At 42.7% G+C, this 63,024-nt stretch overlaps 5 protein-coding genes across 7 annotated transcripts in view; 3 read left to right on the top strand and 2 right to left on the bottom strand.

The window, feature by feature from the left end:
• The first annotated feature begins 2,449 nt into the window (after positions 1-2,449).
• arvcfa (ARVCF delta catenin family member a) lies at positions 2,450-18,705 on the top strand. Its single transcript, XM_030085702.1, has 15 exons — positions 2,450-2,830; positions 7,703-7,879; positions 8,694-9,328; positions 11,031-11,509; positions 11,599-11,782; positions 11,888-12,005; positions 12,239-12,407; positions 13,111-13,128; positions 14,166-14,293; positions 15,441-15,591; positions 15,701-15,893; positions 16,202-16,313; positions 16,643-16,730; positions 17,851-17,927; positions 18,171-18,705. Exons 1-15 carry the CDS (start codon positions 2,810-2,812, stop codon positions 18,261-18,263), a joined length of 2,643 nt encoding a protein of 880 aa, XP_029941562.1. The 5' UTR covers positions 2,450-2,809; the 3' UTR covers positions 18,264-18,705.
• A 1,156-nt stretch (positions 18,706-19,861) lies between these two features.
• bmp10l (bone morphogenetic protein 10, like) lies at positions 19,862-21,732 on the top strand. Its single transcript, XM_030085708.1, has 2 exons — positions 19,862-20,460; positions 20,669-21,732. The coding sequence occupies exons 1-2, from the start codon at positions 20,127-20,129 to the stop codon at positions 21,730-21,732; spliced, it is 1,398 nt and encodes a 465-aa protein (XP_029941568.1). The 5' UTR covers positions 19,862-20,126.
• A 4,044-nt stretch (positions 21,733-25,776) lies between these two features.
• smad4a (SMAD family member 4a) lies at positions 25,777-33,912 on the top strand. Its single transcript, XM_030085707.1, has 11 exons — positions 25,777-26,114; positions 27,521-27,819; positions 27,895-28,069; positions 28,701-28,730; positions 28,863-29,066; positions 29,235-29,342; positions 30,224-30,274; positions 30,365-30,548; positions 30,640-30,808; positions 31,097-31,235; positions 31,827-33,912. Exons 2-11 carry the CDS (start codon positions 27,580-27,582, stop codon positions 32,036-32,038), a joined length of 1,512 nt encoding a protein of 503 aa, XP_029941567.1. The 5' UTR covers positions 25,777-26,114; positions 27,521-27,579; the 3' UTR covers positions 32,039-33,912.
• Positions 33,913-39,072: 5,160 nt separating this feature from the next.
• On the bottom strand, positions 39,073-51,384 carry rfx3 (regulatory factor X, 3 (influences HLA class II expression)). 3 transcript variants are annotated; one of them, XM_030085704.1, is made up of 17 exons: positions 51,153-51,189; positions 46,595-46,707; positions 46,362-46,450; positions 45,614-45,872; positions 44,043-44,117; positions 43,583-43,764; positions 43,346-43,465; positions 43,123-43,247; positions 42,910-43,025; positions 41,828-41,943; positions 41,569-41,723; positions 41,370-41,467; positions 41,125-41,274; positions 40,820-41,028; positions 40,580-40,733; positions 40,410-40,452; positions 39,073-40,245 (listed from the first exon to the last, which is right to left on the bottom strand). In XM_030085704.1, exons 1-17 carry the CDS (start codon positions 51,172-51,174, stop codon positions 39,965-39,967), a joined length of 2,307 nt encoding a protein of 768 aa, XP_029941564.1. In that variant the 5' UTR covers positions 51,175-51,189; the 3' UTR covers positions 39,073-39,964. The 3 variants fall into 3 exon arrangements, with proteins under 3 accessions (XP_029941564.1, XP_029941565.1, XP_029941566.1); XM_030085705.1 differs by lacking the exon at positions 51,153-51,189 and adding an exon at positions 51,263-51,384 and having other exon boundaries at positions 39,965-40,245; XM_030085706.1 differs by lacking the exon at positions 51,153-51,189 and adding an exon at positions 49,643-49,751 and having other exon boundaries at positions 39,965-40,245.
• Positions 51,385-55,158: 3,774 nt separating this feature from the next.
• Positions 55,159-63,024, bottom strand: part of glis3 (GLIS family zinc finger 3) — a 15,049-nt gene continuing 7,183 nt past the window's right edge. Inside the window, exons 4-9 of the mRNA XM_030085017.1 lie at positions 61,592-61,753; positions 61,354-61,464; positions 58,566-58,707; positions 58,350-58,422; positions 56,249-56,406; positions 55,159-55,438 (exon numbers count right to left, since the gene is read on the bottom strand). Coding sequence (XP_029940877.1) covers positions 55,314-55,438; positions 56,249-56,406; positions 58,350-58,422; positions 58,566-58,707; positions 61,354-61,464; positions 61,592-61,753 — 771 coding nt within the window. The 3' untranslated portion in view covers positions 55,159-55,313. The remainder of the gene's footprint in view (positions 55,439-56,248; positions 56,407-58,349; positions 58,423-58,565; positions 58,708-61,353; positions 61,465-61,591; positions 61,754-63,024) is intronic.

Here is a 63,024-nt window from a genome sequence, read left to right as displayed (position 1 = left end):
TTCAGAAGTGACACGTGTTTGATGATTAAAAATGTAGCAAATCCAGAGAAGACAAGGTCTCCAAACATCCAATATTCAAGATGCGTATTTATGAGAGAAGCGCATGTGTCGGGGGCTCTCTATGGAAATCCGGGCAAACATTAATTTGGGGTTTAAATGCAGAAGGGCCGTTTTACCAGGAATGACTGAGTGATGAGTTCAGTGTGAACTGCAGTCGTATGATAATGCCAGGAATTTAGAAGAGTCGAGAGAAAATGAAGGAGCCTACAGGTAAGACACACTCTGAAAGACGTGTGTGTGTGTGTGTGTGTGTGTGTGTGTGTGTGTGTGTGTGTGTGTGTGTGTGTATCAGGCGGATACAGACGCCGCGTGTCACGGCAACGCGGCGCCGTTTCAACTCTGGAGCAGTTTCTCTGTTCAGCCTGTTCACAAGAAACAGCAGAAAGTCCTTGACGAAAGAAATGCGGTGTGGACTTATTGAGCGTGTTAGAGGCAGTGTGAAGAAAGGTCTAACGGCTCGGCCTGATAATGAACCAAATCCCCTGTTCGGCTTGCAGGTCAGTATCGCTGTCATTCTGCAGCATTGAGCTGAATAAATTAATTCAATTTCCCAACATAAATAACTTAAGAAAATGTCAATGCATCGAGTATAATAGTATATTTTTGGAATTCGAGAATTAAAAAGCGTCATGCGAATGCGAATGCGATTTTAGGTTTTCATGAACGTGCCACGAACGGCTACATCTCCCTGGTTTCCATTCATTGTCCTGTTTTTTTCAAAGTCGGTTTGAACTTGAACGCGTGAATAAGTCGGTGGTTAAATGCAAACCAAACAATACGAGTTGGAAAAACAGAAACTTTTGGTAAATGCAAAGAGTTGTGCTGGTTGCAAGTTTGCTAAGTGGTGCTTGTCTGTTACCGGCGTGCACGATGGCGCCGTTTGCAACGGACCAACAAGCCCAATCCAGCAAATATGAAAGTGGATGGCAGCTACACCGACACATCGAGCTGCTCTGCGATGTTTTATTGTTTAATGCATTTTGACATTTCCTTTTCCAATGCCTGAAATATAATCATTACTCAAATGTGGTAGTTAAAAAAACAAGCGCTTTGAAATTTGTATATAAAAGAAGATCACTTTAAAGGCCTAAAACTTAAATTGAAGAAGCAATCTGCCTTCTTTTCTGAAGGTCTTTCCTTTTCTGAGGGTTCTTTCTTTCCCTCGGATCGAAAAATACATCAAATGTGTTTTACACGTCTCTTTTTGTATTACGTATTACATTTCAGGATACATTTTATACTTATTTGAAGGAAAAAAAAACAGAGCAGGATGAAGCTTTCTTCAGAGAGTCTGTCTTTGAAGCAAAACCATTAGAACTCTCAATTGAGGTTTTTTTTCCATTTGCCAGAGCATGTACTTTTTGAGCGTGAAGAGACAAAAATGGGAGCGCAGTGAAGAGAATACAGTGATTTGCAGCCCAGATGGATATTTCTCATATGTAACTCATTTTCTACGATGAACACTGTGCCTCCACCTCTGGTGTCTCCGTCCTCTGAGGCAGAACCCAGCTAAGAGTCAGAAAAGAAGACGAGCAGCCTATATAAATAGAGAAAGATTTGCAAATACTCAGAGATCAGCCATGCTGAGTGGAGATAACGGTTGATCACGGTTCTAGTTTAAACATCGGAAGACGTTCTAGTTTGTTTCTTTTCAAAGAGAGAAATAACTCCATCCTGAGCACATCCTTTGCTCAGTATAGTGTCAGATTGGTTAGGCATAATTGACAATTTTATGATAACAATCCCTCCCTAAAAGTGGGGCATTACCTAACTAGTTGGCAGAACGTGCATTCGCTATTTAAATGTTTCTTCTTTTAGTTTTTGATCCTTTTTCCCTGATCCGAATGCCAATAGAGGGAGAAGGTGTGACATGAAGTAGATCTGAGAGCAGCCGGCGATGGGTGGCGAAAGTGGATTTAATTTGTCTGGCTCAGCCTTGATTTAAGCAGGGAGAGCGTCTCTCCGGCCAGTGCTGCATGCAGCGCTCACGCACCTTCCCGCCCCTCCATTCCCCTTCCCTGGTTCCTTGTTACACTGCACATGGGTGACACAGGGCTGAACTAGTGCAGGCTGCTCTGTGCTCCAGCTGCATCAAAGCCCACAGGGATTGTTGTGCATGCGTGTGTGTGTGTGTGGATGTGTGTGTGTACCCTGCCTGTGCGCCAGTGCTGTCAGAAATTATGGGGGGGAGCAGAGGGATTGCAGGGCACTGCACTTACCTCAGCCATTCACAGGCTCAGCGTCACACAGTTGATTCAGCACCTTCCTAATAGCGCACGCATTAACCGCAGCACATATCAGAGGAGGAGTGCAGTAATGAGAGAAAGCCCCATGTTGGGTGTGTGTGTGTGTGTGTGTGTGTGTGAGTGTGTGTGTGTGTCTGCGTGTATGTCTGCATGCATGTTGAGCAAATGTGTGCATGGTGCGTCTCGTGTGTTTGTGTGAGAAAGAGAAACAGAGGCAGAGAGAGTGAACGCGGGAGGAAGAGAGAGAGAGGGAGAGAGAGGGGGAGAGAGAGAGAGGGAGAGAGAGGGAGAGTGAGATAGAGAGGGAGAGAGAACGAGCGGACGTGTGTTAGTGAGAGCTGGGAGGAAGGATGGCTGCTCATGTTTGAACTGCCACAGATGCTCAAAGGGAGAGTCAAGGCAAAAAAAAAAAAAAGACAAGAATCAGCAGAACCAGGGAAACACACGTCTCGCGGGGGACGCATCCTGTTCATCAATTGTGGGGAGGCAGAAAAGATTTGGCAATGCCTGCTGAAGTAAAAGAGGTGAGTGTGTGGTGGAATGGCTCTATTTGCTCTGTACCCTCCCTCTTTTTTTCTCCCATCAGTTTTTTTTTTTCTTCCCTCCTCCTGCAGAGAACTGTAGCAATCCACAGCTTTGCATTCTGCTTCTGTCAAGATGAATGAGAGAGGCTTCATTCGCTTCACCTCCTTACCTCTCGCCGCTGGTTGGTGCAGTCTTCTCGTGTGCATGGGGACACGATGCTAACATCTTCATCAAGCATGTGCGTGTGTGTGTGTGTGGTGCGCGTGTGTGTACGTGCGGGGCAGTGCATGCGCGCAAAATGCATAGGTTATTTTTAAAAGGGGGGGGGGATAATCTTTGATTGCTTTGTGGAGAGAGGTTGTCCCCCCCCCGGGGGGTCGAGCGGCGCACACTCTGGCAAGTGCACTGCCATGATGTATCAGTGAGACATTAAAATTTGGCCATGCAGCATTTAACTATTTGAGGATCGCAGTGAAACGGGGACTGAAAAGTGGCTCTAAATGGGAACTTTGAGGATAAATATGCATCTGCTGTTCTTTTTTTTTTTTTCCAAGCTGTCACTTCAAATCAGTCTCTTTGAAATAAAGCAGCCTGATTGTATTAAGGTTGAACACGTGACGTGTTTCTAAATGGACTGCAACTGTGCTTCTGCAAAAAAAAAAAAAAAAAAAAAAAAGTCTGGAAAAAGTATTTAGTGTCATATTAGCTCCAAATGAATGCGGGCTTGGCTGCAACATATTGTGTAAAACTGTGCTTTCCTGTGGCAGCATCTCTGATTCAACAGATAGCAAAGGGCAGATGAGTTCTGACAAAGTTGTGACTAATGCCTTTTGACATCAGTGGGCTAATGTCATGTTTTATTATCTCGTGGAAGCGTTGCAGTTTCAATCCTCCCGTTTGATGAAGACAAGCTGCTTGTTCCACCTAATTTTTGACACTCCGGTTCGCTCACTACAAAACCACTTTGCCACCACAGATGTGACTGCGACCCGGGGTGCTCGTTTTTCACATCGCCTTTCCTTTCTGAAACAGATTTGTGACAGGTTTTGAATCATGGCTCGTGCCTGCCGTGCCCTTGAACTTGGACACCAAAAAAAAAAAAAAAATCTGAGCTCACTCAGCATTAGATCAGACTCTGTGTCTCCCAAAATATTACCCAGGCTGCAGCTGGCCTCAATACTGAGAGTTGATGGGAACAAGATGCTAATCATGTCATTCTGTCTCCTGCACCACTGCACCGAACAGCTTACATGCCATACGTTTCTGTTGTTCTCTCTCTCTCTGTTTTTTTTTCTTTCTTTTTTTAAGCTAAGTCAGTTTGAGAATCATCATCTTGACCTATTTGGCTCTGTGAGCACACTTTGTTAGTGATGGTGCAGCGAGTTATTTAAATGAGCTTTGACTCACAGTGGCCCGGCCTTCCCCGGAGCTCGAATCAGACGGGGACAGCGCGCAGGCCCCTGTCCGGCCTGTTATTGTCCTCCAAATCTTTAATCAAGCCGTCTGCAGAGGACAGCAGCGTCCCAGCGTCTCTCTTTTTGGCCGCGGCGTGCATTTAGAGCCGCCTAACAATATCCGGTCAGCCTCCCCCCCCCCCCCCCCCCCCCCCACCCCAAGAGGTGCTCAAGCCAGGATCATCTCCCCGCTGCCAATTTCTCCCCGGTGACCCTTTCATCTCCTCTTCCCTCCGACACGTTGTGCACGTGGTTATGAGAGCCTCTTGTGTTTGGTGAGGTGTTGGAAAAGTGAATCAATCCCTCTGTCTCTCTCTCCCTCTCTCTCTCTCTCTCTCTCTCTCTCTCTCTCTTTCTCTCGTTCGCCACATTCAGTCAGCTGTTCACTGCAGCCTGATTTAATGCAGCGGAGTTTAGTTCTGGGCACTTGTTCGGTTTAGTGCCGCAGCCTTGGAGGGAAGAGAGAGTTTGGGGAGATTTAACAGTTTATTTGGCTTTTATCTGAGCGTATCGCATGGCATATTGTTCCTGTGATACTGCGCGACGCATTTCAGATCAGCTTTTATGCATTTTGTGTTAGGTTTCTCAAAGTGAAAATTGATTGAGCGAGAGGATAAATAAATGTTTTTTAAGGGTGTGATGTCCAAATTTTCTCTATAACTGGATCTTTTAGTTGCGTTTCTATGTTCTGACTGGCTGTTTGCCTCATTTCTTGTCCCACATATTTGTGGGACATGCAATATTAGAGCATGTTCGCTGCTGTACCCAGTAGACTGAGAGAAGTGTATCGCTTGATTACTTATTTATAGAAATCAATACAGCATTGAATCAAATGTTTGTAGACACGCTGAAATGAATGCGAAGTTTATTCGAAAGCCGGCACTGCTTGCAGTTAAAAAAATAATAAGAAAGAAGAAAAAACTGCCTCCAGACCAAGTTGCTCAATAATTAATCCACTCAGCTTAATGAAAACAATTTTGTTGGAAAAAAAAAAAAATGAAGGGGACAATTTAATTTTCTGTTTGGAATAAACAATAGTAAATCACAGAAATATTCACATGTTGATTCAGAGCAGCAGCTGGAGTATCAACTCAAGAGTCAGCGGTGGCAAGTCAGACCTCGCCAATTACTACGTGTATGAAAAACAATAACTGTCTGAATCACTTTTAATCCCATCACACCGTGGCGGCATATTGTTATTAGGCCATCCTTTATAAATACAACAGCGCTTGAAGCTTTCGAGTATGAAAATATTGTTTTCACACTGGCATTGTTCGTGTGTTTGGTGTTTTATTTCACCAACAGAAATATTTCATGTAAGTTTTTAACTCTTGAGCTGAACTTACATCCTCAGATACCCTGAGTGGGATTAGATACTTTTAGAATCAGCTACTAGCTTCACTCAAATGCACAACACATTTAATATGAATTAATCTATTTGTTTTCTAATTGATCTCTGAATATCATACATACACATCTTTGTGTGCACATATCAGTAGATTCAATCCACTGTTAACAGTTTTTCCTGACGAATAGATATAATATAACGTATCTTTCACCCTGATGTGCTCACAAGGATGTAAAAACACTCCAGCTACCTCTGTCCTGTCTTTTATTATGCATATTGTACTTTCTTTTCTTGCCGTCTGAATATGGAACCATAGTCAAATTAAATTACGGGTGGCTGGAAACCTTTGATGCAGATGAAATATCAGTAATTTCCCGACATGAATTCAACAGCTGATGCTTCAAATTATCCAAATAATGTGACGGTGGTGAATGAATTGAAACGAGCTGTCAGCGGCGTCTGTGCTCGCAACCCAACATGAAACACAGCTCCCTTATCATGTGCAGACAGACTTAATGATTCTCAGCCTCTCGATGGCTTCCATGTAAAGTTTACATACAATTGCCAAAGCTAAGGTACTCCACAGATTTTTGCAAAATGCAGTTTTGGCAGCAAGATGAGGAACTTCAATTTATCTGCAATCAAATTTATTATTTTTTTCCAACAAATGCTTATAAATCCTTTTTTTTTTAACTTTATATCATAAGAACAGGTGTCTACACAAACCAAAGCCTTTGAAATGTGGGAAAGTCAAGGTTCAAGAAGCTTCTTGTAAGCTCATTATCATAGTTTGACTGAACACGTTCTTTTCCCTGTGCTTCTCTGTTTGAGCCAATGAGCTAATCATAAGGCATTAGCTGGGATATCGAGGGGGGGGGAAAAAAAAACTTCCACAAGTCTTGTTTAGTCTTGTGTGCAATTTTTAAATGCCTTAAGGGACTGTGTTCATCTGTACAAACATAATATGCAAGTATAAGCAATATGGGAAGGAAGCAGTGTGCGCACTGCACGGAGAGATGCATTCTGTCTCCTAGAAACAGTCATACTTTGTGCAGCAAGGCAGCAAAGGTCCTTCTGAAGACGCTGGTGGAAAAAAAGATGCAAAAGTATTTGTAGCCGGAGTGAAACAAGCCTCATATCAACATAACAACTGAGCAAAAAAAAAAAAAAAAAGAGACCACTGCTCCAGAACCGCCTTAGAAAAGCCAGAATACACTTTCTATCCGCACACAGCAAGATCCCGCTTGTTTGAGATATGCTGTCTGGCACAGGGGTGGATATTTCATTTCCCCTTCTTGACGGGAGGGACTCGATAGAGACAGGAGTCACACTGTTAAATTTGTCAAACCTTTTTTGAGGAGTATTATATACAATATGTATATATATTGTGCCGTTTTGTGGTGCCGTTGGCAGCTGTTGTTGTGTCTGGGAGGAGATGAAAGATCAGGATCTCTTCTCATCCACGAAGCACGGCGGTGGCACCATCATGGGGTGTAGACATTCACAAAACGCTTGGGATGCCGATGAAAGAAAGTAACGCGAACACGTTGAGGCAACTCATAGAAGCAGCAGCCCGAAAGTTAAAAGCTAAAACAGGTTTTTTTCAAATGGACAATGACGCCAAGCATATTTCTGAAGTTGGGACAAAAAACGCTCAAGGACAATCGAGTCAAGCTAACAGAGTGGGTATTGCAAAGCTCCGACCTTAATCAAGCAGAAAATTCGTGAGCAGATCTGAAAAGTCCTGTGCAAAAAAAAAAAGAGGCATTCATTTTCAGTTACAGCAACTTTGTGAAGAACAATGAGTCACGACTACAGAAGCCTAATGCGAGACATTTTCGGGTAGAATATTTCCACGCTGAGGTGTTGTAAACTATAGCTTAATTTCTGATCCACTGGGAATTTGTTGAAAGAAAGCCAGAATGAATGATTCATTGCTCCCAATATGTACTGGAAATTAATTTTAGAGACATAAATTTCAATCCAATGAATGTAAACTGAGATTACACACAGAAATGATGCTCTAATGATAGTGATTGGAGCTTCCTTTATTTCTGTGTGTGATTCAGGAGCAGAGCTCGGAGGGGCCTCCTCCACTCTCTTTGTCCCAGGAGGCTAAAGAGGCAGCGCAGGACATTCAGTCAGCCAATGACGAGCTGGACACGCCCACATCCATCGCCTCCGTGATGACGTCCACCAATGAGAGCTCCACAGAGACCGACACCCCGCTGCAGACGGACACCGAGGTTCATGGATTTATCATCTAACTTTTTCACCACAAAGTGACTCACTGTTGCCTGATATGCCTTAAAAATTCCAATTTTTTGTTCATGATGACAGTGAAATATTTATTCCAGCTAGTGAATTGTCTTTTCAGATATTTTGCTTGGTACATTTAATATTTTTAATATGCCTGATTATTGTGTTATTCTGATCTCTTGAGATATCCAAATGAAACTTTATTGATAATGCCAAACTCCTTCAGAGAATCAACACAGACAGTTCACTTTCTTTGTCTCTGTATTCTCACATGTTTGCACTTGTTGCGCGAATATCTAAAACAAGTCTTTCATACATGAAAGCAAAGAGTTAAAATCTAAATCAATTTGCAACACCAGACAATTAAATTTACCGCAATTTACCGTGCTTCTAACCAGTGGCTGGACCTCACTTCATTTCATCCGAGTCCAATCTAAACTCATTTTCAACTAAGGGGGATTCATTATTCTTTGGCAGGAATGGAGAATTCATTATTTACTGGAGCCTCAAAGCCAGGGATGTGCTGAAATGATGATGATTGATCATCACTATAAGAAATTGGATGGGCTGTTGAATTTAAACACAATGATAAATGCACACTGCAGGTAACAGACAATTTTGGCCTATTTTTAGTAAATTAAGACCAAATACTTCCCCTTCAGACTGTAAACACTCCACTTTGGTGGCATTTAAAGGGAGAAAATGAACCTGCAGACGATCGGACTAATGGGGTCTAAATAACTAACACGGTCTGCTGAGATTGTTGCAGAGATAACTGTAGCGGCGCATCAATCCCCGCAGGACTCCAAAGCTGTGGAGCAGGAGGTCGAACCGGCTTCCAGTGACACCCAGGAGCCTTCGGAGACGCCGCAGGAGAGCTTCCAGACGTCGGATCTGCCCGACCTCACATCGACTCCGGTGACTCCAGATAACGGCGCCTGTGAACAGACTCCCACCGAGGCGAACGCCGAGCCCTGTGAGCCTGTTACGCCAACGACGACGACAACGACAACAACCACGAGCGCCGCCGCTTCAGCCGCCCCACCACCCCCGCCCATCCAGCAGCCCGGAGAGAGCCAAGCAGTAAACCCAGACAACCAAAGCAGAGTCTATGCCCTCCCTGATGCCTACAGGGGCATCGGGGGCGACTTGTGTGCAGGATACGGAAGCCTGTCCCGCCTTTCCCTTCACGGCTACTGGCCCAACAAAAACTTCCAGCCCGGGGCTCACTACACCTTGCCCTTCCTCAGAGACAGCTACGCTGCCCCGGGCCTTGGCAGCCAGACAGAGGAGGATGGCCTCACTGAACGGGGAGACAACAGCCCTCTGGATATGAAATCTGACCACACAGCTGCCGGTTACGCTACACTGGGGGGAATCCACCAGTTTAGACCAATTACCACTATGGAGCTCCTCCGGGAGCCCTCCAGAACCAGGTAAGGAGGGGGGGGGGGGGGGGGGTGATGGTACATTAGATTAAATGTTACTGGTCCCACAGGAGGAACTTTGAAAAATGGCTCTGACTGTGACTTTTCACAAAGCCTGGAGTGAGGGTCACGCACAGATCAGTGCTTCCGGAGACATTTTGAAAGTAGAAAGCCAACATGTTTCTGATATGATGCCAAGTAGACACTGCAGAGGAAAAAAAACCCCTCAAATGTATTTCTGTGTACTTCTTTTTATTCGCTAATTGCAGTGTATTATTAGATCTATTAGATGTAGCTGACACACACACAGTCTAAGACACACACATTCACACCATGAATTCAGAGTTTACGGTCATGTCCTTGAAATGTGGGTGAAAGCAGACATAGCCAGAGAAAATCCAGACACCGACAAAAGGAACGTGCAAAGTCAAGACAAAAAAAAAAAGGCTCCAAACCAGGAGCTGAATCAGATCTCCTCGCTCCTCAAGTCAGTGTGCTCACCATTACACTTTAGTCCACTGTGATTACACCACCATCCTTGATAAAATAGAGCATAGCTCTCCTAGTGGAAGGAGTCTTCCTTCAATCACAAGGTCAATGGTTTGATCCCAGGCTTGTCTTTAGTGCCCTTGTGCACGACACTGAACACCAAGTTGGTCCCAATTACCGATGAGGATCTGGCACTGCAGCTCGATCGCCACTGAAGAGGGAGTGAGCGAGCAACTAAGATGGAGAGAGTAAAGCACTTTCAGACTGCCAAGGTGAACGCACGCTGTGTAAAAATACTCCATTTACCATTACCATATCGGGAGCCCTGTTAACAAAGCTACTAGGGAGCCACTTAAAAGCCAATTGACCTTGAACATTAATGGTACATTCACGGAGCATGTTTAGTTTTCATAACATGATAAAGAGCGCACATTATGGAGGCAGACGTTCGGAATATAACAAAAATGACTTAACAATAAAGTACCTAGTCTGCAGAAGATTAAATGCAATATGCCCAATTCATTTCAGCCTTTATGTGTCAAAAGAAATAGCTGATTAACCCTGAGGTCATGGTTTGTAAGCCTCCGGAATTCAATGCGGTGCGATAAAAAAAAAAAAAAAAAAAAAAAAAAAACATGAGGAAATATTCAATATAAGTCACTGAAAATTGCCGTCGGGATACTCTCAAATATCAACAAGTGAAAGAGCATGTGTGCAGTGCTCGATGCTACTCCAGCAACAATATAGAAATCAAGACTTTATCACAGAGGACTGGAGATGACAAATAATATATATTAAAGTCTGCAGCTGCACAGGCATCCGGAGGTCGCCTTTATCCTGTTCCTGTGAGTCAGCCTTCATAATAGAAAGACAGATGGACAGCAGTTAAGCAGCAGCTGGTATCAATCAGGAAAGGCAACCTGCTGCAAAGTTGATAAATAAGAAGGTTTCACCTGTTATTGCCTGCCAGACACTTTTCCTTTTCCCATACAAAGCGAGAGACGGATGTTTATGAAGGGTGCAACGCTGGTAAATTCACTGACACCCTGTCTATTAAATCCAGACGATTCCAGTAAAAACCATTTCATTCAAACTGCTGATTATAACAGGAAGAGCTTGGCATATATATAAACAGATATAGGTATTGCTGTATGGACATGTCTGGGACCTAATTCTGAGTAAAGAAAATAAAGACATGCAATTCTTTTCTCTGTCTCTTCAGAAGCGGCTACGACGATGCGTTCATGGCCCAGCTGGAGGGAAATTTGAACCCTTTCTTCCAGGCCATGTGCCGGGCTCAGACCCTGCAGCTGCCCCACAAACGCAGCAGCATGGTCAGCCTGGACAGCATCCGAAGAGACCCGCGCTGGAGAGACCCCAACCTGCACGAGGTCATCGCCATGCTCGGCCACCCAATGGATCCCGTCAAGTCCAACGCCGCGGCCTACTTGCAGCACCTCTGCTACGAGAACGACCGGATCAAGCAGGAGGTCCGCCAGCTGAACGGGGTGCCGATCTTGGTGGAACTGTTGGACCATCCTAAAGCCGAAGTGCACCGGAAGGCCTGTGGAGCGTTGCGCAACATATCCTTCGGAAAGGACCACAACAACAAGATGGCCATCAAGAACTGCGACGGCATACAAGCTTTGGTCCGGCTACTGCGGAAGTCCAGCAGCATGGAGGTCAAGGAGTTAGTCACAGGTACGGGTGAAATCCTTCAAGTCGGCACGACAAACGGCAAGCTTTCAAGTCACTTTATTCTTTATTCTTAATTATATTCCTTCCTGCAGGCACTCTGTGGAACCTTTCATCACACGAGCCACTAAAGATGATGGTTATCAACCAGGGACTTCAAACACTGACTGATGAAATCATCATCCCGCACTCGGGCTGGCGGAGGGACTCCACCGATCCCTCCAAACTGCAGAGCGCCGAGTGGACCACGGTGTTTAAGAACACCTCGGGATGTTTGAGGTAAAATCGAGCTGCCGCTTTCAAACGGAAGCGAGCAAATAAAAAAAGCCGATCCGCGGCCGTGATGGCGTGTCTGCAGCTTTGCTTACAGAGTGGTTTCTGCAGGAATGTCAGCTCGGACGGGGCGGAGGCCCGGCAGAGGCTGAGGGAGTGCGAGGGTCTGGTGGACGCGCTCCTTCACGCTCTTCAGTCCGCCGTGATCAACAAGGACACAGACAATAAGGTTCCTGAAGTCGTCACACACTGCTCAAGTTTTTAACTGAATAAATTAACTCAACTTGTATTTTTGATAATTATTTACAGGTTTGTGGTAAATTTTAATAATTACATTGCCCTAATGGTAATATAGACACAATGCATAAGAAAAATCCCCTCTGGAGGAGCGAAGAGTAAGCCAGCGTGAAATAACCGTCCATCACCTGTTTGACCCAAATGTTTTCACTGTTCTGCATTTAGTCAGTAGAGAACTGCGTCTGCATCCTCCGAAACCTTTCCTATCACGTTCACAAAGAAATACCGGGAGCCGAGAGACTTCAGGAGCCCCACGTTAATCACATGATGAGATCAGTGGGGCATCAGAAGAAAAAGAACGAGCCTGACTGCTTCCCAGGGAAGAGACCCAAAGGTTTGTCCACCATGCTGCCATAAGTGGAGAGTTTGGTTACCTCTGTTCATAAAGGCTTGTCAGGCTCATGGGGCACAGAACACATGTATGCATTTGTTTTCTTTCATGACAAAATACACGTAAATCCATCTTATGCTTGGATTCAGGAAGCTCATACTTTTTAAAAGGTGTAAGTCTGAAAGGAGCCCGTTCTCATCTTAAAGATTTATTTCCTAATTTTTCTCTTATTGAATCTTTTCTCTTCAGTAACCACAATGCATAGTTTTTCGGTTTTTCGCCGCACTCGGAGGAGAAAGTGACAGATCTTCCCCTCGCGGAGGTTCCAGAGCTGAAGAGACGTTTTTATTCTTCATTACATCATTTGTCGAATTTTGACACCGTGAAACTTTTAAAACTCGTGTACTGCACACACGAGGAAAAAGGGGGATTAAAGTTGTAATTACAGTTCTGAGTACAGCCAGTACCTTTTTTTTTTTTTTTTTTTTTTTTTTTTTCGCTGAAGGTAAAATCACTGAGAAACATCAGGGAAATTACAAATTTTATAGCGCTCAGTCTTCTCTGAGTCACCAGCTAACCTGATCCCGTCGCTGTCTTGCCACACGGACGAGCTGTGAGCCTTCTGCCGCTGTGTCCTTCTGCAGTACAGTCAAATCTTTGAATGATGTTCTTTCTCCTGTTTTCCCCTTCAAACCATTTTCATCAGAGGAGTGGTTCAATCAAGGTCAGTCTGCTCGTTACTCCTGAATATTCTCACCGCGGCAATATTATGATTAGCCAACACAATATATGTGCTCATGTTATCTTCTGTGTACTGGAAAAAAAAAATCAAACCTGGTGTTTGTGTGCATGTGTGTGTCTGTGATGTGCAGGTTGGAAAAGGGCTTTATGGACAGAAAATACAGTACATTGGATTTACCAAAACGTACAGAACTAATGAAAGGTATATGTTTGAAAAAAAAAAAAATCTGCCTCACATCTCTTTTCCAATTTAACAGATACTGACTGCAGGATGACTCACAGTGACATTTGTAAAGTTGTGGACTCTGCTTCAGGCTTATTGTTTATTAGATGAAGGGAAAACAGAATATGAAAAGCTCCCATCATGGCTCTGCTTTCTATGTGGAGTTATTTGCTGTATAAGCATGACATTGGCATAGCCTGAAAGGGAATTCATTAAAATGCAAAGCCACACATCAGCACCTGCACCACTTGTGAAGACTTTCATTACTAAAACAAAATGGCCCATCAACTAAAAGACTGATAAAATATGTCCAAGGGGGGAGGATCTTTTGGCAACAGAGACTGGGCATTTGCAGCACATCTTTATTTAGCACTGCTGAACTATCTTTGCGTATTGTAGGTATTTGTGGCTATTAATGTAGTCTTTATACGGACTTTCTGGCGAAAGAGAAAATCTCACAATAGTGCCGTAGGCCTGGTAGCTGTATCCGTGGATGTGGCTACCATTAAAACAGAGATCAGAGCTTTTCCCTCCCACGCTCCCACCGGTGCATGCAGATTAGAAAGATAAGCATGTTACAGTTCAGGGTCAGCTTTATAACACTTGTCACTGGTCCAGCAGCCAGTACCGGCTCCCATTAGAATTCCTGTGCCTGAGTCGCGTTCATGCATTCATGTACTGCTAACCTACCAACACACTGATCTAAACAGAGGGAATTCTGCTGAAAGCAAACATATTTGTGATCATAGGAGATATTTTTTTAAAGATGCTCACATTTCTCTGCCTTTCCGTTCAAGGCTTGGAGCTGCTGTACCAGCCAGAGGTGGTGAGGCTCTACCTCTCTCTTCTTACCTGCAGTCACAACCACAACACCCTGGAGGCAGCCGCAGGAGCGCTGCAGAACCTCGCTGCGGGACACTGGGCTGTGAGTAGATGGAACAGTTCCAAGATTTTTTTTTTTTCGCTCTCTCTCTCTCTCTCTCTCTCTCTCTCTCTCTCTCTCATGACTACAGGGGCTGTGATTGTGGTGGATGCAACACATTTTCAATTCATCAAGTGGAACTTGCCTGAAATAGGTTTTATTTTGGCGTTGAATATCTTCTCAGTAACACCACTGAGACTCTCTGTCGTTGCTTGATGAGATGTGTAAGATTGAGTAATAGTCTAAATAAACAATAGAAATGCATCTAACTTTCATTGTTAAATTAACTGTCTGAATCCATCTTTTACCTCAGGGAATGCAGGCTCAAAGTTCTTTCCTTGGCTAATTGGTTTGGTTTTTTTTGGGCGATATCATTAATCAACTTAATACAGTAAGGCTCTCGAGATTGACCTTGCCATCCATAGTCTACATGATCACAGATATTTTTAACTGCTGTGTGTCCTCGAGGGAGTCCAGAGGTTTTCCAGATATTGTCCTTTGCCAAAATGTAATTTGCCGTGAATGTCACTGTCATTTAAGATCAAACGTCTCCTCAGAATAGAAGAATCCTAAAACTTCGCGTTTCTGTGTCACAGGAGAGCGGATGGGAAATTTAAACTTCATAGTCGTGTCATAATTAAGAATACTATAATCAATACTTTGTTTGGTGGCAATGTGATTTGTACAAGTGAGGGGATTATTTGTTTGGCAAACCAGAAAGATGCAAAAAGGTTTTAATATTCATGATATAAAATTAATCAAGAAGTACATAAAATTGATCTTGGAATCTTAAATGACTCAGTAGTATCTCTGAAGCAGCTCATTTGTGTCCTCTAACAATGCTGGAAACCAGCAAAAGGAAGATGCACTTTACTTAAATGTCACCAAATACCACCTGAAAAATTCATTAAGTGCTGGAGTTAGCAACCATCATTATGACCTTCATACCAGCGGAAACTTAAAGCAACTCACAGGAATATCCTGACAGCAGAACCTACAGCAACTACAAAGTAAAAGATGATCTAATTACAGAATTCATTATTGCATAATAAGTCTGTTCACGTTTTCCTTTCTTTCTAGTGAGTACAAACGCTAGAAATCCCATTTTGTCTTGACACAGACTTCAAACATGTGTCATTTGTGCTTGCAGTGGTCCAGTTACATTCGGGCGACGGTGAGAAAAGAGAAAGGGCTGCCTATTCTGGTGGAGCTGCTGCGCTCTGATGTGGACAAAGTGGTGCGAGCCGTGGCTATTGCTCTCCGCAATCTGGCCATGGACAAAAGGAATAAAGACTTAATAGGTACAGACTTGCCGCCGTCGCCCTCGTGCGCGCCGCTGCACGTCCACCTGCAGGCTCCGGCTTCAGCTGTGCTCTCTGTGTGTGTGTGTGTGTGTGTGTGTCGCCGCAGGGAGCTACGCTCTGAGGGACCTTGTCAGCAATCTGCCATGTGGGCAGCAGCACCCGGCGAAGAATCTCGAGGGAGATACGGTGGTGTCTATTTTGAACACAATTCACGAGATCATCACAGATAACCCGGAGAACGCCCGGGTGCTCATTCAAGGTCACGCTGTGCAGAAACTGGTGGCCATCAATAAATCCAGGTACATCCCGATCTGTTAGTGGGCTGCGCATTTAGACATTTCTGATAAAGCAATGGTAGATATGCGCAAGCATTTATAAACTGAAAGACAGAGGAATTTTGACTGGTATCATAATTTTTTTTCACGGCAGTCATCTATCTGCCGAACACGGCCTCAGTGCAGCGTCTTATGATATAATGAGCATCGCGTCTCAAGCCTCTCAGAAAGGGATTTGAATCATTTTGACAGTATTGTCTTACAGCTGTCCTCGGCTGTTTATCGTGCCGTCCAATTAAATTCTTTTTTTTTTTTTTTCCTCCTTTATTCAGCCAATCGGCACGGGAGACCAAGGCAGCTTCCCATGTGCTTCAGACAATATGGGCCTACAAGGACCTGAGAAACACTCTGATGAAGGCAGGCTGGACCAAGAGTCACTTCAAGGTATTTATCATCTTTCTAAGCAGAGGATAAAGTCATACTGTGAAATCTTATTCAGAGGTACAAAGAGACAAGTTTTGGAGTGCGGCTCTCTGAGGCCTTCGTGCAGGGTGTATTATTCATCTGAATCTGTAGCCTAGTGGTTTTCAAAGTGTGGTGGATGGTGGAAGAGAGCAGCAGCAGGAGATATCTGGGGGAAATTAGGAGTGATTTGAGAGTAGAGCAACTTCTCCCACACTTTGTATTTAATTAACCACCATGCAAATTGATGTGTTTCATATCCAACCCGCATAATGTTTATTTATTTATTTTTTATTCCTTGTCTTTCAAAGCCCACGACGACTGGAACGAGTAAAAAATCCAAGAGCGGAAAGCAAGGCAGTGATGACATTACTCTGCCGCTCATGGACAAGAACCAAGGTCAGGGAGTCATCGCCCGCATTCTTTCAGCAGAATGTTACTAAACCGTCATCTAAATGATAGAAGCGTCCTCTAGTCCGGAGAACCCAAAAAGGCTTTTAGGCACACTGAGGGTCTTGTCGTGTCAGGGACAAAGAAACGGGCATTTTCATTCTCAGACCATATTCTGCAGAAACACCGCCTTAAACCAGCGATGTGCTGCCAAGGTTATCAGTGCACGGACTTGGCTTATTAGCCTGCGCGGTCTTCCCAGAGGCAGGCCACGCTCACGCATCGCCAGTCACTTTTCATTTGAAGGTTTTTTCAAAGGGACACCCATCTTCCCAAGTCGACAGCGACCCCTAGCTTCCCACTGAAACGGGGAGTCTCACTGAAGGCCGCCTTTAACTTCTAAGCACAATTTTAAAACCATCGACTGAACATATCTGCCAGTGAGGGTGTGGATGTAGGCCGACTGGGAGACAGAGCATGTTCATCGTCCTGCCATCAGAGGGCATCTTTCTCTGCGAGAGAACCATGGTGTCAGAACAGCAGGTGGATATCTGCATCTGCTTTACCAAATAAACCCTTCATACAGCCACGGCACCCATCAGTATAACATCAGCTCAGTTATTCAAATACAAATAAACTGAATAGGTTGCAACTTCATGCAGCTTGAACAGCAATATAAGCGATAAAGTGACTTCATTTAAACAGTACGAGAACTTTGTCTTTATTATTGGAACAATAGCAATTCCTATGGTGATTAAAGAAGCAAGGCCGTGCTGACACGATTACAATGAAAATCTGACTCACGTTTGTCAAGTGAAGTTATCGACAACAACATATGTCTGTGGGGCTTTGTAAATCCCTTTCAGTGCGCAATGAAAGATCTGGAAGACTAATAGCTGAAAAACAATATAATTACAGGTAAATAACCGCTGTGTGACTCAGCAGCTCTCAGTGACGATGCAGCACGACGCTGAGCGAATTTCAGTTTTCAAAACTTATTACACTCCTGACTGACAACCGCTTCCCTGCAAACTGAATAACATCTGCTACTTTATTCTTGTTGTGTGTTTTCCAAACACCCCCTGTCTCCCCTTGTCTTCAGTGGAATGATTATAATTTTCCTCTACAGATGTATATTCCAGTTTAGAGCCAAATGACAGAGTCGGAGATGGAAAGGCGCCCGTCGTTGAACGAGACGCTCTCCAGGTAATCTGTCTTCTTGATGTTCCGAGCGCCTCTGTGGTTGCTACATATCTAAGCGACTCGGAGACAGCTTGTTGAATTTGTGGCGTAATTAGGTATATAATTGTACACTAAAACTGATTTCTTTACCTCTTGCTGCTTTGAGGGATTAGCACATGAGAGTTATGTTTTAAAAAGGATTTCTTTCTCGCTTATGTTTCTTATGCAAATGGCCCTCGCTCGGCTTGTTTGCGTTTCCTGAACCAGGCGATAAGTGAGAGAAAACACTTCATCAGAGCTGGCAGGCCTGCAGTGGGCCTCATGGATAACAAACCTCCACCGCTGGACTCCTGGGTGTAAACACGACAGCGCGGCCGGTCCAGCCCTGTTAAATCCTGCAGAGACGCTTTTCCACTCGTGAAGTCCGGATCTGTGCCATCTGATCGTTCTGTACAGACAAAAACACCTTCAGTTAGAAACCTGTTTCCTTCTGTTTACGGGAAATAATGTGCCAAACATTTACATGTATTTATTACCGATTATAGAGGTGATTTGGCAATAGATTTTACAGATTTATCATTTAGGTTGATATACTGTATGTCTGAAATTAATGACGGAAAAAGAAACTGTCCAAATATGCAAACTGTGGTGAATCATGACTCCAAAGAATATTAGACATGTACAGTTTGGATTTTGCTCCTTACCTACTGCATACTTCTAGTTCGTCAAGTTACTGAGGCCTGAAATGACACTTGGACTTGTTGTTGACCTCCTCCATGAGATTTTCTTGAAAGACTCTACACAGAAATAATTTCTCAGTTGTTTTTGTTACGTGTTTGAGACATTTAGGATTAGGCTTATTATTGACCACGCAACTAAATTTCAATTTCACCTGATTCTTGCTAAGTTAGAGTAGACTGTGGGATCACTAGCAAACCTCTATATAAGTCTCTATTCCATTTGTTTGGAGGTAGGCAAAATGGGATTGTAAATGTGTAACAAAGGACTGTTAATATTCTAAATGAAGGCATTTATATTGTAATGTTTATTGTAATACCCATGTTATTAAGTAAAAGTTATTTATGTGTATTAGCTAATACCAGTAAGTGATCCTACATTCAATACAACTCTGCTTTGCAGTGGTCTTTTTTGCATTGCGATGTTGAATGAAAATGAAAATAAATGATGTGCATAATTTCTCAGATTGATTGCATTTAATTGTTCCTTTATTGATGGAAATATATGTCCTTTTATATTTTATCAGCAAGGGAATTTTAGATTGCATTGTTAGAAGAAAGTTGAGTTTAGCAACGTGACCACGTGGGGATGGCAGCAGGCTGATTTGAGGATTTCCTCATAAATTCAATTTTTGCCACATCATGGTCATCTTTGAAATGCTTAGTACTTGAGTTTTTATCTGATTTGTCTGTATATATGGCCTTAGCTGATTTCCAAAACCACAGGCTTCCCCACGAAGCTGAAATCCAACAGCAGCTACAACCACAAACTCATGAGATAAAATCTATCATTTTTGCCACCTGATGAAAGGTTCAAATCTGGACTCGGACGAGCAGGACTATGCACAGAAAATGAGTGTGCAGTGGCCTCTTGTGGACAACTCAAAATATGATTAATGATAGTCTTAACTGGTAATTGATTTTACGCATTAGACAAAAAAAAAAAAAAAAGAGTATTCACATCCTTTTGCAAGGATTTGAAATGACTCTCATTAGCAGAGGGGTAATATTTTTATTGGTTAAATATCATTTGCTGCTTAATGATTATCAGCCTGCCATCTTTTGATTTGAGATCTGTGCATGGAATAGCTGATCATAAATGATTTTACATACTGAGTTAATCCATGATTTGTTGGTATTGATTTAAAAAAAAAAAAGGTTATATTTGCATGAGACAATAATCAGAGGACTTTACGGGTGAGTTCCTGGTGCGGTGAGAGAGAGGAGGGCAGAGCAGGACCTTCCTGACATCTCCAAACATGTCAGCACAGCACATTGGACAGCACAGCCCTGCCCTCACAACCAAAGCACAAGATCAACAAGGGCAAGGCAGCTTTCTCTTTGCCCCCAACGGCAACCTGTTGTTCTTTAACGAAGGAGAGTCCTCCCGAGAAAGGTCAAACTGTCTGCAGGTATCTTCTCCAAGGATCCACATCTCTCTTCTCATGCTCAAGTCACTGGATTTAAATCTTTCCTCCACTCAGCCATGACTGCCGCCGTTTTCTCCAACCTCGGGTTCGTCCACTCCCTTAGCGTGATTCTCCTGGCGCTGGCCGGTCTGAGCTCGAGCAGTCCCATCAAGCTTCCCGAGAATCGCCGCCACAGGGCTTCGGTTGGGAGGGATGCGGGTGGCGGCCCGCTGCTGGAGGCGCAGGACTTTCTGAGCCACTTTCTGTCCACGCTGAACCTCACCAAGCTGAGGCCCCAGAGCAGGCCCCTCCACGAGCCACCAGAGTACATGCTGGAGTTGTACAACCGATTTGCCAGAGACCGCACGGCAGTGCCGTCAGCCAACATAGTGCGCAGTTTCAAGAATGAAGGTACAAGACCGACACGTTGTTCGACACCTTAACATCTTGCATGAAACCCCTGTGTCACATGTTTTAACTGAGATGTTTTTAATTTATTAAACACGAGCAGTGCATTAACAATATGGCAAAAAAAAAGTGCTTTTAACTTTTAAAATTTTGATACTTATAAAACTACAAAAAGTGAACTCAGACGAAATTTTTGATCTTTTAATTTCAGATTTGTCCCGCTACAGTATAAGAGCTGGAGGTGTAAGGATACATCCCCTGCTGTTCAATATCTCCGTGCCCCATCACGAGCACGTAACAATAGCCGAGCTTCGCCTTTTCACTCTGGTCCGAAAAGCCCAAAGACCTTTCGCTGGCTTTGACTGCAAGGTGACAGTCTACAAAGTGCATGAGGGTGTTGTTTGGACAAAAGAGGTGGGGAAAGAAGGGAGGAGGAGGGATAAAGGGGAGGTGGTGGAGACGAAGGATCTGGAGGAACTGGTGACAAAGCATATCCATGCCAGAGATAATAGCTGGGTGTCATTTGACCTGACTCATGTGGTCGCGTTCTGGCGGAAGTCAGGGTGTGCGACTCACAGACTGGAGGTCCACATTGCAAATCTGGGGTCAGGGGAGGAGGGAGGGGCCGCGCAGGAGGCCGCAGAGGCCGGGGGGAGTTTGGTTGAGGTCGATATTGACAGGAGCTTGGACGGAATACACAATCCAGTGATGATTGTATTCTCAGACGATCAGAGCAGAAATCACAAGCAGGACAAACAGGAGCTCGACCAGATGATCAAACACGAGAATGACCTTCCTGAAACTGTGGGCGGGAGCCAGGAGTCTTCGCGGGGGCGCGTTAATCACAACGCCGGCCGCGTAAACCAGAACGAGCTACACAAACAGTCCCTCATGCAGCTGCAGTCCAACCTTATCTACGACACACCTCCTCGAATCCGTCGCAATGTTAAGAGCGAGTCATGCAGGAGGACGCCCCTCTTTGTGGATTTTAAAGACATCGGCTGGGATACGTGGATCATCCAGCCGCTGGGCTACGAGGCCTACGAGTGCAACGGCGTGTGCAACCCACCAATGACCGCTGAAGTCTCGCCCACTAAGCACGCCATCGTGCAGACGCTGCTGAGCATGAAGAGTCCTGAGAGGGCATCGCGTGCCTGCTGTGTGCCCACTAAGCTGGAGCCCATTTCGCTCCTGTATCACGACGACGATAATGGGGTGATCACGTTCAACCACAAGTACGAGGGAATGGTGGTGGCGGAGTGTGGCTGCAGATAGTACTGAAGGAGATGGAGACTGCACACTGATCGATCCAAAAAACTCTATCTATCTATCTATCTATCTATCTATCTATCTATCTATCTAAAATCTCATACAGTTGTGTGTGAAAACACAAGCCTGGACTTAGTTGTAAATTAGAGATGGACACTTGATGTAAATGTGCAACTGTATAAAGGCAAATGAATAATTATTTTATTAATAATGTAGAATATAAACCTTTCCAAGTAATGCTGCGAATGTTTTTTGAAAGATGTGTCGCGATTGACCTTGTCTATTTGCCATTTTTTTTTTGTATGTCAGTGTACGATTCATGATAATAGTAGCAGACCGTGCTAGTTTTTGTTCTCGAGTCCGTTTCAGGAAAAGTGACGTCCACGTCACTATACTACAGCTCAGATATGAGTTACAACATCAGAGTAGCGATGAAATATCTATTATGTCTTCAGTTACATGTGTGGAATGGGACAAAAGTGCCATTTTACTCCCACGGCGGTGGAGGATAAAATAAATAGCTCTATCTTACTGTAACCCAGCTGAAGCGCTTTTTAAAACGACATTAAATGATATGCACTACTGATAGCATTGATAGTACACTGTTTGCTTTTTAAAACCTAAAATGCCTCATTTGTTGTTGAATGACGCTCTTGTCAGAATGCTTTATAAGAGAACGCACATGCTCCAGATTTGTAAACAGTATAATTTGTTCCTGTGCCCTGTGGCATCTCGGAGCCACTGAGATGATTTAAAGACTGTGACATTTTGCCTCCTGTTTGCTTGCCAACACTGCAGAAAATATATATTCGATGGCTTTTGACCAGGAGAGGATTTGCACGGTGTTTTGGAGCTCCTCCGGGCGTCGTGTGTGAAAAATGTAATATCTCTTACCTAACACTGCAGTCAGTTGCTGTGAAATCTTGCTTTATCCGAGCCATTCATATCTCACTTTTGGTTCTGACACCAACATGAATGTTACTGAGGTTTTAAAAAAAAAATAATAATAATAATAAAGGATCTGAACTCCAGTATATGCACAGAGGAATACTGCATTGCTTAGACACCATGTTTCACTGTCAGGTAACAACCCTAATCCCCGTCCCTCGAGCGTCACATGCCTGACGGGCCTCTCTCCGTCTGCTTCCATGCTGTAGTGATAAAGAGGTGTCAGAGCCTGGAGTCTTGTAGACCATCACTCAGGATGAGACGCCACTCCAAAGTGGTCGCCTTTGTGAGGTGGTGTCAGATTCCTGGTCTCCAGCGCCAACGTGTTCTATTGACAATCCTGCCATCAGGTTGCCTGGTGCCCTCCCAACGCTCCCACTTCGGTTGCCTGACACTGGCATGCTTACGCCCTTATCGAGGCCAGGACAACGGTACAAATGGAAAAAAAAACACGTCACATCGCCACCCGGCTTCTGCTGTTAACAGTCGGAAGTAGATAACAATAATGGAATAACACTGTGGAACTTTTTAACTTAATAGACTCCTCACTCGGTGCGGAGATTTACACAGACACACGGTGTTCGGGGCTGAGATACTGGCAGGCTGCGAACAGATTAACTCACCACTGTAGATAGTATTTCAGACTGGAATAAAAGTGTCAAAGTGGAAAATGTTTCTGGTCTCCAATTTCCATTTAGAAAATCTGTCTCTTTTGTTCACAATGATTATTTTAGCTTTTGAACATTTATTACTGAAGGTATCGTGTTTGAAAACATGCATCATATTTATTGTATCGGAATTTGATTCGTTCCCAGGCAGCAAGGAAGCGATAAAAGCCCTTTTGACTAACTTTCATTTTGTCTGATTCAATGCTGTTTCACTATTGATCAATAAGAAATTGCAATAAAGGTTTCAGTATGCCAGCTTTATTTTGAAAATCTAAATCTCAATTTGAGGACACTGGAAGACAGATGTACACAGCAGACTGGATCAATTATTACAATGTCAGTATAAGATATACGCTAATGTCAGTTAAATAATTCCTGTCAAGGATTGGTCAACCTTTAAAACTGAAAAATCCCTGTTGGCATGCATGCAATGTGAAAACTCAAATATAGCAGAAATGTGATGGAAAAGTAGCAAATACACATTGGCAATGAGTAATAGTGAGTACGTTTACAGGGGAACTTCCATTTCTAAAAATACCCTGTGTTTGTATTGTTTATAAGCAAACAGTGATTATATTTCAGCCTTTCCAGCTGTTTAAATTAACGGTCTCAGCTCGTTGTTTTGACCTGCAGAGCTGCTGTTCCTTGCTGCCTCCCCTCACAAGCTGAACACATAACCTGACACTGCTTATTAACCAGGTGACAAATCCTCCTGGTTTTCCCAGAAGTCAACCTTTTACTTCCTGTTCGAGGTTTTTGAGTGAAGTGTCGAAATTCGTGAAAATGTTCCATTTTTATGGCAATATTATGGTTGGGAAATAATCCTCAAGATCCTATTTTTGAGTGGTTCTGCTGCAGTCAAACATTATTTATTTATTTATTGTTAAAAATCTATTATTTTGTTGTTGTACTTCGATTTTCCATAAAGAATAGGTATTGTTTATGTCATAACCTGACTGTCACCTACAAGAAGCCAAATGTTCGCCTGAATATGTGTCTTTGGTCAGAGAAAGATATAATTTTGTTACATAACAGAATTTCATATTCACCAAACTCCTTTTTAGTGGAAAAAGTGTCCCTCTCAACCTTGAACTGACTCTTTTTTTTCTGACAGCATAATGAGAAATGTGCAGCAGTAATGAATATTGCCTTTCCACTGGATCCAATAGTTGTGAGGCATTCGCAGATATAAATAAACATCCGCTTACCTTTACATGACCTGTCTGCAGAGGCTTTCTTGCTGCATCTTCTTCTCATAATTATTAATTCACGAGTCGGTTTCTGTCAAGAATCAATAACTCCAGGTTACAGAGCATGTTCCACCAAATAAAGTCAGCTTAGATCAGGGGTGCCCCTTGGGCCAATATTTGTCTAATCAATGAGTGAATCAGAAGCAAGACAGTATGACAAGAAGCTATTTTACCATCTAAAGTTAAACCGTTCCTGGGAGCTGGATATTCTATTTTAAATTGAGATTTGAATTCGACAGTCATCCAAACATGCAGGATTATAAAATCCAGTCAGAATACCAACAGACTGAGAAGGAAATAAATTAGTTGTTAGCTTTAGCATCAGTCTCCAAAGTATCTGTGATGTATTTACAGGCTGTAGACAAAGAGTAGCTTACCGTTCTAAGAGCTCTCTGCACATGGTACGCTACATCAGCTGTTTTAATTGTGTTTCTTCGCATTGCTGGGTGTTATGAAGAGTTCTGTATCCCTGCTTCCTTGTGCAATGCTGCTCTTTCAGCTGAAAAAGGCCTTTAATGATTCAAACAGGCCAGAGTAACAAAAGTCCTCCTCAGATTAGCTGATGGAAATTCAGCCAAGCACTACAAAAATACAGCTATGTGCATGAAAATAAGACAACCTAATTAAAAGACACGTGGAAAAGTTACTTTTTCGATTACATTTCAGAACTAGTAAAGTAATTCAATTCAAAACTCTAATCACTAGCTGTCTTTCAATAAATTATTCAACGTTGTTTTTAAATGTGATCAACAACAATTTTCTACAACTACAGAGTAATGTCTGTTTGAAAGTGTGCCTTAATAATTCCACATAGTCGATCCACATCTACTTTTCAAATGTCTGGCTTAAAGAGTCCCAATTACTTTTAAAGACGTCAGAAATAAGAAATTAAAGGGACCATTATTTTTTTTTTCTGTGTAACAATGGAACAACTGGTGGTGCTGGACGTTGTTATGATCAGAATATGTAACGCAGAACTTAATGGACAACAAAGAAATCTGAGCCTTAACGATAGCGGTTCATGCTCTGAAATAACCTTTTCGAGGGGATTTGAGTAAGTATTCGTTCAAACAGTCGATGTGTTTGTAGTTTTCATCTAATTACAGTAAACAAACTGCAGTGCAGCGCCACGCCTGTCACTTTTTTCTGACGCGCATGCGCGGTGGCACCGTGGTGGGTGGAGGAGGATTTTTTGTTTATTTTCGTGTCCAGCTAGCCAGCAAATACGCTATTGTTAGCCTGCATTCTTTCTTCCACAGTAATAAACCTCACAGATAAACGAAGGCGACTCCAAGTGATACGATGCTGTAACAGCCCGCGAGGCCGTGTAATATAAGGTTTGCCGGTGCGCTAGCGTGGGGTTGATGATCGTCTGTTAGCGAGTGTGCTCGCACGCTAGCCTAAATAACAAACGCAAGCTAGTCAACGTTAGGCAGAAAACGTATCGGGGTTTGGGCAGAGAAAGCCACCAACGGAGGATCTCCTGTCGGCGGGAGTGACACGACTGCGCGGCAAAATCACTGTAAGCTCACAAATCCGCTCTGTTTTGGTTCAGATTTGAGATAAACGAATGCTCTCTGCGTTAGCGCCCATTGCTAGCCGTGGCTAACAGCCTCTGCACGCTAGCTGAATGTGTTATCCAATCTTGTTTTTCTACAATGGTTGTTCGTCTTTACGTTGTTAATGAATCGATATGACAACACAGCCTTAAATAATACACGGAAAGTGCATGTAATGCCTGACTAGTTCATTCGTCATCAAGGTATTGTTTGGAAAAACGCGCTACCTGTGCCTGTTTAGCTACTGCAAATTACCCATTAAAGCTAACATTAGCAGCCCCTGCGGCAAAGAATGCGCGTTAAGCTAAAACCCTTAATATGACTGTTAATACACTTACTTAACATAGAAGATTGTCTTGGAATGAATTGCTTAATTCGCATTTGATCACGGAGCAGCGATGTATTTGTTGATGAGCGTAAATGTGGTTCTTGTCCTGAATCATTAGACCTCACGCATGTGTTACTTGAATATATATTCAGTTTTGTATTCAAGCGTAATGCACATTGTACTTAATAAACCTTGCTTCTAAAAAGTCAATCTAATGTATATATTTTGATGGTAAGCACCACCACTAATCTTGAAAAAAGAAAAGATAATGCACACATTTTGTTTATGTTAGTAAGATATCTAAATGTAGTTTACAAACCTTCACCAAGAATGAACTACTCAGGAAATCGAACACAATTGGTTGTAACCTTTTAACTACAGATCGATAATAAGAAACCTAATAACAAATGTTATGATTTCAGCTTTTTGTTCTGTGGATTTTTTTTGTATCAAGAAAAAATGACAAGAATATTACAGAGAACATCTCTCTGTAAAGCACTGGGTTGAAGGCAAGGTATAACCAGGACGGTAATCTAGAGTCACCAGTCACAGATGCGTGTTTGTGGACTGTGGAAGGAAACCAGAGTACCCAGAGAAAACGTGACAATTCTGTACAAAAAGACATTCTTGCTTTGAGGTGAGAGAGCGAGTGAGCTGTCTACGACACCACTTTGCAGCCCTCACAGACCAACAGATTGTCATTGTCCATGTAACAAACAGCATGGCACAAAATGCTGTGTCCGGCAGCTGCAGGTCACCGATCATTGAAGAGCAGAGCTGAGGAGAAGTGCTCAGTGGGTTCACAGTGGTCCCCTGGCAGTCAAGACTAATAGGTGTTATGTTGTACCCATCAGTTCTCCTCCACAAACTTTCAAATCTGTCATGGTGACAGATTGTATTCTACTGAGTGATACTTTATAAAATGCAGTGTGAAAACTTGGGTGGTGCATTCGTATGAATTCTCTGCGATGTGGTTGTTGTCCTGTCTTTTTTTTTTGTTCGCCAAACCTAGTAATCGATTTTGCCTTGTCACTTCTACAGGTGAAAGCATAAAGGATTCAGTTGAAAAGCCTCCCCAAGGTTGAAGCCTAAGGGGCAAGATGTCAATCACAAACACTCCCACCAGCAACGATGCCTGCCTGAGCATTGTGCACAGCCTCATGTGCCACCGGCAGGGAGGAGAGAGTGAAAGCTTCGCCAAGAGAGCCATCGAGAGTCTCGTCAAGAAGCTGAAGGAGAAAAAAGATGAGCTGGATTCTCTCATCACAGCCATCACCACTAACGGAGCTCATCCCAGCAAGTGTGTCACCATACAGCGGACTCTGGACGGACGCTTACAGGTAGAGCGACTTGAGAACATCTCAGAGCGAGTATTTGTCATAGCGTTTCTAATCGGATTGTTCTATCTGTTGTAGGTCGCAGGACGAAAAGGCTTTCCTCATGTGGTGTATGCCAGACTGTGGCGATGGCCTGATCTTCACAAGAATGAACTGAAACATGTGAAATATTGCCAGTATGCCTTCGACCTGAAATGTGACAACGTCTGTGTCAACCCGTACCACTACGAGAGGGTTGTCTCGCCTGGAATCGGTGAGGAGGAGTCACCAATTATCATATCCTAATGTTTTAGGTCATTATTGGGTATAGAATATCACAGACAGCCTAGTGAATGGGAGTTTTTTTTAATAAAATACTTTCTGACTGTAAAATACTCCAAAAATGCAACAAGTAAGAGCTTCTGCCTCTTTTTCTTTAATCAAACTAATTTCAGCTTTCAATATCTGCTGTTTAATTTTACTGTTTCTCACTGCACTTAACAAGTGTGTGACACATTGACGATTGTTTTCTGTGATTGGACAACCGTACTGCTAAAGTTTGAGTGCCCGTTGTAATAATACTGTCTTGTAGTTTTTTAAATTTCTAGATATTATTAAATATCTAGGTCTGAAGTGTCTAACTCAATAAATATACATTTAATTGAACTTAAAAAAAATAATTTTCAGCATCATGCCATTTCTAACGGAGCCTCTCCACAGAAAATATGGTGAAATGTCCAAAAACCAAGTCTTCCATTTGTAGCATGCATCGTTTTAAATATATACCTTCACTTCTGTTAAGTTGGGTGCATAAGGGCCTCGATCATGCTCTCAGCTTCTAAATATTAACCTTCGTTAACTGATAATGTGAAGTTGAACAATATACTGTCTTGTTGTATTTGCAGACTTATCAGGACTGACCCTGTCAAGTTCAGGTAAGAGGGCTGCTCAAGTTCTTCTGGTTCTTTTTTTCCAAGGTTTTGTGGCTTCATCTTAATCATATGTGCATCTTTTTTCTTTTTTCTTTCTCCTTTTTTTTTTTTTTTTTTTTTTTTTTGTTCTGCTAGGTCCCCTTTTGGTAAAGGATGAGTATGATTACGACAACCAGCAGTCTCACTCCAGCTCAGAAAACCACCTGCAGACGATCCAACACCCGCCGTCGCGGCCCGGTCCACAGGAGACCTTCAGCAGCCCGGCCCTCCTGCCCCCATCAGAGGGCAGTAGCTCCGCTTCCACCTCGGCTTTCTCCACTATCAGTGCTGGACCCTCCAGTGAGACGCTGTTTACATCCACATAATGAAACTGTGCAGCAAACCAATTTTACCGTTGTTAAAATTCCAATCCTTTGTTGCTGCACCGTTAGAATTGTATCATCCGGAACAGATGAAAGGTGCTTTGAACTGTTTTACAACACACTTATCTTCACCTCCTGGTTCCAGATGCGACCCCCAACTGGAGCAGAAACAGCAGCTTCACTCCTGCAGTGCCTCAGCACCAGAACGGACACCTACAGCATCATCCCCCCATGCCCCACACGGGGCATTACTGTGAGTTGACATCTGTTTAACTCTTTTTCACACCGATGGATAAAATGTGCTTTTACACTTATTTACAATGTTCACGAGTTCATAAAATGCACAATACACTACTTCTGGATTTATTATTGGACATTGTGTGAAACAGTGTGATCAATCAGAGAAAAATTATTGGTCGATGACTATTAAAGCAAAATGAAATGGTTGCCCAGCGTGAGTATGAAGCTTTCTGTGGCAGAATGCTTCCAGTCTTAGTGTGGGTGGCTTCATGCCCTGTTTCACCCCGCCCATGTGTCAGTGTGTCCCTGCAGCACACTGAACGTGCGTGAGCTTTACAGGGCCGCTGTCAACACTGGCGTGAGTTTGCGTGCGACAGATCATGTAAAGCTGGTCAAGCAGTAAAATGTGCTGCATCAGCAGGGTCTTGTTTACCGTTAACTTCCAGCAGTGATTCTTCATCAGTGAAACTCAGTCGGCCTGATTTTATCACCACCTTTTTTTTTCTCTCTCACTCTCGCTTTTTTCATTTGGAAGATGTAATATAAAAAAAAAAAAATGAAAAGCAGCTACAGAAATAAAAAATACTGTACTTGAAGAGGACAATCATCACATTTATTTGTTTTTGTGGTTAAAAAAAATGGTCAAGTAATTCATAATTTGGGACAGATGTTTTTGTTTCAGCCAGCTGTTACACGATCTGTTGTTTATACCGAAGTAGCTTAAAAGTTGGCGTGTCAGTTGGTCTTCACTGTCATTCACATGTCTTGGTGTGTCAGTCCGACTCAGGTCAGTGTGTGTGTGAAGCTTTTATTCGGGCCATATCGAATCGACCACACACGACATGACAGGAGCACATGTGGCGGCTCAGAATTAACATTGACATCTTCTCACAGGGCCTGTTACCAATGAAATTGCGTTCCAGCCTCCTATATCAAATCACCCCGGTGAGTATTGATTTGCAGTTAGAAGAAAATCCAGGTTTTCTGCGGATCTCACCGCGCCTCTGACCTCCGGTCGCCTGCCTGTTATTGCAGCCCCAGAGTACTGGTGCTCCATCGCATACTTCGAGATGGATGTTCAGGTCGGGGAGACGTTTAAGGTGCCGTCCACGTGTCCGATAGTCACCGTGGACGGTTACGTGGATCCGTCAGGAGGCGATCGATTCTGCTTAGGTCAGCTGAGCAACGTTCACCGGACAGAGAACATTGAGAGAGCGAGGTACCCGATCGCATGCTCTGATGTTTTATTGAAGGAGGCAGCGTTTTGTCATATTCACATTTTTCCCTGTTCCGGTGCGTCGTGTCCGCAGGCTGCACATTGGAAAAGGCGTGCAGCTGGAGTGCAAAGGCGAGGGGGACGTCTGGGTGCGCTGTCTGAGCGACCACGCCGTGTTTGTCCAGAGCTATTATCTGGACCGGGAGGCCGGACGAGCCCCGGGCGACGCCGTTCACAAGATTTACCCCAGTGCTTACATCAAGGTGAGATTTCAGTCAAGACGTTTCCAGGTAGCTGTTACAGAATCTCGGAAATCTGTTGTTTTTCTTGCCGGTTTAATGCATATAAGTGAACACAGTGTGGCTGTATAACCACTCCCTTGTGCGTATATGTGTGTGTTTTTTTTGTTTTTGTCCCCCCCCCCTCTCTCTATGTTGAAGAGACCACATGTTTATATTCCACCTGTGCGCCTTGTCTGAACCAGGTCCGGTCAGCGCTGTGTCCCACACTCCTCTCAGGCTAATAACGGCGTCCGTCTTGTCCCCCGCCAGGTGTTCGACTTGCGTCAGTGCCACCGGCAGATGCAGCAGCAGGCGGCGACGGCTCAGGCGGCAGCTGCGGCGCAGGCGGCGGCCGTGGCCGGGAACATTCCCGGGCCCGGCTCTGTGGGAGGCATCGCCCCTGCCATCAGTGAGTGCTCTTACCGCCGCACTTAAGTCTCAAATAAGTGTCGGAGGCTATTATTATGATTGCTTTTCACCGTCGTCCTCGTCGGGGTTTTGAGGCCCAGACCGATTATATTGGAGGCTTTCTTACTGAAACACAGCAATGTGGCCGGAGCAACAGAAACGGGCAAAAAAACATGTATTTATTCAGTCAAAATATGCAGTAATATTAATTTCTTTTTCAGTTAAATGTTCTTCATCGGAGTTGAGATAAACACAGAGACTCCCAGAGGCACTGGAAGTCTTTCAGGGTCTTAAATTCATTCTGCTTGGTGAAGGCTGAACATCATAAAAACAAGCAGCGCTCAAACATGAGAGACGGTTAAATACTTCTTTCGTCCTGCAGGAAATCCAAAATGAAAATGGAACCAAAACATATTTTAAATGAAAGCCAAGGCCGAAATTAAAGTGCACTCACTGAGAGAGAACATATCAAGTCAGGATTTGTTGGCTACACGAGTTCACTCCTGAGTCTGCGTTGTATTTTCCATGCTAGCAGCTCCTGTTTCTAGTCAGGACTGTAATCAGAAAGTGACCGGCTGCGGTCCCCCTGCAGGTTTATCCGCCGCCGCAGGCATCGGGGTGGACGACCTGCGCAGGCTGTGCATCCTGCGGATGAGCTTCGTGAAGGGCTGGGGGCCGGACTACCCCCGGCAGAGCATCAAGGAGACGCCCTGCTGGATCGAGATCCACCTACACCGAGCCCTGCAGCTGCTGGACGAAGTGCTGCACACCATGCCCATAGCCGACCCGCAGCCCCTCGACTGAGCCGCCGGCCGCGGACTGTACAGAGCCGAAACCATGACTGTACTTGTTACGGAGTGCTCCGCCTGTAGGCCCGGAGCGCCAAAGGAGGACTGCAACCACCAACACCACCACCACCACCACCACCACCACGCTCGAGTAGGTCGTAGACGTAGGACAGAGAGGCCAGCAGTATACTCCAAAACACACTTGCTTCCAGTCCAGAGCGGCGAGCAGCGCACTGAGGGAGACTCCGGGTCTGGGAGGTCAGCGACTTCCTCACAGCAGCCAGGGGAAGATGTGAGTCACTCTGGGAGGAGTCGCGGCGCGCTGGAAAAATCCCGCCAGGAGGACGCTCCTTACAGAGGCTCTGTAATGAATTGGTCGAGAGAGCCGAAACGCATCATGACACAAGTTAAAGGAGAACTTGTGTGTTTTTTTTATCCAGTGTGGTGTCTGTTTATGTTTTAAGATGTGAAGCTTCCTCTTAACTGGCAAAAGTAGTTTGAGACGGATCAGTTACTGTCGGGTTTTTAAGCTCTCGATCACAGCGTGGCTCCGAGCGCTGGACGTGTATTTTAGATCCAGCTGGAGTATACTGCCGGACCGGCCCAGTCCTCCTCTGTTGGCTCTCCTAACAGCCGGAGTTACCCCCCCCCCCCCCCCCCCCACACACACACACACACACACACACACACAGATCAGGACATTTATGTAAAATCATGTTATACATTTCTCATGTTCTTGTATGATGTAATCTTAAATATTTTCAAATGCTGACAGACATCTTTTTTTTTTTTTTTTCTTTGATATTTTTTTTGGGGGGGGATGATTTTAAAAACAATGCAGATTTGAAAAAGCCCATTTTAACTTTAATCACCTTTTTTCAACAACTTCAAACTTCCATTTCCGAGGCTGTTTAAGACACTGAGAAGTGATGTTTTGTACTGAAGTGTTTCAGGCCCCTCACTCTAATTGAACACAAATGATTAAAAAAAATAATAATAATCTCCAAAAATAGATTATAACATGCCTGTATTATGTTATTGTCATTTTTTTTTTTTTTTTTTTTTTTTTTTTTTTTTTTTTTTAATTAGATGCCCACATAGTGTCTATTAGCACTTTATTAATTCATTTGTGTTTCTGTCTTGTTCCTTAGTCTCTTTTGTGGTTACTTGTTGTGTCCATATAATCTTTTTAGCATAGTTGAATTATTATTTTTTTCTTTCTTGCTATTGACCAGGTTTAGATCTATTAAAAATTGGTCAGGTTGTGCGCTCTCTCTCCATCAGTTTTCAGTATCAAGCACTCTCCCGCGGCCGAATGTTTGACACTCGAGACGCTTCGGGCCGGAGCGCGGCCGAACGACCGATCGCCACCGCCCAGTTTAATCCGAGTAGAACTTTGGATGACATGTAATATATTGTAGACAGCTGAGTAAACAAGGAGTGGACTGTGAGAGGAAGCGTAAGCCATATTAATGCCAAATATACCCCGAGAAAAGCGAAAATCAAGGTTTATCAGACTGCAGTCATTTCAGTATTATGTTGCTTGGTTTTAATCATCGAAGAAAAAAAAAAGAAGTTCAGTTTCACTATTGATCAAACAGTATTTTGGTATTTGGAGCTCTGTTTACCTACAGCTGTTGCAGTATTTTATACTCTTTTTGCTACCTTTACAGTGATGAACCATTCTGGTCATAATGATTTAAAAAGAAAAAAAACTATCAAAAAAAATAAAAGAAGAGGAATGCTGTACAATTTTCAGGAAATGCAAGTTCATACTCATCTTAACCATTTACACTTATGTCATACAATCTGAATACATATGGAGTTTGAATGATATTGGTGTTTATATGTATGAATATGGTTGAATAAAATTTAACGGGCTAACATGAAGGAGTCCTTTGATTGGTTGGGAATAATGCATGAACTATTGGTGACTAGTGTGTGTGAAAAATGAAACGTTCTGTGAGCTTGTTGGAGAAGATTGGAAGAAGAGAGAAGACGGTGTGGCTGAGTGGCATCAGGTGAATATGCGATGACACCACAAGCATTAGAATAATGTAAATTGTGATAAATGCCAAACACGTGTGTTAATGTGTTCCTCCGTGTGATGCTGCTCTTTCTGTTAAGACATTATTCACACAGGCCTTTTATTTTACGTCATGTGTCTGCCGTTCCACCAGCAGTATTTATTCTGTTATTCTGCGCTGTGGCCAATAGATTAAAATTAGGTTATAAAATTGTGTATCACAACTAATTACTTTTTTCCATATTACACATTAATGTTCTAATCCTATATTAAAAAAGTGAGTGTTGCATAGTATCTATTCTCTGACTTAATCCTTCACATATTTTGATGAGCAAACTTCACAAAAATGGCAATAAAATAATCAAAGTAAAGCTGACGTATTATATTTATCCCTGTAATTACTTATTGAAATTATTTTTTCAAAAATTCTACAGAAATGACAGAATAATAAGTGAATTACTTATGAAATGTCAACTAATTACAATTAAGGCAAATATTGATAGCTAAATATTCAAATTTCTGACCTGTGTTGAAACAATCAACACTTTCTTTGGACTCTGGTAGAAGAAAGTTCTCCATTCTTTCAGAGACCTGAACTCCTGAAACCTTTTAAGGAAATACTGAGATCGTCTTCTCGGCAGATGGCGCTTCGCAGGCTTGACTCGGCATTTGAACTTTTGACCTTTTCAGTCCTGTGCTTGCTGCCCAAACCGCCAGCGACAGAAAGGACACCGGCTTTTGAACAAGAAAACGTTTATTACTGCAAAGACAAGTCACAAATTTTAAGAAAACAACACTAAGAAGCTAGCCTGAGCTGAGATCTGAAATATTCAGAAAACGAAACTACATGTGTCTTTAATAGTTTCTATAATCATCAATACGACACACTAAATGATAATGTCTTTGTAAATATAAAAGTCCCCCAATTGTCCTCGTCTTTTCTTTTTTTTTTGTTTACCCCCCCTCCTGTAAAATGCACAATACAAATCACCCTACACAAGTTGGTTCGCTTGCCAATTCGAGAATATACATCATATGAAATAGAAACTTAACAGCACACGAAAAGAAAGTCACATGAAATCAGAGTGTATATATTAGATCAGATACTATACATCATCCAGAAAAAAGAGGGGGAAAAAAAGAATCACAAAAGCACTTTTTAGCCAAACATATCAGAGAAAGTGTTTCACCGAAAGAATAGGTCAAATAATTAGGACACAAATAAATATACCTTTTTTCAGTTTTTGATATAATATATATATATTTATACTGTATATATACACATTTTTGTCTAGGGTGAATCAAAAATAAAAACCTCCCCCCCCAAAATGCCACTGCCAAATGCTTGTGCTTGCATTAGCGCGTGCTACAGATGGCCACGACTCACTAGACTGTCAAATGGCACTTGGAAAAAAAAAACCAACAAAAAAAAAAGAAAAAAAAATTACAAATCTCAAACAGGTCACAGCATTCAGAAAATATCATTTGACAAAATAAAACACAATCATGAGAAGAAGAAAAAAAACAACTCAGAGCATTTTACTTACAGTAACTCTCCTGGTTCACTCACCAGTTCTGTACAATAAAAACTTGTTTGCAGATTTCCTACTTTGTGTAACTTACTAAGTAGTGTGCGAACGAGTGTGTGTGTGTGTGTGTGTGTGTGTGTAGTGTCACCTTCCGGTAAATGAATAGTCCAGTAAGTCTGAGAACAGGTTTTTTTTTTTTTTTTTTCCTTTCTGCTGCTCTGTAGCCTCGATCTGTAGCCCACCAGAGACCCAACAGTCACCCAGGCCATCTGCTTTGGCCGGGGCGAAATTCAAGGCACTGGAGTCTGCTCTGGGTCAGTGAAGCTGCCGCGTCCGGGTCGGGAGGCCTTTCTCGGCTCTCCTGCGACGAGTCAAGGAACAGCTTATATACCTACATGCAGGGTTTTTGTTTTTTTTTTCTTTTTAGTGAGTGTTTTTTCATTTTTTCTTTAAAGTAAAGAACGGGCTCATTTGCAAACACCTGATACGAAAACAACTCTACTCCTCGATGTTTCAAAGACACAGAGAAAGAAAGTACAATTGTGTTGGCAGCATTAACGTCCGTCCAGTGTGAACCAGGCAGGCTCTGACATGCAGAAAGCTGAACCACTGTCTGGCACTGTCTGGTAAATAAAAGAAAGAAAGAAACCAGGGGGGGAGAGGGGGGTGTTAAGATCTAGATTGAGACAAGCAGCACATGGGAGGTGTGCCAGACCAGAAAGCACTTATGATCCTAAAGCACACAATTGAGATTGAAAGAAAAACATCTCATAAGCCATTTTTTTTTTCCCCACTTCAGGCACAAAAATAACACAAGTCACCATCTACAGTGTTGTAATAAATATATATGATAAGAAAGATGAAATTCATACAAAAAAAAAAACACTAACAAAAAAACAAAAGAAGAAGGTGAAAATGATGAAAGGCAAGAAACCCTCCTGCAAAACCTTCTCAGAGTACCCACAGGTACGCCATGCATGTTGAAGTTTCACAGACAGGAGCCCATCGGGTTTACAGTGTTTGAGTCATCAGACGAGTCAACTGTGGGGATTTTTTTTTCTCTCTCTTTTTTGCACTGGTACGAGCACAGTTAAAGGGGCATTGCCCACACAATGTTTGCTTTTCTGAGCAGAAACATCTTTTTTTTTTGTGTGAGTTTAACCGAGAGCCTTGATTTTTCTGCGCTGGTCTGCTTCTCAAGAGATCTCAACGCCGACTCCGATTCAGTCGCAATGAACGATCTAAACTAGTAGCTTAGTCATACATTAAATGACTATTGGTTACAGTGTGATCGCTCCAGAGGAAAATATACTGTGGACTCTTATCTGGTCATCTGGCATAAGTTTAACGGGTTTCAATCATGTTCCAACACGGCCACAGATTGAACGGAAAGAGGCCGACTGTAAAGTTCACTGGGCTTCTTTAGTGTCTGTAAATCGGTACAATTAGAAAGTCAGATGTGTGCACTCAGTTCCCGGACCTGCTCAGCCAGCAGGATCAGGGTAAGGCTATAGGACGAGAGGAGCGGCATAGGTGGAACCAGCGGGGAACGTGGCTTCAGGGAGGCGAGGATTCACTTTTCGGATTCCCCACAAAGTAGAAATGTTGTTGTCGAGAAGAGAGAGAAGAAACAAAACAAAACGAAAAAAAGAAAAACCAAACCCAGGTAATCCACCGACTCAGTAGCCCAAACTAGTATTCGCACTTTGTTTTAACAGGTATTTCCACACAGGCACACGACTGACGGAACCAAAAACATTGGTAAAGATCCAGTGCACGGACAGCGTCTCAGTGTTTTTTTCTTTTCCAGTCGTGATCCAAGAGTTGTAATTACAGCAAATACAGTGCCAATGCTTTTTTTTTTCTTTTTATACCTTAATCAATCAACAAAAGATTCACAAAGAAAAAAAAAACAAACAAACAACAAAAACTGCTTCCTCTGTACAGTAGGTCTGTTCTTCGCAGTGGTAAAAGTAGTGATTTCTCCTCAGTACCCATCAATGCATAAGCAATCAAACCGAAAAGAACAAACACAATAAATATTAATAAATAAACAATTTCTGCAGAGAAATGGCACGAGCCATTTCAGCAAGCATGAAAAAAAAGGACAAATTTATTTTAGTGACAAAATGTTCCTTGTTTAGAGGATTAATCTCAATAATCTCCACAACATAGAAGGCTGTAACAGTTCAAGTATAGATACAGTCTAAATGAATCAGAAGTTAGTTCCCAGGCCTTTCCCATTTCACAGTCTATGAACTAATTACAAATGAGCTACCAAAAGAAACATTCACATATAAACAATCAGATCCACCACATAAAAAGCGACAAATATATGTACTGTATCGTCATTATATATACTATACATATATATCTATATATCTCTTTGAATATCAGAAAATATCTACTTTTGGTCCACTGTACAAAGATGATCTGTAACAGGGAACAAAGGATGAATCAATCATTTTATGGGCTAAAAACGGAAAATGAAAAAAAAAAAAAAAAAAAATGTGTCAGAGGTGAGAGAAAAGCAATGCAGATTTTCTCTGTCGCGTTGAGATTTGTGCAGTACAGTGGTGTGTGTGCAATAAGGTTTGGTGACTGTGCTGCACGCGTCAAAAGGGCTGGCACCACTGGTTTGAGGTAGGGTGACTGATGGATGTGTTTCAACACACACACACACACACACGCACACGCACAGGCACGCAGACACACAGGCATATATATACACACACATGCACATAAAAACACAGTGCGAGCCATCAATGTTCTCTCTCACACACACACACACACACACACACACACACACACACACACACACACACACACTTAATTCACCCAATAACAAAGGCTAATGCAAGAATAGGCCTCGAGAGGGCAGAGTGAGGGCAGGAGCAAGGCTAAAGACCATGATTCAGATAAGTGACGAGCTTAGCAGGGCTGATCCAGAGAAAACAACAGGTGGGTCCATGCCTGCATCCCTTGGTCTCAACACTGATAAGCCAGCCCAAATCCAGCCACGAGTCACCAGAAAGCCAAAAAATGTGTGGCTGGGACGATGTAGAAGGGGCTGTGGGCTCTCTGCAGCACACAGTCGGGACTACATGGACAGCTGCATTACAGGATAAGGCACTATGATAAAGCCGAGGTACATTAAATCCCTGACATTCCTTCTGCTCTGCAACATGGCACTGTGGGGACAGGAGAACAGCTTCTTGTGTGGCCCGGACGGCTCACTTCTTCTAGCTTGTTGGTTTTGTCTTTTTGGTCCACTGCGAACTTAAGTGACTTCATTAAGACAAAATTTTAAAAAAATGCAAAATAATAATAATAATAATAATTAAAAAAAACCCAGGGGAAACGTGTCTTGTGAGTTGTTTTCGAGATTACAGCTGGTCACATCAACCACACTACAGAGCATCTAAAAACAAAGGCAAGCGCTATGCACGACTGCATAGAAAAGCTAGCATCAAGGTGTTTTTTTTTTTGTTTTTATCTTTTTAAAGAGCCTTTCTTCAGAATCTCCTTCCTGTACACAAGAGTAGCAGCACACACATTTCTTTAGGGGGGATTTTCTTTTTTTTCCCTGTGGCTAAAAGCTATATGTTCTTTACAGCAGGTGGCTACTGAATAATCCTTCAACAGTACAGATAATGATCTTTACCAAAACATCATACTGAAACAAACAAACAAAAAAAAAAAGAAGATATCCCTTTGATTTCCAGTTACATGCAATACTCGGGAAAAGTTCAAACTAAAGTGTGTCAGCAGTTGGAATGCATGGCGACATAATTCGGAGTAAAATCAAATCTAAACAGCATGATAGCACCGTGAGTTTTGTGTCATACCAATTAAAGGACAGCCAAACTATGTACAACAGGTGGTCTTGAGTTGATCAATGCCTTTGCTCCACTGGGACTAGTGACATGGATTTGAGCTCTGAGACATCAGTAGTTTGAAAAAAGTTTGATATTCCTTCCAGGAAAAAAAAAAAAAAAAAAAAACTCCCGTCTGTAAGTAGCAGACAGCCGTTGATGTGCCTTTCCTAAATGGTAAACATCTAGCGGGTCAAATTAGTCCTTTTTTTCCTCCAGGTCTCTTCCACCAGCTGCCACTTCAATTTAAGAACACAGACTTACAGGATGACAACACATCCGGAATTTAAGCAGTCAGACAAGGACAGCACGTCTTGAGCAGAGGATCGTCGCTCTGTCGCTCCTCCGCCGACCCGGCTGGACGGGGAGGGGACAGCACGTCCACACCAGTGCAAAACAGAGACAATGCATGAGAGAGACGCACACGTCGAGACTTACAGAGAGAGAGAGAGAGAGAGATATGTGGAGAGGGGGAGGGTGGAGACGGGGGAGGGGGGGCGAGCTCGGGGCTCTCAAACGGAGGCGTAGGTGTTGCCCGTGGTGCTGCAGTGACGGATGGTGGGGGTGCCGGCGGCGGGGGTGAGGATGTGCTCGCTGTGGTCCTGCGGGGGCTGGGGCAGCGAGTGGAGCACCCCCGGCTGGACGACGCCCACCACGGGGTGGGACCCGTCCTCCAGCGCCCCCACCTGGATCACCTGGATTACCTCGTGCTCGGACTTCTCGCGCTTGGCGAGCGGCTCCCCGGACTCCTCTGTGTCCTCTTCCAAGTCACTGTCCATTCCGCTGGTCTCATCTGGAGGGCAAAATGAAGCACGCTCATAAAAATGGGAGGACTTTGCTTTACTATAAGGAGGAAAAATTACAAATTACAAAGTTTTTGCAAAATAAACATCATGCTTTTCACACATTCATGCTACCGTCCTACTGTTGACCCTATGGTTAAAGCTTTAAACTTACCTTTTTCAATGTTAGCAAGGGACAGGGTGTTGAGGCTGTCAAACTGAAAAAAAGGAAACAATGGAGGCGACTTTAGTGGTCAGTGGATATCATCTGTAATTGTGTATGAGTTGCATAGACGTGACTTCTGAGTTCACTGTGAAGAATAAGATGAGGTGTGACATCTGTACCTCCCCCATGACACCAATGGGCGTCTCTCCTGTCGCTTGAGCCACACGATGTTCGACCAGGTAAAACATGTACTCGTCGTACAGCAGGCGTATCAGGTGGAAAGAACCGAAGCTGGCAGCACTGCGAAGGGTCAGGTCTCTGATCACCATGGAGCTGCAAGAACATGGGAAAACGCGGGTTTATCTCCTTGAAATAATGACCTCACATGTTGGGAGTTCAGTGTTTTACGGTTCGCTGACCTGTAGAAGGACCATTTCAGCAGGAACTGCCGGGCTGCCCTGGGGAAGCTGGGTCGGTGCTCGTAGGGTTTGAGCACCTGAGTGACCACGTTGTCCAGCCAGGCCGCCCACTGCTCCAGAGAGCTTTGCTGCTGTAGTGTAGCCTTGAAGTCCTGCTCCAAGTGCTGAACCACTCCCTCCTCGCACTGGCACACCCATGATGCCTGCTCCTGTAGCGGCAAAATGCGGAAAAGCCCGATAAAGCTCCATTCTTTTCACGCTGATGTAAAACTTCAGTGGAAAATCTGCCCAGGAGCTGCTCTGACCTGTACGTTGGCGAAGTCGACACGGTTGAGATCACTCAGCATCTGGTTGATCTGCGATGTGTTTTGCAACACGGCACGTGCCGCCTGAGCCAGGTGGTTCAAAGATGTATATCGGCGCAATGTTTGCGCAAAGGCACTAACAGCAGCAATCTGTGGAGAAGAACGCAAACCGGCCCAGGTGTAACTATTCTGAGGACGCGTACTTTCCAACTGGCTCTCATGAAGGAATTCCAACAGTCATGTACCTTGGTCTGGATCATTCTCTGTGGAATGGCATTCATGGCATTATTTAGCCAACCTTCCAGGCTTTTGGCAAAGTTACGAATGGCTTGAGTCAAGGCACCTAAAATAAAACAAGACGAGACAAAGAAAAGTGAGTTGATCCGAGTGACACCATGAAACCTAACGGAGCCAACATGAGGGGAGTTTCTAGTAGTGTCTCACTGGGAATAGGTCTCAGGACATCAGGAATAAGGATCTCCACAAGGGCCTGGTACATTAAGTGGTCACAGGTGCTCATCCACTTGAGTACGGCCTCGTTTCTGCACAGCGCCAGGAGCTGTGACCGGGGGAGCCGCGCTTCAATCTCACTTATGCTGCTGCAACGTCAACAGACAAAGACGCACAAAGCTTTTTCATTGCAGTCTCACACCAGCTGGAAGTGATCCCCAAATCAACATGTCTCTTTTGAACCTGGTCTGACCTGTTCTCTGTCACAGTAGCGCCCTCTACAGTCTCAGAGGGAGTGTAACGCCAGAATGTCTGCCACAGCTTCTCGATAAGGCTGAACTGGAGGTTGACGACCACGTCCAAGATAGCCTGAGGCCCGGCAGGGGCGGACGAAAAGAGAGAGAGAGGCATATGAGGGTGTTTCAAAACATCAAAGCGTCTGATGGAACTCAAAGGGCTTGTCAGGAACGGTGTCTTCTTGTTTTTGTCATTTAGGTGAAATAATCATTTAAGGCCCCGGTCGTCACCTGTGGGTGACTTGATGCCTGCGTTTCCAGACATCAGGAGACTTGTTTTTTAAACACTTCACAACATGAAGAGGAAACTTCTGTCTCTAAATGTCAGCAGCTGGCATTTCCGAATTTCTGTCACCGTAAACACACGTGACCTTTTCAAAAGTTTCCATGCGTCTCATCCAGCAGAACTTCTTCAAAATCTGGGAATGTCTGGTGGAGTATTATCTTTCTTGTTTAACAATAACGTGAACATGTCGAACCAAATGCATTGGTTTGATTCTGCTTCATCTGAGGTGGAAAAAAAAGACTCCTAATGGAAACCAAGAGTGAATGATGTGTGCGGTGGAGATTTATCGCTACCCCAGACAAATCAATTGCAAATGTTCCACCGCAGTGTATTTATCGATGATGTTTTATCAATAAATATGACAGTATTGAAGGAGGTTGCTGGGGAATCTTTGAACTATGAACGCACGCACACACAGTTTCCACACCGAACGACACAAATGTGCCAATATCTTCAGTGGTGGAAGTTTTATTTTATTTGACAGGCTTTTGTGTGTGACAGTGGATGTGCCTGCCAGCATTTTGGTCAATATTATGTTTCTACAATTAAGTTCAGGGAGAGGAGATCCACAGCCTTTCTCACAAGCAAAAATATAAAGAATCACTTTGCTGGTGAGAGTACAAGGCAGAGATAATTTTCTGATAAACACAGACTTATTCGCTGATCACTGCTGACCTTTTTTGTTATCTTATTTGATTTAAATTCAGTGTGATGAACCGTGCAGTGGATGGTGTGTGTGACTGCGATTCTGACCTCACAGTGCTCTCTGTAAAGGACCTGGAGAGCTTTCACATCATCAGGGCTGATGTTCTCTGTATTGCTCTGTCCCAGGTCCAGCTCCACAAAGTCAGGGAGCGCCCGCGATGCATCTGATGGAGGGAAAAGGGGGGAAAAAAAAAAAAATCAATTACAATCACTCTGTTGCACATTATATGCTTTTGGCAGATAATGTGAGAAGTCACTGACCCAGGAACTGCTGGTGGTGCTGACTCTGTGCGATGACCGTCTGCTCTGCTGCACCAGGGTGCTGCTGGCCTCCACCTGAGTAATTCTCCCCAGGGCTGCCATCAAACTTCTGCACTGGCTTGAACCTGATATCACATCGCTCATCTTAGAACCTATGAAAAGTCTCATTTGTGTGCTGTGTGTGTGTGTGTATGTGCGCGCGTGTGTGTGTGTTGTGGTCTACCTCTGTTTCTGCTGAACAGGTTGCTGCCTGAGGGCCATGTACTGCATGTCTTCTTGGAGTCTGTTGAGTGGGGAATCTGGTTTCACACGTATACCATAGTAATGATATTTGGAGTTCCCTCTGCGAGACAGAAAGGTGAACGAGCTGATTAAGTCAGAGGAGTGTAGGAAATTACCGGAAAACATACATTTCAAATGTGAACAAATGAAAATCAAGTGAGGGTGAAAGTTAGCGAACCTTGTCCCAAGGCGTCTTGTACGGAGTCCCATGAAGATGGAGCGGATGAGTTTTCCAAAAGAGGCTGCGTTGACGGGGTCCAGTTTTTGCTCCTGGCAGTGGCGCAGATAATGATTGTAGAGGGTGGATCTCGGCAGGCTTACTCCCTCTGCTGTCTCATAATTGTCCAACAGCCACTGGAGCTGCGAAGGGAAACGCACGTTCCATAACTCGAGCGATTCAGATACTGGTCCAGGCAAAGACTTCTTACGAAAAAAATGCAGCTGCAACATGGTTCTGCACAAGCTTCTACGGCAGCCAGTGTATTCAAAGCAGTAATCACAAATGAGACCAGCGGCGAAAACAGCAAGCACCAACGCCGAACTCAAAATGTACAGAGAATTAAGAAAGGCAGAGCAGCAAGAGAATGATTTCAGCAGGAGTTAATTAGGCAGGGCAAGCATTTAGAAAAGCAACTTACATGGCTGTTGAGCAGCGAGCTTCGCTGACTGGATAAACCCTCAGATTTTTGGAGCGTCTCAATCGCCATTTCAATCTGATAAACCACGGAGCACAGGACAACAAAATGTAAGAGAGGGAATAAAAAACAAAAGAAAGAGACTCCATATGAAAAAACACCACTATTCACAAGCAAAAGAAAAGAAGAGAACTGAGGGAAGAAAAAAAAAAAAAACCCCAAAGCAAGCACCACTAATCCCAAGCAGAGCAGGACTACCTGTCATGTCAGGAAACTCACTGCTTAACTATGAAACGGGATCAAGTGTGGGCGCCCGGCAGACACAACCCATCAGGATTGCTTTTGTACTGACACACTAATAACAGCTATGATGAACAAGGGGAAGCCGGAGACTACTGCAAAACCGAAACACCGAGGCAATGTAGCCGGGGGGGGGGGGGATTTAAAACACCTGCGTGCGCACATCCCGAGCAACACCAGAAACCTGCTCCGTGTTGCATGGGAAGAGGCTTAAGCGGGTCTTTGCATCCATTTTTCACCGACGGCTTAAAAATCCAAGACAGCTAAAATGTGCAGACGAGAGGCGGGCGGCCTCTCGCTGATGTAAAACTTCTCATGTCCGTTTCTGGCAGACTGGTGATTGGGGTAATTTCACCGAGGCTAAGCAGCACCGAGACTGATGTTTATTAAAGCTCCAGACTGAGAGTATGACAGCGCCGAGGATGAAATTGTTTTTATGTGGCTGGCGGGTCATTTTAGGGCGATAAAAATTTACTCACGGAATGAGATGCGCTGCAATTGGAAAAATGCAGCATTAACCTTTAAAAATGGATTGTTGGCATTCAATAAACAAAATGAGTGACATATTGTTTGTTATCATTAGTGAGCGCGTCGCTCTAATGTAACCTCACACACAGTTACTCTACACAAAATCTGCCTTTTCACAGCCTTTTATGAGTTTTTAAGCTTTCTGCTGTGACTCATATTTATGTGATAATATTGTTGGTGACTACAGGTGTGAGTATGATGCAATGCAAGAAACATGATATAACTGAGCGGTCATGTTATGATCATAGCAGAATCAAACAAAATGTTCCCCCTCCTTTATACGAGTCTCCAATCCTTTGTTTTTGCATATTTTGTGACTTGTTATGTCTTAGAAATTGACGCAGTTATAAATAAATGAAACCAGGGTGGAAGCAAAGCCGAGTGTTAATATAAAGTTGAAATTAAAGGTTACAACTAATGAAGCTGGCGGTAGTTAGGCAGCCACAGAAACAGACTCGGTGCATCCAGCGCACGCCGGCGGAAGATAATTGCCAGGGAGAAAAGACGCTGTGCAATCATGGGAGAGATGCACGCCACGGTGGAGTTTATAGATATATGGGCACTCTAGAACTGGTCAAAAATGACGGAAACATGACAGAGAATCGCAAACTCTGGACTTTAAAAGGGAAGATGGAAAGGCCACTACAAAGTCTTCGCACAGTAGTCATATGATAAACTAGGGTACACAAAAGCAGGCTGGCAGAGATGACGTGTGAAAAAAAAAAAAAAAAAAAAAAAAAACTCACGGTGGCTGGGGAAGCTCGTGCTGTCTGGGTGGCGGGGTGGGGTCCAGCGTTGTCCATGAGGTAAGCCCCGGAACTGCTGCTGATGACCTGCCCCCCCGCCAGGCCCATGCTCATTACGCCGGTGCCCCCTCCTCCGTTGTTGGTCATGCCGTGAGACGTCACCACGGTGGAGACTTGTGAGGAGCTGCCCTGCGTGTCAAAGTAGCTCCCCCCGCTGTTCTGGCTGTACAGCTGCGGCTCTGAGTACGAGTAGGTTCTTCTGTTCACAGGAGACAGTGGCAGTGAGTCGAGGCGCCAAAACTGATAACGCTGAAAACTTGCAACAAACCTACGAGATAGTCTTTTATTTGTACACAGACAGGGCCTCAAGTGCTTCCACCTGTAGCAGAAGTCAAACAGTGTGTGCTTGTATTGTGATGTGTGTGCATGTGTGCACCGCAGCCTGGGCTTATTGAGTGGAGTGTGTTCTTTAGACCCCCGGGACCCCGGCGTGGCATCGGTACTTAAATGACAGGCCTACTTCTGGTCATGTTCAGGTGACTAAGCGCAATCGAACACATGACTGCACACCACTCAGAGAAGAAAACACACACACACACACACAAAAAAAAACCCCAATGCACTCCCACCCACATCATGTGCTTGTGACATGAATGATGGCTTGAAGAGACTTAGGAGGAGAAGGAGCGGGCCACAGAGCCGTAGCGCTAATATTTGTGGAGTGACGTAAGAGCGGGGACTGACTCACATATTGCCATTGGTGTAGACGCCAGTGTTTTCTTCGACATACTGCACCTGTGCTGGGTAAACATGCTGAACCTGTTGAACAGTCTGGGCCTGGCAAGACAAATCACAAAGGAAAGGTTTAAAAATTAATTATCTAATTGACTACATTTGCATGTTGGGCTGAGAAAAAGCAGACGTGAATGATCGCGGGGATCATTAAGGGCATGCAAATCCACAGAGAAAGGCCTGATTTACCTGCTGCTGGACAGGCACCTGCTGGGTGGAGCCAGTAGGCTGGACAGGCACGGTGGTCTGAAGAGGGACAGTGGAGGTGGAGTCAGCGCCTGCTTCAGGGGTCTGCATGGCGCCTGAGGAAGAGGAGGAAATCATAGATTTACTGTCGACAGATAATAGCCTCTCGTTCTACAATAAAAGGAGAAAAAAAAAAAACAAAACAAAGAAAGACAACAAACTTAACCTGCTGGTCGAACTGGCAAAACGCCTCATAATTTAATAATGACACATAATAGTCTCAACACATCACTGAGCCAACAGCCATGCAGTGCCAGAGAAAGGTGATTCACGTCACTGAAGATAAGGCTTCACAGATATAGATTTATGTGTCTGTGCCACCTGCAACAGGTAGATGCTTCTGTTACATGCTACTGATTCACAACAACAGAAACTGTCTTAAACCAGTTTAATTCATCACTTGAAACTCAGCCACAACCGACGCGATGCTTCTCATGTGTTCAGCAGGAAATGGACACACCTGGACACTTTTTGGAAAAAAAAATAATTAAAGGACACAATTGGCTTAGCCCGGCACAAAAAAAAAAAAAAAATAAAATAAAAAAAGAGATATTTATTGTGGTGTAAGAGGAAACCCGAGGTGTCTGTTTTACTGAACTCTCCTACACCGATTTTGCCCGAGCACCTGCTTCTGCCTGCTAGTACTTAATGTACCGGGGGCCTCATGCATCAGTGACACATGGTCCTGTCTCCATGTCCACAGCCATAAAACAAGTTAATATTTAACAAACTCCAAATAGATGCTGCTTCCCATTGCTCCAGCAGGTTTAATGTTACTTTACATTTATAATTCTGTTCAAAAAAAAAAAAGTCAGGGGAAAAAAAAGGGGGAAAAAAATTGTCCTTACGAGGCAATTTTATAACCACTAATAAGATTACTGAGAAATTTGAGATCTTACTGTGTACTGTGCTAAAAAAGCCAAGCTGAAGTGAGAAATATTCATGAGAGGGATGAGAGTGAAAGGCAACACGGAGGGGTGAACCTGTGTTTGTGAGTTAATAATAGTATGGCTCCCCTCACCCATTCCTTCCAGAGAAAGGCCACCTCCTCCCCATCACAGTTTCCATGAACAAACCTCTCTTGGTTAATTAAGCTGGGTCTCCTAACAGCTTCAGACCTCTCTGGAGACGGCGTGCCCCTTCCTTTCACCTGCCTCTCTTCTTCAGACAAAGACTCTCACTTTATTCATGTCGGGGTGACTCACCTCGACACGCCACTACAAAGTTGAGCCGCGCACATGTGTTGCGCTACAATCCAGACGCATCCAAACAGGAAGAATTGTGCGCCTTCCCGCTCGGTGACCGTGGTTCATTAACACAATGCCTTGTGCTTTCGGCGCTGCGGCGCAGAACGCCTTTGGGAGGCGGACACATCACTGTGAGACATGTCAGCAGAATGATACCAGTCTAGCAGGTACAAACATTAACTCCATTTGCATCAAACGATTGCATTCTCTATCACAGATTGATGAAAACATATAAAAAAAAAAAAAAACTTTTTAAACTGAAAGAGGATTTGAAACTCTTAAAAATATGGAAGGCACAGCGGAACTGCGGCCTTCGGCTTCCTGTATCCCGGTGCCGAGAGAGGAGAATGCGGATGCACATTTTACAGTGCAGTTTGAAAGCCAAAGTGCACGGCCCCAACCGAGCCCACCTAATCGAGGGAAAAAAGCCCCTGCATCACAGCCTCTTGTTGCCTCACCTCTACCCCCTCCACAAAGACACATACATACACACACACACACACACACACACACACAGACACAGACACACACACCTCCTGCCACACCATTCAGGCACTCCCTTGTGGCCCACTTAAACGCTGTGCTCCACTGAGCAAGTGCAAGCCCTACAAAGACACAGAGGAACAAAAGCCACCAAGGAGTGCAACATTTTGCCCCGAGTTTTCTCCCTTCGATTCCTCCAGCTAACATTACCGGCGACAGAAAAGTAAAGACGGGAAAGTTCAAATTTGTAGCTACAGGGAAACGCACGGAGCTATAATTTGCCTGTCTAATAATTACGTATGACAAAAGTTGGGAGTCTAATGCACTGTTGGGAGAAAAGAGGAGACAGAGAACGGGGCTGAAAAGCACACCGCAGACAAAATCTCCCCGTCACACACAGCAGCACGATCAGGTGCGGTACAACATGTGGATGGACATGTAGCTGGGTGCCAGGATGAGAGGGATATGCTAAGTCCTGTATTTGTTCAGGAGCTGGGTCTGCATCAAGAAATCTGAGAGCGATTGGTTATCGTAAGCGCTACTATGATCTCTTTGAAGCCCAAAACACTGCATCAATTTGTAAGGCAAATCTCAAAAAATGCAATCCAACGCTTTATCGTGACAGCCGCACAGGAAGCACAAATGATAATGTGTCAAAATTCAAAACAAACGGCGAGCACGCTCAATCTGGATGCGCACTGTTTATCTCAATTGCCAGATGTGGGTTTGGGAAGCAACAACAAAAACCAAAGTGCTCTAAATCTCCTCTTTTATCAACCATCTACATTACTGGTGGAAGGCTGCAGCAAATAACCAAACCAAACATGCAGCTAAGCCATGAAAATGGCCATCTGAATAATTGAATTAATTAGCCCCTCTTTAAGTGATTGGAAATGCAACAGGATCCAGGCAGCAGGTGGCATGGTACTATTTCTGCCCTACTGGACGGCAGGTAAGTGGTAACACGATCTGATAACTAGCAGTTCCAAATCCAGACATCCTGTTATGTTTTGTGTGTGGGTGGACTGGGTGACCTATTTTAGGTTGTATATACCAAGTGATTAATACATTTTGCAGTATTTTGGGGCTTTTTATGCAAAACGTGGACAAAAATGCTCGGAATGATCAGTCTAATCAGTTTAAAATTCTGAAATAATGCCAGGCCCCACAGACAGGCCTGACTCACATAATTCACAACTACCAGGCGACCTGAAAGATGCCCTATTTAACAGCAGACAATGATGAGAGGTAGTTTATTTACTGCAGGATATCTTTTCTGTGGTGGACACCCACAGATAAGCCTAGACATTTGGGAGTCTCACAATACTTGAGATGCACCTGTCCTCTCTTCACCTTGCGTTGACTCAATACAAACACACACATATGTGCGTGTGTGTTCGCGCGCACACATGCACCCCTCATGGAATCAGAGGTTGCAGGTGAACATTAAACCCAGGGGACCTGGGAGTAACTGTGATGCAACTTTAGGAAACCTATTTTATATGAGAAATTGGGCAGGCAGAATGTTAAAATAATCATGATTAATTGGTTAACAAACTTGACAGAACAGCCATTTCACATTTCTGCCACATAGGGTTGTATAGATTCTTATTTTGACTAGGGTTAAAAATAATTGACCAAAACAATTATTAATGAATGTTAACAATCGCTCATAAGGATAGGGATGAAATATTACTGATACTTTACAAATGAAGTGATAATCAGTAACTGTATTTGTTTTAATTTTCCAAAAACATGTAAATTGGACAAACACAGTATTTTTAATTCAGTTATTGAACTTCACTTGTAATCACTAAATTATTTAACAATGAAATAATGGTTACTTTAATGGATTGTAAGTTAAACACTAACAGCAAATTGTTATCAAAATGTAAACAGATAAACTGCACAAACAGGTGTGGGGCTGTGCAACGCCACAGTGAATTTAACACAATCACTATTTATTCCTCTGCACTGAAATACACACATTTTAAAAGAAAATCTGATTTGTCTTTAAGTTCCAGTTGACGATGCACCTGTTCAGCGAAATGTGTGGCTTGAACCATCTACAACATATAATCTGTGTAATACAAGATAACGAAATCCCTCATGAAATCGTGACAGTATTTAATGCTAATCAGTCAAAAATGTTGTTTTCTTGAAAACTCGCCTGAGAAAAGAACTTGGGAGCTGTGTTATCAGATAGCTTATCACAGCCATCTGATGCCACAAAGAGGGCAGATGGAAAGCTAGCGCAGCTATCTTGCTCCCTAAGACAAAAGGGAAAGTAATGGCTTAGCTATTGTCAATAGCAGTGAGAGTCTGGAGAGCTAACCCACAGCACTCCCCGCTGCTAATTCACGTCCTAGTTTTAAATGATCAACACGAGCCGAGCAATCGGAAACACAAGCGAGCGATATCCCTGTAACAATACACCCCCCCAAAAAAATGAGGATACCAACAGGCATTGTGAGGAAGGCATCGCTGGCGTTAGCAACCTAGCAACAACAGACACCTGCTCCAGCTGACCAGTTAGCATCAATGAGTGGCCCCGACCTGCGCTAACACTCACTACAGCAAGTTTATACACGCAAGTTGCACGGAAACGCCGTTTTCCCACCAAACTCTACACGTTTGAGTGACTTTGAGCCCCTGCGAGAAGGGGGAGAACTAGCTTCTGCTAGCGCCCGGGACCTCTCACAGCAGTGGGTATCTCCAGTTAGCAAAGCAGGCTAACACGTTACAAAGAAACACCCTCGCTAGCAAACTACCAGCGATCCGCCGAGGCTTCATCCAGCGGCGGACAAAACGCACAGCGGCGCACTAAAACCGCCCCGGGAGGCGGGAAGCGGCCTGAAAATAGTGAAGAATTGATTCAAACCTGAGCTGTGGACTGGTTGATGGAGATGAGGATGGTGGAGGAGGTGGTAATGATGGAGCGAGAGGTTGTTGTTGGTGGGTTACAGTCGCCAGGACTACGGTGACTATGGCGCTGCCTCACCGGGCAACAGTTGCTATAAAACTCACCGGCAGCGCGCAGCCTTACCAGGCAGGTGGGAGGAGATTAAAGCGCACTTTAAACCTCAACACCAAACAAAATCACACGGAAATCATACATTGTGTCCTCACAAGGCTGTCTAGCACACCCAAGCGCAAGGCAAGGGTTTGGTGTGATTTTTGGAGACTTTCCCCGAACCTAACATGTCATAAATATGTGATATTTCTCAAATAAGAAATTAGTTGTATGCAAAACGCAATAATGATGATTACAGCTACATGTTTACAAGACTGAAAAATCCTGATTTTATGTCTGATTGTGAGTATAATCCGTTTTTGCTGAGGCTCTATTTTAATTGTTTTGCCAACATCTATCCTGATAACATACCTCTTTATATCATGACAAATCTTCTTATTGTTCTTTAGTATTTTTTTATTATGGCGTTGGGATCTGGATGTATGGCTTAGTGTCCGGACAGAAAATAGGAGCATTTGTATGTGAATTTTTGTTTTGTCTGTGTTTGCTCTGTGATGGACAGGAGATCTGTCCAGGGTGTATCCTGCCCTTGTCAGCTGGGATTGGCTGGAGCCACATGACCCTGAACAGGATAGAGGTCTACAACATGGATGTATAGCAGTTTTTTTAATTTCTGTTTTGGTCCTCATTGAAAACTAGACGATTCATTCTTGTCCCATCAATACACTGTTGCATTTGTGTAATAATGATCCAGCACAGGAAGAGCATACAACTCCACAAAGAGAGGGCCCATAGCTTAAAAAAAGGCCTGAGGCTTCTCGCTGTGAGGCCATTGCACCACTGTGTGGCTCTGATGAATCATAGCGGAACGAGTTTCCTCTGTAATGACTCTATTGAGATATTTTACAAGCTAATCTTCTCAGTTGTAAACATTGTGGCCATGTAATAGGACTGACTGAGATTTAGTTCAGCCTGCATCCCTCACCTGAATACCTGCCACCTATGCAGTGGGGGGAGAACTCAAGCTTTATTGTGAAAGGGAAAAACAAGGCCCCAAGGATTCTCATTTAATCCATTCTTGTCTTTCATTTTGCGTCAAAAGCACCTGTGTTGTGTCCAGACTTGTCTTTCTGTTTCTTACCACAAGAGCTGAAATCCAATGTCAATGAACAGAAAAATCCCAAGAGCCATTATCAATTCTCAATTCTTAAAGTATGGATAATCTTCATTAAAATCATTAAAATATTTGACAGTAATAAAAAAAAGTTTGTTTTTCTTATAGCATTCAGACAGTACAACTTCTATAAAGGCCTACTTTTGCAAAAATCCCCCCCCCCCCCAAAAAAAAAAAAATCTAATCTAAAAACACTACTTGATTTCAAAAGATAACATGTTTTTCCTTTTCTTTATTAAAACTTGACTCAATTTTTATGATTTCAATTGTTGAGATGCACCCACTGACCATACCTAACATTTAATATCTGAAGAAATCCCATTGCATTTGAGAGAAGCACAGATATTTTGTTTTTTGCCAGAACAGATAAAGGGATGCGACAACCGGTTTGATATCATTGGAAATAAATGCAGAGTGAACGGCTGCCTCTCATTAATTTGTTATACACTGCTGAGTGTGTTAGAATTTGTAAATTAAATGTGCACAGTCTCCAATATGTGTTATTAATGCACGAGTGGTTGTACTCTTGTCCACTGTGCTGCGTTGTTGCCTTGATTATCTTTGTGCCACTTTATATTAACCCTCCCAATGAATGCATCTCTTTTCATTAATCAAACGTTAGCTCTGCAGCAGTTTGTTTCTTTAAAAAACTGCCTGAAGGATTCACAATCAAGATGAATGTTTCATGTCTGATTCTGGCAATTTGTGGTAGGAAACTCTTCTTTTATTGAACACTCTGCCATTTGCTTGCAACAATTCTTCAAATGAATGTCACACTGCTTTTTGTACAAATAAATAAAAGCGATGTATGTGATCATTTTAAATAAATTCGTTAGCCAGATGCTCAAAGTTAAAAATACGTTCCCATGTGGCATGAGTAAAACACAACCTAAATATCTTGAAAAAGGAACAAAAAAAACTGCTAAACTTCTTAATTAGCCACAGTGACCAAACAAAGCCACCATTGTTAAGAGGCATCCTACTGGGTACAAAGCTTAACCAACCACCTGTGTCCACTGCACAGAGATTTTTTCTTTCTTTTTCTTTTTTTTTTTTTTTTTTTTTTTTTTGATTAGCAGTACTAAACAGATGCTTTTTGGGAAAGCTGTTGTTGTTGTTGCTTAGCAACTACTAAAACCCCCACATCTAAAGCATGACACTCTTGCTAAAAGAATTATTTTCAAGTAAAACAGTTTGTCCTTTCAATTTCAAACATGAAGAAAAACACTGCTGCGGCGATCGGAGCCAACAGGACCCGTACCTGGTTTTCAGATTGAAACGCAGCAGAGGTGGCTAATTAGCCTCCATGATTTTCATTAGCTTGTTGCCACTAAAATGTCTCTCTGCTAAGTTATTAGTATTACCCGCAGAAGGTTTCTCCGTGGTGCCTAACTTATCTTGTTTTCACCAATGCGAATATAGCAACCCGGTCTCGCTGCAAATTGGCTTGAACAAATGAGTTAAACAAAGGTTCATAATTTGAGAAGCAGTAACTTTTTTTTTTTTTTTGAAAACTCAATAAAAATCTATTCTTAGGAGTGTTCTTTCCAGCCTCACTTCACACTAAATTTTACGGATGCAAATGAATAATGAGAGTTGTGAATGTGCTGTTGATCAGGATAACAGTATTGAACAAACATCTTATAGTCTCTGGCTTTGTGCGGGTTTTAGTGACGTATCAGGATTTGCGATGAATTATATAAATACAAATACAAACATTCTGACTTTAACTGTGTAAATGAACATATTCAGAACAGAAAAAGGGTAATTTCATGCACCGTAATACCAGAGAGAAGTATATGACAAATAAGGAAAAAAGGATCTTCACTACAAAAGATCTTCTCATTAAAAAACAAATCCATTACAAATATACAGTAAAAGCACCACAAAAATTACATATAGTTTATATTGCTTGACAATTTTCAAATCTTGTTTTAGAACTACCTATGATGCATCAAAGAAATCCCTTTTGAGCAAAGGCAATATTTAAAAAAAAAAGAATATGCATGTTGATAGATGATAACAACTGCACAATGATTTCATTAAATAAAAACATAAATCAAGCATAATCACTGCAGAAAATGCTATATCTGAAGAAGCTTTTTTGAGTGTGCTCAGCTTTCTAGAAATAAAATAAAAGGTAGGAAACCAGTGCAAATGTTTACAGTGTTCATGGTTTGTAGCAAAAACACTATAAGACATCGAAAATCATGGTCAGTCAGAAATCTGCCTTCTGCTACAGGCACAGGAGCATTCATCACACATTACTATATTCAAACAAGAGGTTATGAACATTACAGTGAAATGGTAAGGCTGTCTTGTTACTATAGTTACAAAGTCATGGTTCCAAGAAAAAAAACATAATAAATGATCCCTTACATACTTTACTTGGACTGAAGTGTTGAATTTGTGCAACAGAAATCAGAGGCTAGATGATGTAGTTACATGTTATACGTGAGCTGGACGCAAATTGTTCAAGTAAACATCATCCTGGAGGCATAGTCATTACTATACATGGGTCGAGGGGGCAGAAGCCACTGAATCGTTACGGATAGCGCAGCTGAAGAAATTCAACTGAAGTATAAAAGAGTCAGCTTCTTTCTTTTTTTAATATATATACACCAAGGCAGCCAGCAGCTCTAATCTAATGCACTTTATGTATTGCTAAACAATTCTGCTGCCTGGTTGCAATGCCAGGTGTGTATTCTTCTCATTAAGCGGCTGATTTAAATGCAACGAGGACATAATATAGTGCAAAGGAAGGGCAGCCACAGGTGTGCGGTGTCATCCCTCTGTGTATATGCAGGAGGAGACCTGGCTTGTGCAGCGGTCTTTTACATGGAAGAAATCCCCTCCAAGCAAGGCTTGATGAGCAGTCATATCCTCCCCTTGAATGTGGACACCAAATCCTACTCACACATCCCAGACACACACACACACACATATGCACACGCAAAGAAAACATAGATATATGAGGTTTGTGACATCCAATGACAATAAAGTGCTAGTATTCTAAATTTTTGCTTTAATATATGAAATCTTTTTTAATAATTTCAAGGGCTGTTTGCGAGGTGGTCACCCTTCAGGGATCATTGATGGCTGTGGAGAGACTGTCATCCACAGAATATACATGCATCAAGAATCATTGTCCATCTTGGTGAGTTCCACAGGGTCATAGCATATAGATTAGAATAGAAACACATTATTAAACCCTGGGGATATTCCATCTTTAAGAGTATGACGAAATGTATTTTATTTTTTACAGGAAATAAAAAGCCCTGCTCAATTAAGGACTATAAGCGTTCTCTTTGTCTCTTTCCATGATACACTTAAGAAGAAAAACAGCATTACACCTCAAATGTTGTCTGTGTCTTAACACCTTGTCAACATCATTGTGGCTGTCAAGTCCGGGGGGGAAAATAGGTGACATCTATTTAAAGACACACAGAGCGAGGCTGCCTGAATCTGTCTATCTAATGAACTCACCAACCACCTGCTACACATCATAAAGATATACTGCAAGATTAATGTGCGTGTGAGAGAATCTGTTCAAACAGATTGTCAAACCGCCCACACGTTTCTTAATAGACTCCTCATATGTGAAACTCACATTTTTTTTTTCTTTTTTTTTTCAGGGGATCCACCCCTTTGGCGCACATGTGTTTACATGCGAGGAGTGACAAACATGAGGAACGCCGTGGTTCTAAACCTGTGACTACCTGGGTTGTGATGGGCCAGATCGGAAGGCTGGCTGGGCTGTTTCAGATCGCTGTTGCTCTGCAGGGGTGCCCCACTGGGAGGATGCGGGAGGCAGGTGGAGGAGCAAGGCCCGCAGTTCTCTCCGGGGAAGAGCGGGTGAGGGGAAGGCTCAACGAAACTGGAAGGAATTGAGTTAAGAGTCAATTCTCTGTGGATTTAGGATGAAGAAGAGAACAATACATTTTCCACATTAAGCAGAGGCATTTCTGTACTTGTTGCTTTGTTCAGTTTATCACAAGAATTTCTCTAATGTATTTCTTATTCTTCTAACAAAAATGAGGTCTGAACTGCAAAATTCATTCATGCATTCAAAGAAAGTCAAACCTTTTAGAGCGCTGCACATTTATTAGACATTTGGCATCAGATAAATTGTCACCAGTCACGACTCCTCTTGGCACTTTACTGGCTGGATCTCATGTCTTGTTTGCTCATTTTAAAAATAACTGCATAATAACAGAACAGAAAAGTTTTCCTTATTTGTTTTTTTCAAACTTTTGTATCTTTGTTGGAGCTATGGGAGAAGAAATACCGCATTTATGGATTTCTGAATAGTGTGGCTTCCCACACAAATCATTTAACCCTTAATTTTCTGCACTGTACAATTTTCGCTCAACAAAAGACGAACACTGAACTGCATACAAAATGACATACCAGCACTATGTTTAACTAAAGGTCAAAGCATATAGCAAACCATATTTGGCACAGGGTTTTTTTTTTCTCTCTGGACCCCCTCCTGATGATAATTGTCACATTTTCACTCTTCTAGTGTTCACCTGTGTGAAATATAAAGCCCTTAAGTGCTTCACACATAATGCAGTAACTTACTACTTTTCATCTGTTCTTCTTGAATTTTACCTCTTTTCTTTGGGTTGACTTACAATTTTAAGAAGCTTTTTCAATCAGAGTTATATGAAAAATACGATCCTGATTTTTCAGCTGGTTTGCTATATAACTGACCCGTGGCCATGGCAGCTGATACTCCTCCTTTGGTTGGGTTTGCAAGTCTGTTTGCCAACAGCAACACTATCAAACAAGCCAAAGTTTGCTGACAACTGGAAGAAAACCTGGAGTCCTGCGAGTGGCAACAAGAAATTCACATCTGATTTAACATCTAAAAAGTAATTACAGCGGTCTCTTCTCTCCCATTCGGCCTTAAATTGTATTTCTTGAATTTTACGATTCACTTATTGAATTCCTTAGCAGCTCTTGTCGGTGGCTATAGCATCCATTAATACTCGTGGTTGAGACCAATGAGGCACGGCGAGGTCGGCTTTCACACGCGGATTGTCTGCTCAGAGTCCTGCCGTGAATTCTTTGGCTTACTGCTGATATGAGAACAATCAAAGCCAGTGAGGAGCCACGAGCATCTGACTGCTCACAACCAAAGAAATCTTTTATCGCACGCTTTGAAGTGCGTAGATGAAGGGAGGTTTTCCTATGGGCTGACAAGGGAAATGTGTTGCTGGCTTTCCCCAACCAAAAAAAAAGCTTATTCTTAGCACCAGCATCCATCCACCCACACACACACCAAATCAACAAAAAACAAAAAACAACACACACACACATACACATACACACAGGTCTTTTACCAGGGTACAAAATAGTGTTTTCTCTTAAACTGATTATCTTAATTATGTGCTTATAGTCTTGAATCCATGACAACCAATGTTTAAATTGGTTGCTTCAGTTAATCAAAGACCAGCAAAAAGATTTGTGAAGCATTTAAATAAGCTGTGGTTAAAATGCCAAAGGGAACACAAAATGAAAAGAAGATACACCAGTTGGCTTACTGAGTAAAGCTTTGAATGCCGCATATATTAAAAATCCTACAGCGTTAAAAAACCAGAGAAAGAAAATGTATTTAAAAGAAATGAAAGGTATGTGTACAGCAACAGACTGACAAAAGGGCTTCAGTGATTTCCAGCTGGATTTATAGCCTCTTTTTTAAATGTGTGCATGGATTGTGCAACGGTTTATGCAAAAAAATGTTTGTCATTCCTTTAATATTCACTCCGCCGGTGCTGTGTAACTAAATGATTGGAACACAAATATCCTCAGTACCTGTAATTGTCTTGTAAGGAGAACAGAAGAGCCAGGTGAGAATTACTGCAGGAGTCAGGTCCCTGTGGAGCATCTGAGGAACATGAATGACAGATAATTAAGGACATCCATCCATCCATCCATCCATCTATCCATCCATCCATCCATCCATCTATCCATCCATCTCTGTGTTTTACATGAAACACGTGGAAGCAGAGAGCCACAGTTCAGACATACCAGAGTATGAATCATGCGAGGCACCAGGGGATCGGTTCAAGTTGCCGTCTAGCCTTGCCAAAGGAGAGAGACTCGGCTGTAGAGGGTGGATGGTTAAACAGTCTGTCAGTGTGTCCTGGGTCACCTCCGAAGTGGATTTCATCTAGAGAAGCATAAATATAGAGAAGCACAAATAAATTACAGTACTAATATTTGATTAATCTATCCATGATAAAGTGAGATTCTCTCAACAATGCACCTTTATTCTTTTCTTCCTTAACATGCTATGTAGATTACCAACATTATAAAACATAACTGAAACACCATGGTGTTTCACACATTTTATTGTCACTCTTAAAGGACACTTTGAGCACTTGTGCTTTAATGATCAGACCCAATGCTTTATCAAATCTCTTGAGCCCGTAATTTCCCCAAAATGTACCCCTTCAAAACAGCGGATACTTCCATGCTTCTGTTTAAAAATTAAAAAGACTCATGTTCTAATCATCATTGGGAGTGTCTTCTTCCGTGAGTAGTATAATCTGTGTTGTGGAAATGTGGCAGGAGAGTTGAAGAAACGATGCTTTGCAGATTTCATTTGGTTGGCGTTGGAGCATTTAGCATGCTTTATATATTGGTAGTGCACTGCTGAATGTTGTACGTGCAAAATCATACTAAATTACTCAAAAAACTACAGAAACCATGAGACAACAAAAAATTCTCCCTCTCATCATACATATATGGGACCCCACTACAAAATGTAATGTTTTTTACTTGTATTTTATGCATGAACCTGATCACAGTGGTGGGTTGTTTTGCAGCATTAGTATGAGACAAATGCAAGCTACTTAGACTGAAGAAATTACAACTATAAAAGTCAATTTATTCCATTTAAAATATACAGAACCAAACATAAAGCACAGCAACCTGACATAAAAACATGACCATACCACTTTGTCTCTCCCACACGTTTGCGAGTCCACTATTAATTGTACAAGCGAGAGCAACTACTTGTATAAAATAATTAATACTTGCTTTAAGATGCTAATGTATGTGTGTGTGTGTTTTTTAATACAATAAAGAGTTGTTTTAATGTTGCAAGAAACAAATGTAGTACAAGCTGCAACAATTAGTCATGAAATCAATTCAAAACAAATAGAAGCATCTTAATTTGGAGACATCATTGTCCCATTTCCTGTATTGTTGTCACTCCTATTAACTGAAAAACAGCATATTTATAAATTATATGGCATGTCTATTTTAGACTATGACTTCTCTATTACGGTTGTGATTATTAGCTGAGGAATGCGCGACAATGAATAAGTGGCATGCATTTCATATTGGTTAGATGCAATATAACGTGCAGTCACAGTCACTCATGAAATCACAGCTACAAAAGTCATTAGAGTCAATTCAAAATATATAGGAGGCAACATAACATTGTCATGTGGAATCTGACTGAAAAACATCTTCCTGCCATCCAACACTGTCTCTCACTTGCCATATGTTTGCTTCTCCACTATCAAATAAAAAAAGAAGATATCTTTTAGAGACATACATCACTTTGGATTCAAGCTTTGCAACAATATTCACAATGATAAGCTTCAGGTTATGGATTCACATAGAATTAATGGATTTCGGGTTTATACAAACAGGCATGAAGGCACATTTAGATGCAACCTACCTTGAAAAAGATAGGTGGGATCACAGTCACAAACCAGGTCAATTTTAAGTATATCGGAGTCAACATGAAGCAACTTCAGTCAGAATCCAAAGAAAAACACATCTTGCTGCCATAACATTTTATATCTCGATTGACACATTTTACATACTCTACTACCAAAAAAGATGGAAATATTTTTATGAGAATATTGTATCACTGGTATTTTTGATTGTAATCTGCCTTCTCATATCAAATTTATTTGCTCTGAGTTTTTTTATGTGGGAGGCTCTGCAGTATGCTCCAAATATATAGCATGCAATCCACCTTAGCAAACATGAAATTATAATTACATTTAACTTTATAGAGTTTTATGAGAAAGAAGTTGATCATGTTAGAGACTTTTTTAAATGTCACTTTATTTAGCAACAACCCACCTTCTTTGTCTGTATCTATGGAGACATAAACCTCGGTGCTAAAGAGCATTTTTCACACACACAGAAGAATTCTTATCTTCAACACTGCAGTGCTACAAAGCCAAACTTTGCAATCGAGAAGCCATAAATAGAAAATAAAGGAGGTGAAACAGAACAAAAGTTCACTAAACAACATAATTGTGTTTACTTTTGTGTGACCCTGTTCTGTCAGCGTTAACGCAGAAGCTGGTACAAATTACTATTACACACTGCCAGATATCATCATTTCACTGTATAAGCATCTACGTGTAGGTTAATAAAAGCACAGGAGAATTACATATTTATGGGCACACATCAGCTGGGGGATGGACAAGTCACAACAGTATAATGCCAGCAAATTAGAGACATGAAATGTAAGCGGAGTGAAATGAAACATGTGACATGTGGCGGTGGGACTCATTTTCTGTCCATGACTGTGATGTGGAGGAAGTGAATCTGTCTGCTTGCTGTCATCACAAGTGACATTCAGTCAACTGGAAAAGACAGCAAATTCCCACAACTCCAATTTAACTTTCAGTCACTGTTAATGAGCTGTGCAGCTTGCTTTAAAGTGTTAACATTCTTTATGAATATCACTTCTAAGTGTTTAATGTAAAATATTCACATAATCAACAATGTTTTCTCCAAAAGAGCTAAGCTGAGCTGTTAAATCTGGAATTTAGCTCGCACTTGCCTTCTTCCGCAGTTGTCTCTCTTTACTAGAATGAGACTTCATGTGTTTCCTCAGGGAGCTGGGATCAGTGTAACGCTTGGCGCAGCCCAGCACCTGGCATGCATATGGCTTCTGCACGACCACAAAACACACAAACACACATGGAAGTTCACGCTGATGCAGAGACACATGCCGACAGGCAAAAGCACTGAGACGCTCTCCGTAATTGTGCGTGTGTTTGGACCGATCGGCCACTCACTGTGTCCAGGTGTGTGCGCTGGTGCTTTGCTCTGTCACTGGAGTTGCTGAAAGCCTTGTGGCATCCCGGGTGCTGACACAGGTAGGGCTTCTCCCCTGTGTGGCTGCGCAGGTGGATCTTCAGATTCTCAAGTCGAGAGAAAGCCTTCTTGCAGCCTTCGAACTGGAAACACACACAATGGCAGCGAGATCAGACATAGTGAGACGTTCCCACACATCAACAGCATGTCAAGTTCATCCATTCAAAACCAGATTCCTTCATCTATCCAGTGCGATATGAAACAACGGTCGGAAAGCAGCTTGATATTATACAGAATATACTTGCAGTGTGTGCACTGGACCTGCCACTGACAAAAGGCAGCTGACCTCAGTGTGTGGGAGGGAATAGAGAAAGAAATATAGAAAGCCTTTTCAGCAGAAAAAAAAAAAAAAAAAAAAAAAAAAAAACCCTGCCATTTAATTTCAGGTGACATTCAAATCAGCCTGAATGGTTTAGTGTGAGTTTTATGGTCGACTAGAAAACAATTTCAAATCAGCAAAACCTTGAAAGGGACAACTGTTAAAGGCATTTTTTTAAATGGTTCGTTTGATTTGGAACTCGAGTGATTAGAGGCATTTATTAGTACGATGAAGGTTCAATTATTTTTATACATGTGGACACCAGTTATAAGATGAATAAAAATATGTCTGAGAAACTCTTGATCAGATTCAGCTGCTTTGGATGTTGGTTTGATGTTAAAATCTGTTTTCTTACAGATTTCCACCTCCATGAGATGAATGTCTTGTGATTGGCACGATACAAATAAAAAAATTGTAATGTTTTATGGCCTGATGTTTATGTGAATAAAAGTTAACATTTGATTCAATCAAGACCCTTCATCCCACATAAACACTCTCTCCTCTCTGTGCACACTTAACAAATTATCAAATGAATTAATACAGGCCCTCTGCCACAATGATACCAGGATTCAAAAATACAATCGCAAGCATTTGAAACATGTATATTCAAAAAGTCATATATATTACCTTCAAAGTTACAAAAGTGTTGATAGTTTCATTGACAAGGAGTAAAAAACTGTTTCAAAACTGCGAGGGTAGAATGTTTTAGAGAAATTATGAAAATCTGAATGTGTTTTTATAGCATTTGCTGCAGGGTGAAGTAGCGCACTTGTCTTATGACAAAAATATCTCCCGTTTGAGTCGAGACATGTACACTTTGCCTTCGCTGTGTACCTCTACCAGACAGTTCATCCATCCATGTGCTCATCTCAGCTAAGTCGTGGCAATAACAGATCACCAGTCCATCACAGGGCAAACACAGACAGACACAGTCACACACAGACATTCACACATATGACAAATTTATGTTCACCAATTAACCATAAATCCAAGTCTTTTGGGCTGTCGGAGCAGAGCTCCCTTCTACAGTCCAAA

This window comes from Salarias fasciatus (genome assembly GCF_902148845.1).
Source record: "Salarias fasciatus chromosome 7 unlocalized genomic scaffold, fSalaFa1.1 super_scaffold_4, whole genome shotgun sequence".
Classification (NCBI taxonomy): Eukaryota; Metazoa; Chordata; class Actinopteri; order Blenniiformes; family Blenniidae; genus Salarias; species Salarias fasciatus.
The sequence above is the reverse complement of the archived record's forward strand: the minus strand, read 5'-3'. Positions and strand labels throughout refer to the sequence as shown.

Bases quoted from the DNA above. Each gene is read 5' to 3' on its own strand.
- rfx3 (XM_030085704.1), bottom strand. From the start codon at position 51,174: ATGAAGCCTCGGCGGATCGCTG. The intron at 41,944-42,909 runs GTCAGAATCGCA...GCCGGGCCTCAG, and splicing joins TTTACAGAGAGCACTGTGAG to GCTATCTTGGACGTGGTCGT. The intron at 40,246-40,409 runs GTAAGTTTAAAG...TTTGCCCTCCAG, and splicing joins CCTTGCTAACATTGAAAAAG to ATGAGACCAGCGGAATGGAC.
- smad4a (XM_030085707.1), top strand. From the start codon at position 27,580: ATGTCAATCACAAACACTCCCACCAGCAACGATGCCTGCCTGAGCATT. The intron at 30,549-30,639 runs GTACCCGATCGC...TCGTGTCCGCAG, and splicing joins GAGAACATTGAGAGAGCGAG to GCTGCACATTGGAAAAGGCG. The intron at 30,809-31,096 runs GTGAGATTTCAG...GTCCCCCGCCAG, and splicing joins ACCCCAGTGCTTACATCAAG to GTGTTCGACTTGCGTCAGTG.
- bmp10l (XM_030085708.1), top strand. From the start codon at position 20,127: ATGACTGCCGCCGTTTTCTCCAACCTCGGGTTCGTCCACTCCCTTAGC. The intron at 20,461-20,668 runs GTACAAGACCGA...TTTTAATTTCAG, and splicing joins GCGCAGTTTCAAGAATGAAG to ATTTGTCCCGCTACAGTATA.
- arvcfa (XM_030085702.1), top strand. From the start codon at position 2,810: ATGCCTGCTGAAGTAAAAGAG. The intron at 11,783-11,887 runs GTAAAATCGAGC...TGGTTTCTGCAG, and splicing joins AACACCTCGGGATGTTTGAG to GAATGTCAGCTCGGACGGGG. The intron at 14,294-15,440 runs GTGAGTAGATGG...TTGTGCTTGCAG, and splicing joins TCGCTGCGGGACACTGGGCT to TGGTCCAGTTACATTCGGGC.